Source organism: Cucumis melo, chromosome 6, assembly GCF_025177605.1.
Source record: "Cucumis melo cultivar AY chromosome 6, USDA_Cmelo_AY_1.0, whole genome shotgun sequence".
NCBI classification, from domain to species: domain Eukaryota; kingdom Viridiplantae; phylum Streptophyta; class Magnoliopsida; order Cucurbitales; family Cucurbitaceae; genus Cucumis; species Cucumis melo.
Window position 1 is genome coordinate 34,900,965 of NC_066862.1, and position 72,089 is coordinate 34,973,053.

The window sequence follows — 72,089 nt, forward strand, 5'->3', positions numbered from 1 at the left end:
ATTCAAACTTTAGAGGACATGTTGAGAGCATGTGTCCTACAACTTAAAGGAAGTTGGGATACCCACTTGCCACTTATGGAGTTTGCTTATAATAATAACTATCAGTCTAGTATCGGTATGGCACCATATGAAGCCTTATACGGGAGACCATGCAGAACTCCTGTGTGCTGGAATGAAGTGGGAGAGCGGAAGTTAGTAGGTCCTGAGTTGGTTCAGATTACGATAAACAATATTAAGTTGATCAGAGAAAATCTGAGGAAAGCCCAAGATCGACAGAAAAGTTATGCAGATAAGCGACGAAGAAACCTAGAATTCCAAGTTGAAGATCAAGTTTTCTTGAAATTATCTCCATGGCGAGGTGTTATTCGTTTCGAAAGAAAAGGTAAGTTAAGTCCTAGATATATTGGGTCATATCAGATAACGGAACGAGTGGGACCAGCAGCGTATAGACTTGAGTTGCCAATAGAACTTGCACGAATACATGATGTTTTCCATGTATCCATGTTAAGAAAATATATACCAGATCCATCACATGTGTTGCAAGAGCAACCCGTTGAATTAAAAGAAGATTTGAGTTATGTTGAAGAACCAGTTCAGATTCTCGACAGAAAGGAACAAGTTTTGAGAAACAAAACGATTCCACTCATAAAGGTTTTGTGGAGACATCATGGAGCGGAGGAGGCAACTTGGGAACCAGAATATCAGATGAAGAAGAGATATCCGATACTTTTCAGTTAAGGACATTCTAAATTTCGAGGACGAAATTTTCTAAAGGGAAGGTAAGTTGTAAACTCGATATTTTCTTGGTTTAATTTCTTTAAATGTGGAAAGAAAAAAAAAGAAAAAGAAAATGGAAATTAAGTGTAAATATATATATATATGTATATATATATATATATATATATATATATATTTATATATTAAATAGTTTTATTAAATAAAGTAAAGAAAAGAAAGAAAAGAAAGGATAAAAAGAAGAAAAGGAGAAGAAAATTTCATTTTTTCTTTTCTTCTTCTTCTTCTCTTCCCTTCACCGCCAAGATTTTTGAAGACATCCAACTTCCATTTTTTATTTTCTTTTTCCTTCTTCAATTTTCAGAGAACTTCTAAGAGAGAGTTTTGAAGAAGAAGAGAAATTTTACTAGAATTTTGAGGTTGAAGAAGAGGAGGAGAACTCAAGCAAAGTGTATCCATGGCTGAATTTTAGTTCATTCTGCACATCACTGGTTTTTAATTCGGTTTGAACTCTTCAAAAGGAATTAAGAGGTGAGATTTACATTTACTGAAATTTAACTCATTTTCAAACAAACTTTATGAAGAACATTGGAGCAAATTCGGATATTCATTTGGTGCTTTTTGATGAAGAAAGCAGGGCAGTTGGTTTTCACTCGAAATCAGGAGGTCTCTGGTTTTTCTTATATTTCAGAGTGTATCGGTGGAGTTAGAATCTGTATTTGGTATGGTTGGAAAGCGTATTCAATTTAGTAAAACTTTCATGAAGAAATTGTAAACCAAAAACGACAAAAAATCAGTTAAATTGTAGGGACAAGTTAAAGAGGTCGTGTGCGCACGATTCTGGAAGTGGTTCTGTTTTGAGGGTTATATGTGTTTATGCACGGGGAATCAGATTTATATGTCTTCAGGTAAGTTTTAGAGGATCTCAAAATAAAGATTTGGATATAAAGAACACTCATTTTGGTTAAATATTGAGAAAGTTATAGTCCTTTGAAGTTTATGTTAGAAATCTGGAAATTTTAGAGAAATGTTGAAATAGGATTTTATTTCTTAAGCTTTGTTTTCGTGAGCGTCATCTTTGGTGCGACATGTTATTTAGGAAACCAGAATGTTTAGAGTTTTAATACTGGGTTGGGTTGTTGGCAGGCCGAGAAGAATTAAACCAAGCTTATAGACCAAGGATCTAGCCCAAGGCTGTGAGTGACAAAACCAACTTTGAAATATTTTCCATAATTGTTATTATGATTGAATGCGATAAATGTTTGTTTACGAAGCCATGAAAGGTATTTGAATTTCATGACTATTTTCAAGTATACATTTGGAGACTAGATTTCTTAAAGAAATTTATGCTAGCACGTAGATATTAAATGTTTGGAAAGTATTTAAACGACAATATTTTAAGCAAAGCATGAATTAATATGAAGTTTTGTTTTAAGAACTACAATTTTCCGCGAAAGAGCTGAGTAAAGTTCGAGCTTTGTGTAAAATTTATAAGCAGGCAAGTTTTAATATTTTAAGATGATTTATGAAATTTTCATTAACTACATGACTGAGATCTTGAGCCTGAGGCTAGAGATTACCGTGTGCACACTGGTTAGATTCCGTTGTTGACGTTGAGTGTACTCCATATCAACGAGGCTGTCGTGAGTGCTGGGCAGGCCCCACTACGACAAAGACGATGGGAGTGCTGGGCGGACCCCACTACATCGTAGTGCTTGTAAACGTTGTTGTACTTGGTGTACCCTACACAACGTAGATTCGTCATGTTAGTTAAAATGCTTCGATATACTTGATATGCCTTTCTATATTTCAATGATTAACATGCTGAGTATTTAAGGAAGCTATTCTTACTACTACACATTTACATTTACGACTTGTATAAATAGATTTATATGTGTAAAGTTTTCACGTGCTCTTATCTTTAAATTCATAGTTTTAAACTGAGTCACTCACTGAGCTTCATAGCTCACCCTTTCCAAAATGTTTTACCCATTTTCCAGGTAGAGATCGAGTTTCCGGTGCCTGATAGACTGCCTTAGTCTGCGGAAGCTTCATTATCGATTGCCAGTACGTGTTTTGAGTTGGGCATAGAGTCTGTTGTGTTGTGATGTATATACACCCTTGTATGTTATAGATACTCCACAGTTTGTATATGCTTTAGGAGTTGTAGTTGTGTAAATTTTGTTGGTTATATTTTGATTAAGGTGTCTTTAGGTTTACTCGTGAAATCGGTAAATTTTGAGGTACACTTCATGTATGTGTTTGACTAGCCTAGGATCCACTGTGTCTTGTGGCATGTACAATAGTTTATATACTAGATTGGCAAGTTCATCGCATGAAAGTTTTAAGCAGAGTCGACAGATACAGATACAGAAAAGCGTTGTTCGTCGGCTTCACGCCATCTTTCGGTCTAAGGTAGCAGGTAGTCCGGGAAGGGGTGTGACACCTATCGAATCATCAAACGAATTGGACCTGTTGCTTATAAATTAGAGCTGCCACCCTCTGCCACCATTCATCCTATATTCCATGTACCGCAGCTGAAAAGAGCTTTCGAGGAGCGTAAGAAACGACAAGAATTACCCCTTATATGACTGAGAATCACGAGTGGACAACAGTACGAATGAGGTCTATGGATATCAAAAGAATGATCAAGGAAGCTGGGAAGTCTTGATGTGCTGGAAGAGATTACCAAGAAATGAGGCCACTATGATGATCTTCAGCAATCATTCCTTTGATTTCCACCTTGAGGACAAGGTTAAATTGGAGCAAGAATGCAATGTTAGACCCTCAATTATACATCAGTATCGTAGAAGAGAGAAGAATGTAACTAATTGTGAAAAAACAAATATAACTATAAAGGAAGGGGGAACCACACAGAGAGAGAAAGGTAGTTCGTTTTCATTTTGGTGAAGTTCTATCCTTACGATTTAGAGAGAGTGAGTTGATTCATAGAATTGAAATTTGTGCAATTCGATTTCTTCTATATTGTAAACATTTCCATTGATAATCAATAAAGAAATTCTATTCTCTTCATTGAGAATTTGTGTTGGATTTGAGTTCCAACAAATTGGTCAACTAGTTTTGGTTTGGAAAATTGAAGGCAGGTAGTAATGACCCATTGTGACCCTTATTAGGGATCTCAAGGAGTCGGGTTACTCACCTTTCTTTTTTCTTCTTCTTTTGCATCCATGATTTTCATACTTTTTTGCTGCAATTAGCTGTGCTTTAGCACTTCACCAGTTCTTGTGGTTGTTTTTGCTTTTGGGTGATTGAGTAGTTAGTCTCATTTAAGAATATGTCTCAAATTCATGATTGTTCTTGTAAGTTTTAGTGGAATAATAGTTGAAGCTGCTTTCAAAAGACATGTTGCACAACAAGTCGTTTGTTAAAAAGACGAAGTCTGCGAAGGTGATGAAGGTCAGTAAATTATTAATCTTGGGCCTTATTTTATACATCTCATTAGTTTCCATCCTTTTATTGTTACTTTGTTCTTTTGGGTTTCTGTTCTTCATGACAGAAAGTGAGAGAACACTATCTTCGAGATGATATATACTGTGGGGCTTCGATTTGCAAAAAATGTGATTCTTCAGTTGCTCGCTTGGGTGCTTCTACATCGCCAATTCTAGTTCTTGACACCAATGTTGTTCTTACTCAGGTTATTTTCGTCTTGTTTCTGTTGTCAACATTGAGCTTTCAACTTTTAGTGTTTTATGAAATGATGCGTTTTTACAGATTGATTTTCTTGAGAATCCTGCTATTGATGACGTGGTTATGCTATCAGTTATGCTGGACGAGGTTAAGAACAGAACCTGTCTGTTTACAACAGAGTTAGAGCTCTCTGCAGAAATCCCCTGTGGAGATTCTTTGTTTTCTCTAACGAGCATCACAAGTATGTTTTCCGTTTATGCTTTCATTATTGCTGCCTTTCAAAGTCATCCCTAAATAATATCGTACCATTTAACAACAGGATAAATTTACACTTGGCTTGGAGATTCAAAATCTTTCATCTATTATTTTATTTTTGAACTACATGGGAATTTGGGTTATTGCTATTTCCTTCTAACTCATTTGCTAATACCAACTTCTAATTAGAAACTGTGCCAATCAAGAGTTTATTGGGTACCTTTGGTTTTACTTCTATGTACATCAAGCTTGTGGTTTTATGCATCTAAGGTAAAAACTGAAAGAAAAACTAACTACGAATTATTAGAGCTTTACTAGGGTTTAGCTAGTCATTGTAATCGTTGAAAGAAGTATGATGCCTAGGTTTTTCATGGTAAATGAACTTACAACTCTAATGTGGTATGTTTCCCTATAAATCTTTTTGTAACCTCCCATGGCATAAACTATCGAAATCTCTATGGAAAAACTTGAACTTTCATGGTGGCTAGAATTTTAAGCTTCCTTTAATGATATTATTTTGGCAGGGATACATATGTTAAGGACATGAGTGGAGAAAGTAAAAATGATCGAAATGATAGAGGTATTCTCTTGATATTACATAAGTTAATGCTGTTATGTTGTACTGAAGCTGGACTGCGTATAGTTCTTTCATCCGTCCTCTTTATCCTGTTGAAGAAATTGGAACTCAATGAAGAGACACTCACTTGGAAGAAAGAAAGTTTTATTAAGACAATTTACAAATGGACACCTCTAGAGAGAACACTCACTCACTTTCACTCAAAGTTTCTTACTAACTCTCTTTCTCTCTTCCTCACTTTGCTTACTTGCTTTTATTTTTGCTTGATTCACAAATGAGGATCACACCTCTATTTATAGGCATGAATTCCTTGGAGCCCAAGCCAAAAAGAGGTTTCTAGAGTTCTACTATTCTAGATATTTATTTCTTATCCTTATCTAAAAGAATTCTCTAGAATTCTTTATCCTAAAACATCTAAGATATTTCTAGTTTTCTTTATAGTTTACATAATTCTAGAATTTTAATATACTCTTTTAATATCTCTAAAATATTCTAGTTAGTGTTGCTATGTACTTTAACACTCCCCCTCAACACTAACTATCCTTCATCTTTCAATCATCCCTAGTTGCTGTAGAAACTCCATATGCTTGGTTGCAGGTAAACCTTTCATGAAAATATCCGCAATTTGGTCTTCCGTCTTTATTGGCTTCATTTCAATTTCCTCTTGAAGTACGTTTTCTCTTATAAAGTGATAATGTACCTCCACATGCTTAGTCCTTGCATGGAAGACTGGGTTCTCAGCTAAGCGAACTGCAGATAGGTTGTCATAGTATAAAGTTGTTGCATGATTAATATCTTGGCACAAATCCTTTATTAGTTGCTTTATCCACATATTCTCTTGTGCTGCCATGGCTGCTGCTCTATACTCTGCCTCTGTGGTAGATAAGGCAACTGTTGGTTGTCTCTTGCTACACCAAGAAACTGCTCCACACCAAAGTTTAAACAAGTACCTAGTAGTTGATCGTCGTGTATCATGATCTCATGCATAATCAGCATCACAGAAGCCTTCTAACTTGCAATCCTGCCCTTTCTTATATAAAAGGCCATATTCAGTTGTTCCTCTGAGATATCTTAAAATTCTTCGAACTGCTTCAAGATGAGGCTTCTTCGGTTTCTGCATGTAATGACTTACAACTCCGACAGAGTATGAGATATCAGGTCTTGTTAGGGTAAGGTAGATCAAACTACCTACCAACCGATGGTACATTGTTGGATCTGCAAGATCTTTGCCTTCATGCATGCAGAACCTTTTGTTGACCTTCATTGGTATGGATATTGGCTTGCAGTCACTCACACCATACTTCTGTAGAAGATCCTTCACATATTTTTGTTGCCCAAGAAACAATCCTTTTTCTGAGTACTCCATCTCTAGTCCAAGAAAGTGCTTTAGTTCTCCAAGTTTCTTCATTTCAAAGCGGACTAGTAGGTTCTGCTTTATTTGTTGAACTTCTTCTATATGGTCTCCTGTTATGATTAGGTCATCCACGTAGACTAATATAATTACGACCTTTGAGTCTTGAGCTTTGACAAATAAACTGGAATCTGCTGAAGCTACTGCAAAGCCGCTTTCAACAAGAAATTCTGCAATCTTTCCGTACCAAGCTCTTGGTGCTTGCTTCAAGCCATATAAATCCTTTCTTAGCTTGCAGACATAGTCATGAAGAATTTTATCCTCAAATCCTTTTGGTTGCTCCATATATATGTCTTGATCCAACTCTCCATTTAAAAAGGCATTCTTAACATTCATTTGCCATAGCTTCCAGTCCTTACTAGCAGCCAGTGCCAATAAGACTCGAACAGTGGTGAGCTTTGCTACTGGACTGAGCGTTTCATCATAGTCCAGACCATACTGTTGAGAAAACCCTCGAGCAACCAATCGAGCTTTGTATCTTTCAATTGTTCCATCTGCTCGTGTTTTGACTTTGTAAACCCATTTACATGATATGGGTTTAACATTCTTAGGCTTCGGCACCAAGTCCCACGTATGATTCTTTTTTAATGTGTCAACTTCTTCTTCCATGGCTTTTCTCCATTGGATGCTTTGTGACGCTTCTTCGTATGTTGCTGGCTCTTCAAATGTTGCTAATGCTGCATTTACGTATCTGGAATTTGGTTTTCTTATTCTGGTTGACCTCCGTAATTGTGGTTCTTGATTATATATTCCACTTTGCCAAGGACTTTGTGTTCTTACCTGTTCTTCTTCATCTTCGTCGTTTCCTTCTTCAGCTTCTGTTGGAGCCTGTTGTACCTGACTTATCTCTTCTTTGGATCCTTCTTTGAAAGACTTCTCATTCTTTGTTGACTTTTCTGATTCGGGTATCCACCATGATGATGCTTCATCAAATATAACATTTCTTGATGTGTAGCATCGTCCACTAGTAGGATCAACGCACCTCCACCCTTTTCTTTGGTTGTCATATCCAACAAAGATGCATCTGATTGCTTTCTTGTTAAACTTGCTCCTTAAATGATCTGGTACGAATACATAGCATACACAACCAAAGACTCGGAAGTGTCCAACTGTTGGCTTGATATTCAACAACTTTTCATAAGGTGATTTGAATTCAAGCCTTTGTTGAGGAAGTCTGTTAACCACATGGGCCGTGTTCTCATACGCTCAGCCCAAAATCTTTCTGGAACATTATTTGCATGTAACATGCTACGACATACTTCTGCAAGATGTCTATTTTTTCTTTCTGCCACTCCATTTTGTTGTGGAGTGTTTGGACACGTTAACTGATGATATATTTTATACTTTTGCAAGTATTGAGAGAATTCATTAGAAATATATTCTCCCCCGTTATCTGAACGTAAACATTGAATTCTCTTACCTAACTCATTTTCAACTTGTTCTTTGAATTCTTTAAATTTTGTAATTGTTTCGGAGTTTTCTTTCATAGAACACCCAAACATACCTGAAGAAGTCATCAATAAAGGTCACCATGTACCGCATTCCACTGACTGAAGATTGCTTGACAGGACCAAATACATCTGAATGCACCAACTCCAATGGTTGTTTTGCTCTGAATTTGGAATCCTTGAATGGTAGTTGATGTGCTTTCCCATACTGGCAACCAGCACATACCATGTCTTCTCTAATATCAAGTTGTGGCAACCCCTTCAACATGGACTTGTTTATTATTGTCTTTAATTTGCTGCAGCTAACATGACCAAGTCTTGCATGCCACAAATCTGCTTTGTCATTCTTCCGCGTCTTGTTCACGTAGGCGGTCTCTGCTGACATAACATAGATGGAGTCCATCCTTCGTCCTTCCATCAACGATGTACCACTTACTTTAAGATTATGATACACCTTGACATCGTCAGGTCCAAATACAACAAAGTTGCCTGCTGAAGTCAATTGAGATACTGACACCAAATTCTTCTTCATTCCAGACACATAAAATACACTATCTAATTCCACTTGATTGGAATTAGAACGAGGCACTATCATAGTTTTGCCAACGTGAGCTATTGGCAACTTCGAGTTGTTTGCAGTTACAACAACTCGGCTTCCTTTATACTCTATTGTGTTTTGTAGCTTCCTCTTATCTCCTGTCATATGGTTAGAACATCCCGAATCAACAATCCAATCATTTTCATAATTTACCTCTTCTGCATGGAGAGCTAACACTTCATTTTCCAACACATTGGATGTCGACTGGGGGTTGGGATCTGTGGTTGCACAACATGCTTCTGCATCCCATTCTTCTTCGCTAATGCTCTCGGCCTGGGAGGTGACTACATTGCTTTCTGCTATCTTCTTCTTGCAGCGAAATTCTCTCGCATAGTGGCCTATCTTTCCACAGTTGTAACATTCTCCCTTCTTTCTATGACCGTGTAGACGATCATTTTTACTAGCTCCCCCTACTTGAGAGCCCTTTGGAGTCTCTTCAGCTCCTTTTGACCCTACTTTCTTTTGAAACTTTGAATGACCTCTCCTTTGGCCACTAAAGAGCGCTTCTTCATTATTGCTCTTTATTATGACCTCTGACATTTGCTTAGCCAATGCTTCTTGACTGGAAAGCATACTTTCTAGGTCAATCAAAGAAGGTTGGACCGCCCAACCTTGAATAGCAGTAATAAAACTTCTATATTCTGATTTAAGACCATGAATAATAATTCTTCTCATTCTTGATTCTAAAATGGCTGAAGTAGGATCTAATTCAGAGATTTCACGACAGAGAGATTTTACCTTGGTGAAATATTGGTTGATAGTCACTCCCTTTGAGCAATTGACAGGAGCTCGTTCTCTAAAAACTGCAATCTTGCATCATTCTTCTTTGAGAAGAGTGAGGCGAACGTGTCCCATGCTTTCTTTGGTGTCCACAATACTAATGTGCTCTAACATTTCTTCATCAATTGTAGTTTTAATTGCAAACATGGCCTTACCTGCTTTGATATTCCATTTCTTCAAAGCAGCTGCATCCTCAGGCAGATTAACTTTAGTGCCTCCTACCACATCCCACAAGTCTTGGCCTTAGAGATATGACTTCATGCATGTGGACCATGTTTTGTAATTCTGAGTGTTAAGCTTCTTGATTCCTCCAACAACTTGAAGGTCTCCAATCATCATGTAATGGTGAATGCTCCACGATCAGCTGTGTACCAGACAACAAGCTTCACAGTCCCAGACTGTACTTGCTTTGCAAGAGCTTCAACACCGCAGGCTAAGCTAACTTGGCTCTGATACCACTTGTTGAAGAAATTGACACTCAATGAAGAGACAATCACTTGGAAGAAAGAAAGTTTTATTAACACAATTTACAAATGATGGACACCTTTAGAGAGAACACTCACTCACTTTCACTCAAAGTTTCTTACTAACTCTCTTTCTCTCTTCCTCACTTTGCTTACTTGCTTTTATTTTTGCTCGATTCACAAATGAGGATCACACCTCTATTTATAGGCATGAATTCCTTGGAGCCCAAGCCAAAAAGAGGTTTCTAGAGTTCTACTATTCTAGATATTTATTTCTTATCCTTATCTAAAAGAATTCTCTAGAATTCTTTATCCTAAAAAATCTAAGATATTTCTAGTTTTCTTTTTAGTTTACATAATTCTAGAATTTTAATATACTCTTTTAATATCTCTAGAATATTCTAGTTAGTGTTGCTATGTACTTTAACATATCCCACTTGGACAGTATTTATAGTTGATTCGTATTCATGCTAACATTCTAGTTCATCATTTACAGTAACTGCGAAAGTATTCTGTATGCGTTTGTTTTCATAACCCATCATAAGCTAATGACTGAGATTTAGCATAAATGCTTGCTTAAATTGTGTTGACGATTATCTCTAACATTGTGATTCAGCCATTCCAGTGGCTGCTCAGTGGTATCAGAATCATCTTGGTGGTGCTACTCGTGTTCTACTCATAACCAATGAAAGAGAGAATAGGAGAAAGGCTATTGAAGAGGGAATTTGTGCAGAGACAATTATGTTAGATGTTTATTTATTTTTAGCTTTCCTTAAAGCCTCTTGGTGTCTACCATATGGCGTGCTTATAATGATTATGCTTTCTCTCTTGCTCTCAAGTTTTTTATGTCATATGCTTAGCTAACTTGGTTAATTTGTTTGGTGTTTACAGTTGAATCTTATGTTAGATCATTGGGGCAAACTCATTTACTTGATCTGTTAGTGCAAAGTGCAAATGAAGATGCAAATATGGAGGATGTTGAAGATTTGAGGCCATCGAAGAGAAAGGTTCTTTACTCTGAGGTATTATAAGGAATATGCTAAACTATATTTATTTCGGGAAAAATACTAGTGTCTTATAAGGATTCTGGTTTTCAACATATCCTACTCTTCTTTCTTCAAGCATAAACCCATGTCAGAAATTACTTCGTGGTATATATCATCAAGGCAAGCTCCGTGTTAATCGATACAATCCATTTGAAGCGTATGTTGGAAGTGAGAGTATTGGCGATGAAATTATTATTTATGGGCGTACCAACATGAATCGGGCTTTTGATGGTGATGTTGTGGCAGTTGAACTTTTGTCACGGCATGAAGAGAAATCTCTGATATAGCAGACGAAGGTAATTTTTTTTTTCTCACTAATAATTTATTAGTTGAGAATAGAGAAGGCTAGTGTGAATTCTATAAGGATCTAACATGGAGATGTGTGTGTGTGTGTGGGTGTTCGTGTAGAGTGAAGGGGGATAAGGATTAGGTTGGAGTCATATTTTCACGAATTATGAGAATCCCAATTACATGATAACTTAAATATGAAATATAGAAAGTTTAGCAAATTCCCTTAGTGGAAATGATTAAAGATTTTCCTTTGTGTTTCCAATATAAGTTTCTATTCAGTATGGTTGGTGGCCTGGCCAGTGAGAGGGGGCAAAGGATTAGGTTGGGAGTCCGGTTCTCATGAGTTATTACAATTTCAATTATATGCCAACTCGATGAAGATGGTAAAAACTAAAAAGGTTAACAACGTCCCTATCAGGAAGTTACTAATTATTTTTCTGTATTTCTAATTCAAGCTTAAATTGGGCTTTGAACTTCACTCTTTCTCACACACACGAGGGCAGTTGTGCACACACACATACTCCCATTACGATGCAGACATGATTGTATTATTGTTGAAGATGATGAGGAAGAAGATGTTCATCTTGTTCTTGGTAGCGCTGATGATGCTTCAAGAGCTGCATCTGTACTACAGGGCTCTGATGGAGATTCTTCTTCTAGTTCACCACGCCCAGCTGGACGTGTCATTGGTATCATAAAGCGTAACTGCATTCATAAATTATCATGGCAGTTTGTAAGATTCCTCTGTCCATGGGGTGTCTTTTACTGTACACATTATATGCTTTTTCTTCTACTAATAAATACTTAAATATGTTCTAGATGTATGTGTACCCGAATATATTTTTATGTGTATACAGTCTACAAGATGAAGATGACACTAACATTTTTAGTTAATGTTGAAAATATACTCTGTGATTTTCCACCTAGCTTTATAGTTGTTTTGGGGATTTCATAAATTTTTTTGTCTTCTATATACAGTTTTGTTTCTTTACTTTTTCAAGATGGTTGCACAGATTTTGTATCACGGTGGAGTTGTTTGTCTGAAGTTAAAATTAATGCAGTTATTGTGGTTCTTTGAATCCAATGCCTATTCATGCCGGAAGTGGTGGCATCGCCTATGCTCTATTTGTTTCCAAAGATCGTCGGATTCCTAAAATTAGAATCCAAACTCGTCAGCTTGAGAATCTTTTGGACGAGAGAATTATTGTAGGAGTTCATTCTTGGGACCGTCTTTCTAGATATCCTTCAGGAAATTATGTGCGATCTATAAGAGAAATAGGTGATCGAGACACAGAAAGTGAGGTATGCACAATCGTTATATCAATAAGAAAGCACTTTTTTATTCTCTCTCTTAATATGCTACCAAAACACATGGTTCTTTTGATGATTTTCCATAATATCTATAGGTCTAATAGATCTTGTTGGATTTCTAGAACTTATGGGGGTGGGATTTAAATTTCATATGGTTAAATATATTCCTATACTATTAACATAAAAACATTTTTTAGGGTGATATGGTAAAAATATTATTTTTTTTTGGTTGGGGGACCGATTTTAACATTGAACCTATGAGCTCATATCAATTTTAGCCCTAAACTTTGAATTTCATCAAATTGGATCCTAAAATAAGTGTTACAATCAATTTCTGCTGAGTCCCCCACTAATTTTAACAGATAATAGTGTAAAAATCCTTGAAAGCTCCTTAATTTCAATGAAATAAAGTTTCCTACAAATATAAATTTGATCAATGCACAAATAAACCATGGAATAACTTTGCCAAAATTCATATACTTCAACAAAAAAACTTCAGCACTTTTAGATATTTTTTTCTCTAATTTTCTTTTTGATTTCTTATTGTCCATGCTGCTGAATAAAAATTTTTGGAACCAATTACAAATTGATACGTTATTTACTAAAATAATTGTATTTGGGATTAAATAAAAATTGACATGTGTCCCAAATTTAAATTTAATGACAAATTGGACAATTCTAATGATGTCCGTACGTTTACTTTGACAATTGGATCAAATTAATTATTTTGATTCAATTAAATATTATTTATTTGTGCTAAAATTCAATTGAGCCAAAAAATAAACTTAATTTAACCCAAAATTAAATAGAGATTTTATAATGTATAACATTTTTGGTATAAAATATTAAGTATATGTCAATTTATTAAACAATTTGCAAATATAGCAAATTTTTTATTTTTTTAAAATATATTCCAATATTGCCCTCATTTTAAAAAGGAAATTGGTGCGATTTTATCCTTCTTCTTCTCCATTGTCACCGTCATTCCTTTTCTCCACGATTTTCTCCCTTCTCCAATATATTCTCCGCGATTTTCTCCCTTCTTCATCTTTACCATCGTTTCTGTGATTTTCTCCACGTTAAGAACACCTTCTTCCGTCTCCAACCAGTTTGTCATCTTATTGTCTATGATTTTCTCATACTTTAATTAAATCATCTGGTATGTAATCATATTATTTTTTAAAGATTTTAGATTTGATCTTTCTTTTTAGTTGTTTCCTCTTATTTCAGTTTGAATCTTTGTAATATTTGTTTTTAGTTATTTGCTCTAATTTTAATAATTTTCCAGTTTGAATCTTTGTAGAATATTTTTTTTTTGTCGATTTCATGTTTTTAGGTTAAAAGAATTACATATCTATTAATGATAGTGATAGACTTGTATCCTAGTGTATCACTGATAGAAGTCTATCACTGATACACTATGATACAAGTCTATCACTGAAAGACACTTTGTCTTCTATCAATGCTTCAATGTAATACTAGGCTGATAACTATTTTTTTTTTAAATTTTGCAGTAATTTAGAATTATGATTAAGCTTCCAATAGTAGTGTTTCATAGTGGACAGTGGGATGATACAAATAGTTACTTGAATTACAAGACTACAGGCGTATTGGTTGATGAGATGATGTGTTTGGACAATTTAGTAAGTTTGATATTAAGAGAAGTTCGATTTGATGCATCTCCTTCTTCAATACAATTGTCAATCTTATTGGATTATGGTATCACTGATATTCAAACTGTGGTTCAAATTCACGAAGATAACGATCTTACTTGGTTTCTAAGTTTAGTTAAAGGGTAAATTACAAGACATCCATTAGTTGTAACGCTCCGAAAATTTAAGGTAAAATTTTCTCGTTTTTATGTAAATTATTCGAAATTCTAAAATGTTGGTGTAAGTTGATATAATAATAATATAATATTATTATATTATTATTATTAATAATTATTTTATGTGTTATAATATTAATATTATAATTATTATTATTATTTAATATTATAGTAATATTATTAATTAATAACAATAACATTATTATTACATAATATTAATTTATTATTTATTTAATATTAATATTATTAATATATTATTATTATTACTTTATTTTTATTATTATTATTATTTTTATTATTTTTATTATTTTATTTTTATTTTATTTTATTATTATTATTATTAATTTCTTAATTTAATATATAAATATATATATATATATATATATATATATATATATATATAATTTAAAAAAAAAGGAAAGAAAGAAAACCCTAAGCCGCGCGCGCAAGCCCCCCCCCCCTCCGTTTTCGTTTTCTCTCCCTCGCGCCGCCGCCGCTTCTTCTTCTTCTTCTTCCGTCGTCGCCAGTCCTCTCTTCTCCTTCGTCTTCTTCTCTTCGGCTTCTTCATCCGGCGAACACAGACGTCGCCCGCACGCCTTCGTCGACCGTCCATTTCTGTGTCCGCACATCACCGGCGGGAAGCACCAGCGACGGCCGTCCCCGACCGCCCTTCTTCTCAGTTCCGCGTGCACGGCCAGCCGTCGGCCGTTTCTGCCTCGGTGGTAAAGCGTCAGCCGTCGTATTACCATCGTCGACGAAAGAAACCAGGCAAACCATTTCTGCCATCGCCGCCGCGTGTTCCGCCGCCGGGCGGTGTGAAGATTAAATCGACTCCAAGCCGGCTGTCCAAGCCGAGCCGTGATCCCTGTCCGAGCCGAGCCGCCATCCTTGTCCGAGCCGAGCCGCCATCCTGGTCCAAGTCGAGCCGAGTGAGCCGAGTGAGCTGAGCCGCGAGCCGAGTGAGCCGAGCCGAGAACCAAGCCGAGCTAAGCCAAGCCGAGCCGAGCCGAGCCTAGCCGAGCCGAGAACCAAGCCGAGTTAAGCCGAGCCGAGCCGAGCCGAGTCCAAGCCGAGCCGAGCCGAGCCACCTAAGCCTTCCTTCCTCTACTTCGGTTCACGGTGAGTCTTCGGTAAGGATTGTTTTGATGAATTCCCTAATGTTTCCTCGTCCGATTCGAGTTTGAATGTTGGATTAAGATATGGCCCTACTTTTCTCCCTTGAAGGTAGTACAGAGTTGACGCTTAAGTTCTCGGGTTCCGCGGCAGGCCTGGTTGGAGATAGCTTCCTTTCCTTGGGTAAGTCAACGGATCTCGCTTCCGACCTTTTTAAAACGACTTCTACTAAAGTCATCAACTAAAACCTTCGTGTTTCGTCTAGGTGGATCTGTTGAGCGTGGATTCGATCGAGGGGCATAACCGAGTATCAGGTAAGGGTTTTCCTACTACTGGACCCCGAGTCCCGGGCTGAAACCGTAGTAATCCACAGGGGATTACACGTTAGTGACTGTACTGAATAACTGTATGCGTGTTGACTGATAAGTACTGATATTATATTTTTGTCTGAAGTAATTATACTGTGACTGCTAATTGTGGATTGAGATTTTATGTTAATGGACCTTAAAGTTACGGTTCAGTATGTAGTAAAACACTGGTCTGGATGTGGTTCATGGAGTTTGGACGGGGAAGGACAGTGAGTCCGGTTTTTGGTTGGTTAGTCGATTGGACCTAGGGTTTTCCCTATTGGTGTGCGAATTGGTGATGCGTATAGCAGCTGAGGGTGTAGATGTTTAAACCTATACTATCTGACTGACAAAGCCTATGGCGGAATTGTAATATGAATGCCGTTGGGATGTGATTGATGTAGACAGTTTAGTATGGACTGAGGGGTAACAGTTAGCTTCGTCTATGGGGTAGTGTGCCTTACTGATAGGTGCGTCCTTCGGGAGCACTAGACTGATATGTGCATCCTTCGGGAGCACTAGACTGATATGTGCGTTCTACGGAACCACTAGACTGTTATGTAGGGTACCCCCGAATAGGAAGTTAACTGTTGTCCCCTAACGGGCCCAGTAGTGGGTCCCTTACTGGGTATGTTTATACTCACCCTTTCTCTTCTTTAACTTTTCAGGTAGGGGTACAGCGAGGGGCAGACCGACGAGAGGCAGGAAGGATGCGTGAAGGCCATATGGACGCGTCTGGTTTTCTTATCGCTTCCGCTATGTATTTTGTCTGAATATTTTGACTTGTGATTTTGAACTGATGACTTGATATTTTATTTTGTAACTTTTTGATTTATTTAAAATAGGGCCCGAAACTGTCTTTTGTAAGGTTTCTAATGTTTTAATGAATCGTAACTGGTCCGTTTTAAATTTTATGTTGAATGGTCGAGTTTTGATATTTGGTAGTGACCTCAGCTTAGTCCGGAAAGTTGGGTCGTTACATTAGTTGCTCGTGCTATTGCTCATGTCTGTAATATGGATTTAGAATGGTCTAGTGTTGTTAACAGTGGGATGGATAATTTGTGTTCTTTGTTGCCTTCTTCTTCCATTGATGATGATTTTCAAATTCTTACGAATATTTATGTTAGTAGCTTGTCTTCTGCATTCGATTTGAAAGAAAATGAGCAAGCAAGGAACTACTATCAAAGTCATTTTAGTACATTGCTATAAAGAACAACTTTGAGATCAAGATTGTGAGATCAAATTCTAATTCTATTGAATTTAAGTGCTCCCAAGATAATTGTCCATGGTATGTCCGTGCATCTCGTTACAAGGGTGGGGAATTATTGCGACTAAGGAAGTATATTGCTAATCACAATTGCTCCATAAATGTTTTTCAAACTACTCATAAACAAGCATATTCATCATTGATTAGTGATTGTATTGTAAAAGACTTTAGTTCTTTTGACCGTTTGACTCCAAATGATATTATGATTCACATGCATACTAAACTTGGTGTAAATGTTAGCTACTATAAAGCGTGGAGGGTAAAGGAACTTGTTATGAATTATTTGAATGGTGAAGCAAAAGAATCTTATGCTTTGATTTCAAACTTTTTATGAAACTAAAAAAAATTAGCCCAGGTATGTTTTTATTCTTACAATTTATATATCATCAATCAAGCTTTTAATGATATGGTCTATCACTGATAAGTTCTATCAGTGATAGGCCTTATAGTAAATGAGCATATCATTAGATGACAGATGTTATGGTCGTTTACTATAGGATCTATTAGTGATAGACCGTATCAGTGATAAACTATATCATTGACAGACCTATAGTAAAAGAACATGTTATTTGTCTTTGATGTATATATATATATATAATAATTTTTTTATTTCAAGTTCATTCACTGCTTATGAAATTGATACAGAGGGACATTTTAAGTACTGTTTTATGGCTATTGGAGCATGCATTGAAGGATGGAAATATTGTAGGCCAACATATCAGTTGACGATACATTTTTGAAATCTAAATATGGTGGAACTCTTTTGACAGCCTCAACAATTGATGGTAATAATCAAAATTTCCCATTGGCCTTTAGTATTGTAGATTCTGAAAATGATGCATCCTAGAGATGGTTTTTTGAGAATATAAAGAATAGTTTAGGAGATCGGAAAGATTTAGTTGTAATATCCGATCGATATTTAAGTATTCCAAAAAGTGTTCATAATGTTTTTCCAAATGCAGAATATTGCGTTTGTTTGCAACACCTTCTAAAAACTTTGAAGTTGATATATAAGGACCCTATAATTAATAAGCTTTTTTTTAGATGTAGAAAAGCATATACAGTTGTTGATTTTGAGACTAATATGAGATGGATGGAGTCTATGTGTCCTAATATACGAGACTATCTTAGTAAGGTTGGTTTTGAAAAGTGGGTTCGAGCATACTGTACAAGGAAAAGATATCAAATGACGACTACAAACATTTCAGAAAGCTTAAATGCAGTTCTAAAAGAATCTAGAGATTTGCATGTTGAAGCATTACTCGATTCTATTAGACAAATACTTCAAAATTGGTTTTATGATTGGAGAAAAGTTTCATGTTGTATGAGAACTGTTTTAAGTAGTTGGGCTGAAGGAGAATTACGAATACAACATCAAAATTCAAGAAGCTTCACAGTAAGTTTTTGTGTTTCAATGTTTATTTATTTAATTAGTGGGTAATGTAACAAGACCTATCAATGATAAACTCTATCGCTGATAGATTCTTATTAGTGATTATCTATATCACTAATAGATTCTATCAGTGATAGACCATATATGTTGACTAAGTTTCTTTTTTTTTTTTTTTTTTTTCAGGTTAATGCTATTAATGATGTTGAATTTCAAGTGATTGATGGAAGAAAACAATTTATTGTATAGTTAGATTGCAAATCATGTACCTGTCGCATTTGGAATCTTAATGAAATTCCATACGCCCACGCATTTGCTGTTCTTCGTGGGCGTAATATGTATACTTACTCTTTTCTTTCCAATTATTTTTTGTCAAGTACTTTGATTTCAACTTATACTGGATAACTTCGTCCAGTTGGGAACATGCTAATTGGAAGTCTATTGGAATTGACATGAACAAACTACCTCCAACTTTCAAGCGTCGAGTAGGACGATCGCGAAAACAAAGAATACTATCAATTGGCGAGAAGAAAAGTCACTCAAGATGCAGCCATTGTCATCGTGCTGGTCACAATCGTAGAAATTGCAGATTTTCACCATTTTTACAGTGACGTGATATTATGTTTTTTATAATAATCTTTTAGTTCGAGCATATAGAACATTTATTTTGTATGTGTAGTAAATACTTTCTATTTGTTTGACTCAAACCGTTCAATAATAATCTACCTTTTCCTCAAAACTATAAAAGTAAAAGTGACTTATTGTAAAGTCTATCACAGATAGTTTCTATCAATGATAGATTTTATTGTGTAGCCATCACTAATAGTTTCTATCGGTGATAGAAACCGATATACAATTGAGGGAACTAGAAGATCCAATTGATGAAAGGAATAGTTCAAACCTTTCAATAATAATCTACCTTTTTCTCAAGACTATATTGTAAAGTAGTAATATGAAGTAATCCACTATAAAGTCTACCACATATAGTTTCTATCAATGATAGACTTTATTGTGTAGTCATCACCAACAGTTTCTATCAGTGATAGAAACCAATATACAACTAAAGGAACTAGAAGGGATAATTGATGAAATGAATGATTCAATAAATACTAATCTCAATACAAACAAAGACAAAAAACTTGTAATGTTTCAACTTGTAATCCAATATTTTTCTTCATTAATATGGTAAAATCAACTAACAGCATATGAAGGTGCAATATGACTCTGTCACAAACATCCACAAATCAACTAATGCACTGCAATATCTGTCTACTCAATATTGAGAGATTTGTACATCAAAACAATGTGAACTCTATCACAAATATCAGCAAAACTACTGTACTACAATATCCATCTACTTATAATTGAGAGATTTACAAATCAAAACTAGGTGCAAGATCCTTTATTTTAGGAGAATGCCTTGTTGGTTGTGGAGAAACATTCTTCTTGCCTCTTGCATTCTTTTGCTCTTTCACATTCTCCAACACTTTCTTTGATAGTTTAGGTTGTCTCTTCGGCCTAGCATTTTCAATGTTCTTCGTTATTTCCATAATTTTCACTTTTGTCTTTTCTTGGAAAACCTGAAAAATAATATTGAATTAGGGTTTATACATATACACATTAAGTCTATCATAAAACAACAAAATGTGATTATTATAATACCTTCACTTTGTTTGATGTGTCATGCACCATTTTTTACTTATTTTCACGATGATTATCATTTTCCTCGGTTTCCTCATTATCTTCAATCTTTTATAGATATTAATATTAGTATTGCAATGAAAAGAATTATAGAAACTGTCAATATCCTATCATTGATAAACTTTTGAATCACAATTGAGATCTAAGAATAGTTTATCACTGATAGAATCCTATCAGTAATAGACTTAAATCATAGAAAGAACAGTCTATCATTGATACAATTCTACCATTGATAGACTTTTCACTCACAAACATAATATTCTTGGAAAAAATAAAAGTAAAAAACCTAGAAGCTTTAATAATTTTACCTCTTTCTCTTTATCAACATCATCATCAATCATTTCTAAACTTATTGATGGAGGAGGATTCTTTTCCAAGGGCTCTTGAGATTGTTTTTCACTTTCACATTTGTGCGAAAGTCTTTGATTTACAACTTCTGCCAATGAAAGTAATAAACAAACAATCTCCTCTTGTCCCTTCTTCAAGCAGTCTAAATCTTCTTTGTGCTATTTTTTTAAATCTTCAATATCTTCATGTAAAGAAGATATTACTTCTACCTTATTTTTGTCCTTCATAGCACATGCTTCTTTATCCAATCTATCATTTTCTAATTCCAAAAAATATTTGAAGTACTCAGATTTCATTTCTTCTTCTGATGCAACCACTAGAAGAATTTTGGCCTTTAATGTCACTTGGCAACCGACATCTTTGTGAGCGTTATTAAAGGCCTTTAATGTCGGTTGGGCTTTAATGTCGGTTTAAAAGCGACATTAAAGGCCTCTTTAATGTCGGTTTAAAAACGACATTAAAAGCCTTTAATGTCAGTTTTCAACCGACATCTTTGATGGTGTTATTGAAGCCCTTTAATGTCGGTTGGGCTTTAATGTCGGTTTAAAAACGACATTAAAGCCCTTTTTAATGTCGGTTTGTCAGTTTTCAACCGACACCTTTGATAGTGTTATTGAAGCCCTTTAATGTCGGTTGAACTCTGATATATCGGTTTACAACCGACATTAAAGCCTAGTTTTTTATTCATGTTTACAAATTTATTTTTATTTAATTGTTACATTATTGTCCTATAGACCGACATTTGGTCAATGTAGATAAATATGTTTTTCACACGCCAACAAATCAATGAAATTCATATTATGTTAGAAACTATAACATTTGTCTTTTACATTTGAATACACAAAATAAAATATTAATATTATGTTTATATATACATTCTACAATAGTACATGAAAAAAGATTCTAATACAAGAATTAAATAATTGAAAATCCTAAATGCCTTCTCAGTCTTCAATTTTCAACGGTCGCTTGGCCATTTCTACACAATCGCTTAGCTTTCAACCCAATATCACTTCAATTATCTACAAACAATATCCAAATAAACCATTTATATGAATAACAATGCTGTTTGAAGTATTGAAATTGCAGAGAAGGATGAAAAGTTCTTAAGATTTTATATCCACACCCCAATCCATATATATATTTATATGACACAAGTTTTATATTGATCAGGATTAAGAATGCAAAACCAAAGAAAACAGTAAAATATGATATGACATCTAATGTAAAAAAAATATAGACAACATTCAGAATAACGCTCTGTTCTTGGGTCCAAAAGAGTTTAAAATATTCAGGAAATTAAGACGAGTACACTTCAAATGTACAAACTAGACAAATCAAAGAGGTTAACATCTCTCACTCAGGTTAGCTGGAGACTTCCCAAATAATCTACTGATATACCTAATTCTCTACATTCAAGATCTCCACTTCCGTTGGGTCTATCATAATGCTTGACTAGAAAAATCATTTTAAGTCATTTTCGATGTCCAAGAAATTCCTACTTTATCGATAAACAGATTTCACTTCTAGGAAACAAAACATTACTTCCAATGTTCATACATACAGAACTATATTTATACAATTTATTCTTCAAAATTGTAAGCTTGCAAAGCGTCGATCCAAAATTTGTAGATACAATTCCTAGAATTAACTTTGTGAATCAGCAGGTACATAGAAGATAGAACTTACAGGCAATACTTCATTGGCCATTTCAAGCACTATGGCATTAGCATCGGCAAAAGGCAGCAAACCTGCTAAAGAACCCCTTCCAGCCATGCGAAACCGCCCCGAATTGTACACTACTATCAGATCAACACCACCATCTTCTTCAAACTTGGCAGATATCCCAGTGCCTGCACCAGCCCCTATTATGGGAACTCCTTTATGTATTTGAGCTTTCAAGTTCCCCAATATCGTTTGTGTTCTTTGCAAAGTTTCTGTTTATTACGTAATCAGATTAAGCAGCCCAGAAAAACTAATTACAGAAATTATGTGCCTTCTTATACTAGAAGGTCAAGCAAATGATATTGGTAATAACCTGGTCTTGCCTCTGGGAAGTCACTAAGACTGTATGTAATGTTTCCATAATCCTTTCGAAGGTCTTGACTAGTTTCAGCTAAAACAAGTTTTAGAAATTATGGAGTGCGGTAGATCATATCATCATACATCATCACACAACACAAGCTCACATTCATGCATTTTATGCCATGGAATTACAGCCCCCAAACTTAACTTCTTTTTTTGTCCTCAATTAATATTATAAAGAATTCCCAAACCCCAACATGCATACTAAATTTTATAATTGCAAAAGATGGCCGCTTTTCAGAAGGTGGTCTCCAATCAATTACCAAGCATAATCACAAACTCCCTTGAGGCACGCACAAGAGTTTAACTGTGGCCATCAACTTTGAAAAATTACAAACATACTAGAGGAAGAAATTTGGAACTAAAAAAACTCTAATTACATTAGTTTAAACAATTATGCTTACTTGTTCTAAAACTAAAAACAGAGTTTGCTAAACTTACATTGGTGCGTAGCTCAAAACTCTTACTATCTTTCGATTGAGATCACGAACACTTTATGAACAACGGTAGGAGTCTTTCCAACTATTCACTTTATGAACAACGGTAGGAGTTTTTCCTACTAAATTAACTTCCATACTAAACCCCATCTTCTTCTATTAATCGACCCCTTCACTCTATGCTTCACTTTAGTGTTATTAAAGGTCTTCCCCTTTCCTACCATGCATCATAAGACAGAGTTAATTCAAATTTGACAGAAATAACGCAGAAAGAACAGACAAATCCCTCTTTGCTTTTTGGATGCTTTGAATCAATAATTGTTCAAACCATCCAAGAAAGGTTTAAATCTGAACTTTTGAAGGGACCAATAAAATAAATAGTCATTTGAATTTCTTATAATCTTATTTACAGTAGTATTATAACGTGCATTGCTTACTGAAAATTCAACAATATTAAATTATATAGGACATAATTAATTTTATACCTTATTTGCTAGCTGCATGTTCTCCTTTTGCAATGCCTTTTCCTACAATCATTTTATGAACCAAATTTTACACCATGGAAAATAAAAAATTATAGTCCTATATGCATAATTAATGATGCCAAAACATTAATTACTCTAAAACTAAGTTATTCACCTTTTTGTGCAATATTGAAATAGATTATTGCATTAGTTGGTTCTGCAACAAAGTAACCCCAAAATCATTTGCATTAGTTGGTTCTGCAAATTAGTGAATTGATTAAGGCAGACCTTTCTAGATCTTATCCGCTTGAGTGATGTGTCAAGTTTAAATGGAAATTGTTAAATCTTATTTCTCCACTACTTCAGATCGTACTCAAACATAGACGCCAACTCCATCTGCAGAAGAAGTGAAATTGGCCAAAATGATGCAAAATCTTATAACAAAAGACCTGTCAATCCCTTGCCAATCGGAAATAACAAACCCCTACAGACAACCAACAAAAGAACATTCATTAGGGGCTTGCACGATTGTCTACGATCCATTTGAGTATATGATCATAAGAATCTCACTTGAGTTTATCTAAATTCTTTGAATACCTTGAACTTGAGCTTGTTCTTGAGGAAGCCAGTTACAAGATCACAGTTGGCGTGCATTCTCACTCCATTCCAGCTTGAGTAAGATACCATTACTGTTGCAACACCCTTATATATCGAATTATAATATGCAAGCATGTGAATGTTAAGCAATCCATTATAGTCAATCACAGTGTTATTTTCATCGATATATCCCTGGTTGTGCCACCATCTCCTACAAAGATCTTAGCACAAGCCGCAACTTTTTGTCTGAAGTGAAATAAGTTAAGATAGAAAAGTAGTTAGGTTAATGGAACATATCCAAATATATTCATTTGAATCACTAGATTATGGCTGATTCTAGCATAGACTAGTTGAACCATGAGCTAACATTTGAACTTTTAACTAAAAAAGGTTCTTATAATTTTATTCAGATGTTTATAATTTTTAACCATGAGCTAACACTATATTCAGATGTTTATAATTTTATCTTCCGCTAGATCAACAATTGAACTTTTAACTAAAAAAGGTTCTTATAAGAAAAATCCAAGACATATAATCTCTATCAAGAATTGACACACTTGATATGCATAATAGGCCTTTGCACATACCTAAACAGTACAAATACAAGATGATACTAAATTTTGTATTTTTCCTGACCAAATTGGGAGTATATCAAAGCAATTGGACTAAAGGCCATCAATACACGCAACAAAGCCTACCAACTCTTAAAAGGAAGCCCATGAAATCACTCACAAAAATTAAATGCGTTTACAATCAATAAAGATACATAATCTGGTTTTGGTGGAAGTAAGAAGCCATCTACAAACTAGCACTAAGAATCTTAATAATAGTTGTAAGTCGAATTTTCTCTGGTAAAGTTTCCTTGAAGGAATGAAACAAGACAAAAATATACATATTCAAGATTGAACCCCAAAAAAGTTATGAAACAGGAAATTTATATATTTAACTAGTTTGCACAAAGAAAACAAATAATCAGAGATCTGAAGAAACAAATTATACCCTAGCCCATAGGCATCTATAGATTCTTCAACATTGAAGAGGACTCCTCGACAGTTTACTATTTCGTTTGTCCATTGTATTAATATCCGCATATTTCTTACAGCCAATAAAACTATAATCGACATTTTTCTTTTCTTTTTCGCTTTGTTCATCTGCATCTTCCTAAACAATTTTTCTTCTATTTTATTTATTGATTCGGATAAGAACGATAAATTATATTTTCTTTTGTTCCTTTTACTTCATGAACCTGTTTTTCGTAATTTGTGATGATAAAAATGTTCTTGATTTTTATGTTGGAAGGTAAAGAGGATAAAAAAAACCTTATAGATCTGAAAGATGAGTAGCGGCAGTGAGATCTACAAACCTAATCGTTGGCAATGATCTCAACTCGATCCTACTGCCACACACCGACGCAAGAGTACGTGGTTCCAAATCGATTCCGATCGCTAGACCTTCTCTTTTACTGGCCATAGTAAATCTTCAAATCGTCGATGGAAAAAAGAATCTACAAGAAAATTTGATTGGTGGCTGTAGAATTTAGGGTTAGAAGATTCCAAAGTTATAAGGAGGAAGAAGAGAGGAGAAGAATTTATATATAAACTTTTAAGGAAAAAGAAAAGGTAAAGTAAGAGAGAGAAAACTTGATTTTTTACCAAATTAAAAAATAAAAAAAATTACAAAGGGGCTTTAATGTCGGTTTTAAACCGACATTAAAGAGATCTTTAATGTCGGTTTAAAACCGACATTAAACGTCCGCATTTTGAAAACCGACATTAAAGCCTATTTTTCATTTTTTTTCACTCGACATTAAAGGCCAGATTTCTTGTAGTGAACAATGCGGTCCACAGATAGCTCAAAAACAAAATATTTAATCAGTATTAAACAAAAAAGAAACTATCACTTATATGGATCTATCACTGATAAGGATCTATCACTGATAAGTATCTATCACTGATAAGTATCTATCACTGATAAGTATCTATCACTGATATGGATCTATCACTGATATCGATCTATCACTTAGTAACAACAAATTTAGAAAATACTAAAAAAGAAAACAAATGAAACTTACATTTTTTCTAGAAAGATGTTATCCTCAAGATTTTGCCAATCGAGTTGTTCACTGGATTCTCAATTTAATATTCTTGGACACCCTTTCCCTATTCTTGTCACATACCCACTAGCAAGTTGAGGAAGTATTTCATATGTCTAGTAAGCTAGAACCATAGGGAAGCCTTGTAGAAAGGCACATACTTTAAATTCTGTTTCTGAGTTCTTAGACTTTCTTTTGGATTTCACCGCATTTTGAATGAATTGCTTTGTAAGACTAAAGCACAACCTTCCCCAAGGATAATTCCTAATCTTCTCTTTATCATCCAACATTTTTACATGTTTCAAATCCAACATATTGTGATTTTGCCTAGGAATTAAAATATTGTACAAGAAGTAAATGTTGGCTAATTTTACTAGTTCTTCTTCATCGATGCAGGATTTACAGTGATAGTTAAAAGCAGTTTTCAATTCTTATATACTAATGAAAGTGTTCTTTCTAAAAAACAATTGTTTAACGATAGACTCATTTTCTTCTGTTGCATCTAAAACATCTACTATAGGATATTCACCACAATTTAACCCTATAATCAAACAAAAATCTCACAGTCCAAACTCCACAATGTTATACCTTCGATGTTGAAAAGAAGAATATTGTTGTCTGTCGAGACACATTGTCTTCTAATCAAGTGTGCTAATAGCTGTAAAGGTATTTTTGTCATTTTTAAATTTAACAAGTGTCCAAATGGTCATTCTTTAAACAAGTCTAGACAACTAGGTGATAAACTTTCAATAATATGATCAGAAGTTTGTTGATTACAGTACACAGTGATTGTCAAGGTTGACTTCCACATTTCTTTGGGAATAATTAATTGTTTTCCCTGTTTAGAGTAAAATAATTGTTACAAATATGCAACATACTAACTTAGAAACAAAAAATATATATACATATAATGGAATACCTTCTCTTTTTTAATATTCTTTTTACTTGATGAAGCTTCATGTGTTGAGGCTCGTTTTGCACATTTTTCATTTCGTTCGCTTTCCATAATATCTTTTTTCTTATCCATCTATTAAAATTACAAAAAACACATCAACCCAATGAACAAAACATCCCCCAAATCTATTAGTGATACAAACATATCAGTGATACAAACATATAATAACAATCCAACACAAACAAAGCAAAACATCCTTTAAGCTTATAGAAACATATCACTGATAGAATATAAAAAACATCACACAAAAATATACATTAAACTTAATTATCTACTAACATCGCAATGCAAATAAACTAAACATCCCTCAAGACTATTGGTGATACAAATATATCACTGATATGATGGAAAAACAAAAACCAAGCAGAGACATGCAGCAGCGGAAGATAAAGATCATGCTTTACTCTATATGCATCTAAACGATTTAGAAGCTAACATGCACATGCTATACGATGGACCTAAACGAAGACAGAGGAAGGTAAACGATGTTCTTACCTTTGTAGTTCAAGACCTCTTCTTTAATCCAACACTTCTCCTCTACCTGAAAAACACGAGCTAAGACAACCACCAAGTTGACCTACTATGCTCAGGGCCAAAAATGGAGTCGTGGGACTCGGCTATGTGAAGAGAATATTGAGAGAGATGGGAGTCAATCACTTTGGTGTTACAAGAGCAAAAACTCATACTTTTCTCATTCGGTAATGAGAAATTTTATATGAAATCTACATGCAAATTACATGCAATATTATTTCATATAAGTTCAACACCTCATTAATCATCAATGGGATTATTAGCTTCAAATTCACAATTAATTGCCACATTTCCCATTAACCATTAATTAATAAAATAATTAACCAAAGTAGCATTTTGGTCATTTGACCAACTTTAGTCAAAGTCAAACTTTGACTTTTCTTAGTCAAGAGTCAACTTTTTGACTTTTTACTAAGTTTTCCGTCTTGACTAATTCTAACCTCCCGAGTATGAATCTATATTCATTTCTCTAAAATTTAAATCATATTTGAAAATAAAGCCGGTCAAAGTTCAAAATCAACATTTTGACTTTTTGACCATTTACTAAACTTTTTAAGCTTTTAATATGAATCTATACTCATATTTGTTTAAATCATATTTAAACACAAAACTTTAAAGTTTATTTTTACTGACTTATATCTTATACATTTGTCGGTTTCTTTCTCTTTATCTTTATTCGAACAATTTGAGTTACTTCAACATACTTGTTCTTAGTTGAATCCATATGAGCTAGTAGGGGAACCTAATGGACCTATAGATCATGGGCTCCAACAATTCGAGATTAACTAGCTAAACTCTTTTAGACCAAAGTTAATTAACATTCGTTAACTAAAAAGTCATTCTACTAAAGACTCTTAGTTGCACTACCTCACTACAGATATATTTCTGACAACCTGATATCACCATAATGGGTAAGTCGATCCTTCACAGGTTGTTCGTAATCTTGGCTGAGTCAAAATACCATTTTTACTCCCGAGATTACATCTTGCTCCTTAAGTCCCACTGATCCACTATTGAACAATTGGTTTAAGGTCCAACCTATAAACCAGAATCCTTCTCTGTGCAATGAGAAGGTGGGGCCCCTTGTTCAAGACTTGGATTCAGTCCTTAAGGGAACAACCTATCTACTATCCCAGAAGTGGGTAGGAGTGAATTCCATCTTGCACCCTATGTCCTTAGCTATCCACTTGGTCTTACCCCTGAAATAGGAGGCTTATTGGGTCAGCGATGTTGAGCTGCCCTCACCTATGCAGATCTAAGGATACTACCGAATGAACAGAAGTTCATAGTTAGCTCAGGATTAAGATCAAGTTACCTAGGTCATCATAAATGAAAATAGCCAGTTTATAGTTTACGAGGTTATAACTAAAAGTGACTACTTCGTGGTTCCAGTGTTATGCAAACCATTTACATAGGATGCCTCCACTCCCATGTCTCTACATGAATGATTCACGATTACATCGTTTGTACTAACTACGGAGCGGGCCGCATCCATAATGTTTATGCAGAATAAGGCGCCCAACCTTATTTATACACTATAGATCATTTGGGCTATTAACTTAAACTTAATCCATGTTTATGTCTTTACATAAAGCTCAAGTATATATGACAAACTAGTAAATAGCCTCGGGACCTTTAAGTTTATTGGTTTTAAGATTATAGCATTTAATAATAAAATTTATTGAATGAAATAACAAAATATGAGTTTTAGGACATAAATTCGCACATGATAGACCCTAACCCTATACACTAACACACAAACCTAAAACAGATCAGCATGTTAAATATTTCAACATAAACCAGTTAAACATTCTCCAAATTCATCAATCAGTGATAGAAAGATATCACTGATAGACCTTAAGCAACATAACACAAAATCTAAATTAAACTAGAGCTTCTACTAACTTCCCAAATCAAATAGGCTAAACATCTTCCAAGACTATCAGGAATTGAAACATATCAACAATAGACCCTAGGCAACAACATATAAGAAGTGCACATTAAACTAAAATATCTAATAATAATCCAACAGAAATAAGTAAAACATCCTTCAAGTTGATAGAAACATATTACTGATACAACATAAACAACATTACATAAAAATATACATTAAACTAAATTATCTACTAACATCCCAATGCAAACAAACTAAACATCCCTTAAGACTATCAGTGATACAAATATATCATCGATAGACCCTAACCCTATACACTAACACACAAACCTAAAACAGATCAGCATGTTAAACATTTCAACATAAACAAGTTAAACATCCTCTAAATCTGTCAATCAGTGATAGAAACACATCACTGATAGAAACACAAACTGAAAAACAGAGTACAAACAAACAGAAAATGAAGGAATCAATTTCAAAGAAATAGAAAAAGAAAAAAATCTTCTTCAAACAGGTTACGACCAAACGAAAACAAAGATACCTTACGAAAGTAACTTACTATTTCAAACAAAAAGTAAATAACTTACGATTGTAAGGTGGAGTGAAGAACTTAGCGAAATGGAGAGTGTAGCGAAGTGAATAACGCAAAACAAAGAAGTCTGTAAGATGAAGTGGAGAACGTAGCGCAACGGGAGGAAAATAAAATAACGCAAACCAGTATCGACACCGGAAAACCAAATCGGAGTACGAAGAAAGTAGAAGGAAGTAGAAGAAAGTAGAAAGAAGTAGAAGAAAATAGAAAATAGGAGGAAATTGTGAAGAAGTTTGCTTGAAATCGTATTTCAGAAGCTTAATGTGTATTAGGGGCAATTTCGTCTTTGTTGTTAAAAATTGCCATGTTTGCAAACTTTTTTATCTTTTGCTATATCCTTAATTAATTTAAGGCCCAATGCTATATCCCCACTCAACCCAATTAATATGAGTCAAATCAATGTGATTGAGTTCATGGACCAGACCAGACCCAAGTTCATAAAAACTCACCAGGAACTCTATAAATAGAGGTGTTCCCTTCATTTGTGAGGATGGAAATTTTCTGAATAAGGTCTAAATAGAATTCTCCTAGAAGATACAAGACTCCTTAACAAGCGTTCGCTTCGTCAAATCAAGTGTAAGCATTCAGCCGAGAGAGAATCAGAGGATTAAATTCTAGAGATCGAACCACATCGCATCAAATCAACATAAATACAACATCAACAAAAGTTCAACTCCACGAATCAAATTTCTTCAAAAATCTCGTGTGAACACATGCGTTTAAAAATTCATGAATGCACGAGAAAATTTCTTATGATGATATAAAGGAGACGAGCAATTTTAGAGGGTTAAAATTGCAAAAAAAAAAAAAAATCTCTTTTAAAATGTTTATTTTATAATTTTAAGTTTAAGGTTAAGATTTCACTACTTATCTAAGTTTGATGTGCAATTAATACAACTTGACAAAGTCTAGTGTCAAAATTGATTTTTTCCCTAAAACTTTGATTCACAATATGTTTAAATCTTTTAGTGATGAGATGATAAATATGATTGCATGTTATCTCGGTACAATACTGATGTCTAGCAATACATAAGCAATTGAGAATTAAATGAGTAGTACACAATTTTAGGTACTAGTTAGTCTGAAATACGTTGGAGGGGGGGTGAGGAGGTGGAAAATATTTCAGTGCCTTTTCTCATTCAGTAAAATATTTGGACCCTTTTGAATACTTCAGGTGGTCTTAATTGAAAATGATATAAACTCCAAGCCATTTTCTTCACAAGTTATGGCTTGCTTGCCTCTGTTACCATGGTCAGTGTCTCCTGTTGATATTGCAAACCTCATTCGATAGGATTTGCAGCATTTAAATGTTTTTAGTGTGGACCCTCCATATTGAAGACTGATTCAAATTACGTGATTATTTAAATTAATGTTTTTTAATTTATTTTCTGTTAATAGGTTAAGTTAGTAAGTGTTAGTTTATGGTTTTGTTTGTAAGCCTTTAATAAGGTATTTTAATTGATTGTCCATATATGAAAAAAAAAAAAGGAAAGTAGTTTTTTCTGACCTGACCTGCTGAATTTTTGTTTCAGTATCCATAAGGTGTCTAAAATTTCTCCAACAATTTTGGTATCAGAGCTAAGTTCGAGAGAGTGAGTTGAGTGTAAAACACAGTGAGAAAAGATGGGAAACAATGGCAACAACAACACAACCACTCATTCCAATCTTCAAAGGAGAAGGCTACGAGTTTTGAAGTATTTGTATGAAGACTCTTCTCAAATCTAAAGACTTATGGGACTTAGTAGAACAAGGCTATGCGGGTCCTGACGACGAAGGCAAGTTGGGGAGAATAGGAAGACAGACTCGAAGGCGTTGGTGATTATTCAACAAGAAGTCCATGAAAGTGTTTTTTTTGCAGATTGCTGCAGCAACAACGTCCAAACAAGCGTGACTGATTTTGCAAAAGGCATTTCAAGGAGATTCAAGAGTACTTGTGGTTAAATTGCAATAACTTAGACGAGACTTTGAGACCTTGATGATGAAAAATGGAGAATCGATTGCTGATTTTTTGTCACGGACAACAACAATTATTAGTCAGATGCAAACATAGGGCGAAACAATTATGGATCAGACTATAGGGGAGAAAGTACTGAGAAGTTTGACTCCAAAGTTTGATCATGTTATGGCTGCAATAGAAGAATCAAAGGATCTGTCCACTTTCACATTTATTGAATTAATGAGATCTCTTCAAGCACATGAGTCGAGAATCAATAGATCGATGGAAAGAAACGAAGAAAAAGCGTTTCTTTGCAGCAGAGAATATCGTGGTTGAGGTTGTGGTATCGAAAAAGGATGTAACCGAAATGAAGAACAAAGACAGTTCAGAGTGCAATCAAGCAACAAAGCTAATATTCAATGCTACCATTGCAAGAAGTTTGGTCATGTAAAGGCAGACTGTTGGTACAAAAATCAGAGAGCCAATTTTGCAGCAGAGAATGAAGCATCGGAGAATAATGGAAAGGGTGAAAATAAGCTTTTTATGACAAACATACCTAATGATCAAAAGACAGCGGAGGTGTGGTTCATTGATAGCGGTTGTTCGAATCAAATGACAGGTTTGAAGCATGTATTCAAAGAGCCTAACGAAGGAGAAAAGTTGAAGGTGGAGCTCGGAAATGACAAGGAGCTACAAGTAGAAGGCAAAGGAACGATGGGAATTGAAACTCACCATGAAAATAGGATTCTCACAAATGTTCAGTATGTGCTCGAGATTGGATATAATTTGCTGAGTGTTGGACAACTAATGGACAATGGGCATTCTATCTGGTTTGATGATGGTGCATGCTTGATAAAAAATAAGCAAACAGGACGAGTTTTGGCAAAAGTAAAGATGACCCAAAGCAAAATGTTTTCGCTGGAAGTTTCAAATGTGGAAAATTTTTCTCTTACTGCTACTAGCAACTAATACAACAAAGAACAACTCGAAGTTATGACATTTAAGGTATGAACATCTTAATATTAAAGGGCTTTCTTTGCTAAATCAAAGAGATATGGTTATTGGGTTACCAAAAATCAGTGCTATTAATATCTGTGAAGGATGTGTGTATGGAAAACAAACTCGAAAATCTTTTTCTATTGGGAAAGCTTAGAGAGCCTCAAAGTGTCTCGAGCTAATTCATGTTGATCTGTGCGAGCAAATGCAGACAAAGTCTCTTGGTGGGAGCTTTTATTTCTTGATTTTTATAGATGATTATAGCCGTATGAGTTGGATATATTTTCTAGAAAGAAAATCAGTAACATTTAAGAAGTTCAAGCATTTCGAGGCAAAGGTACAAAAGCAAAGTGGCATGTTCATCAAATCTCTTCGCAGTGATAGAGGTGGAGAATTTTTGTCCAATAACTTCAACCATTTTTACAAGGAACATGGCATCCATAGGGAGTTGACAACACCTTATACTCCGGAGCAAAATGGGGTAGCCGAGAGGAAAAATCAAACTGTGGTGGAGATGGCAAGAAACATGTTGCAAATGAAAGGCCTTTCGAATGATTTTTAGGCTGAAGCAGTCTCAACTTCCATTTACCTACTGAACATCTCACCAACAAAAACTGTCATGAATAAAACTCCATTTGAAGCTTGGTATGACAAAAAACCCAATGTAAGTCATTTAAGAGTTTTTTGTTGTATTTCCTATGCTTTGTTATCTTCTCAAGTTCGTCAAAAACTTGATAAAAAATCAAAAAAATGCATTTTTGTTGGTTATTGTACTCAATTCAAAGCATATAGATTGTATAGCCCTCTTAATGACAAAATTCTCACAAAAAGAGATGTAGTGTTTGATGAGAGTGCTAGTTGGGATTGGCAAAATAATGAAGAATATGTTTCTCTAGTGCATGGTGAATTGACAAATGATGGAGAACAAACTGTGGTTGAATCCTCAATGGAAACACCTACTTCAACACCTTCGTCGAGTGCTCCATCAACATCACAAAGTTACCACTGTCTATCAAGTAATGATGAAACATCAGATGAACTGCCATCTCAGAGGTTTCGGTCCATGGAAGATATCTATAATTCTTCTCAATTTGCTCTTATGGTTTCTGACCCAGTGTGTTATGATGAGGCAGCAGGCAAAGAAGAATGACAGCTATTGAGAAGAATGGAACATGGAAAATGGTAGACTTACCGGAAGGAAAAGATGCAATTGGCTTGAAGTGGGTATATAAGATGAAATTTGTTGCAGATGGGAGTTTAGAGAAGCACAAAGCTCGTCTTGTGGCAAATGGATATGCATATCGACATGGTATTGATTTCGAGGAAATTTTCTCTCCTGTAGCTCGTTTCGAAACCGTGAGTATTGTTCTAGCATTGGCAGCACGACAACAATGGTTGGTCTATCAATTTGATGTCAAGTCGGTCATTCTTAATGGAGAACTGCAAGAAGAAGTCTACGTTGAACAACCGGAAGGTTTTGTTAAAAAGGACAACGAAGAAAAGGTGTATAAGTTAACAAAGGCGTTATATGGGTTGAAACAAGCTCCTCGGACATGGTATAGCAAAATCGACACATTTTTTCAGCAAAATGGATTCAAAAGGAGTGCAAATAAGCCTACCTTGTATGTGAAAAAGGGAGGTAAAAATGATTTCATCATTGTTTGTCTTTATGTTGATGATATCATTTATACCTAGTTCATCTAATTCTTTTGTTGCTGAGTTCAAATCAAAAATGAAGAATAAATTTGAGACGACAGATTTAGGTTTGCTACATTTCTTTCTTGGTTTAGAAGTTTGTCAAACTGATGGTGGGATATTTATCTCATAAAAGAAGTATGCCAAGGATCTTCTAAAAAAATTTGGTATGATCAATTGCAACCCAGCAACTACACCAATGAATGTGAATGAGAAGCTGTAACAAAATGATGGTGCAGAGATGGCCGATGCGCAGCGGCTTAGAAGCCTTGTTGGAGGCTTGATTTATTTAACCCATACCCGTCCCGATATTTCGTATTCTATTGGTGTGATTTCCAGGTTTATGCAATGTCCTTCAAGGGATCATTTAGGAGCAGCAAAGCGAGTTATGCGATACATTACTAGAACTATAGAATATGACATTTGGTACTCTAAAGTTTCTGATTTCAAATTATGCGGGTTTTCTGAAGTTTCTGATTTCAAATTATGCGGGTTCACAGATAGTGATTGGGCGAGCTCCTTAGATGATAGCGAAGTGTTTCAGCGAATATTTTCACTTTAGGGTCAAGAGTTATTACTTTGAAGAAACAAACAACTGTAGCTTTATCATCTTCGAAAGCAGAATATGCTACAGCAACGTCAGCAACATGTCAGGCAATTTGGTTGCCAAGAATGCTAACAGAACTCCAACATGAGCAAGAGCGAGCAATTGTGATATTTTGTGATAACAAAGCAACGATATCAATGACGAAAAATCTGACATTTCATAGCCGGACAAAGCACATTGATATTCGCTTTCATTTTATTCGTGATTTGGTTGCAAAAAAAGAAGTTTCTCTGTCATATTGCAGAAGTTCTGTTACCTTAGAGCTATGATGAGTATTAGCAAATTTGAATCAAGGAGTATTGAAGATTGATTCAAATTACGTGATTATTTAAATTAATGTTTTTTAATTTATTTTCTGTTAACAGGTTAAGTTAGTGGGTAAGTGGTGTAACAATGTGTTTTTTATTTTTAGTAAGTGTCAGTTTTTTGTAAGTCTTTAATAAGACATTTTAATTGATTATTCATATATAAAAAAAGAAGTAGTTTTTTTGTGGCCCGTTGAATTTTTGTTTCAGTATGCATGTCTAAAATTTATCCACACCCCAATGTAGTTGAGTGTTTCTTTAACTCTATTGCTCCTTTTTTTACCTGTTATTATTCCTTAGTGGTGTTGTCAGTTAGTTCTGTCAAACATTAATGGGAGTTCATGGGCTTTTTATCTGTCCAGGTTGCAAAAATATTGATGATGCACTTTGCTCTTCCAAATGGAAATTCTGAAGTTGGAGTTCGTATCCTCAGTTTTTTAACTTTCTATATGTCGAAGAGGTTTTTGCTACTGAAGGGTCTTAACGATGGGTTTCTAAAACACTTTTATGGTTCTAAAAGATTTTAAATGATTAACTTAATCTTTTTGATCTTGTCATTTATTCATCCTTTTATAGAGAAATTAAATATTTTTATTGGAATTCTTTAAAATAGAATATTCTCAGTAGTCTACCAGATTGGGATCTCATTTTAAAAAATTCATAATCGGGATTACTGTTCAAATAATTTGGTGAGTCATTCTAAATAAGTTTGAAAATAGTAGATTCATTTTTCCTAGGGTGGATTGAGTTGGATTCCTTTTGAGGGACTAGAATTTTTTGTTCACTCTTGTATATTCATTCATTTTGTGTAATGAAAGCTCGGTTGGTATTTGCATTTTCAACAACATTCAGTTAGATATTGCTGATGTAACAAATTTTGTTCATCCGGACACTGCATTGGATGACGAGGCTGCACAAAGGGGCACATCAGTCTACCTTGTTCAGCGGAGGATAGATATGCTTCCGAAACCATTAACAGAAGGTCAGCATTTACTATTATGTTGCATTTTTGCAAGAGGCAATGTTTGACAGGTTTTATTCTTATCCACTTTAGCTCAATGTGATGAAAAATCTTAATCTGCAGGATAGATGTTCTCTTTGAGCTGATGTGGAAAGACTGGCATTTTCAGTGATTTGGGTATGTAGTTTATCGGTTCTTTTTTTGGAAATATGGATAAAAGTTTTATTCTGCAGTAACATCTTTAAGTTTCTACCCAACATTAGGCCTTTATCGTATTGTACAACTATTTTATATGATATAATTGACTTTTGTCATCTTTTACTTTGATTATTTGTTTGAGTTATTTGTTTTAATAATCAGTTAGTGAACATGTTTAGACTTCAGTATGCCCCCCTTCCCCCCAGTTGGTGAATTTTAGTTTCAATCACTTGCCCCCAGTGTTTATAGGAAATGACACCTGGAGGCGATATTGTTTCTACTCGATACACCAAAAGCATCATTAAGTCGAGTGCTGCGTTATCTTACGTTGAAGCTCAGGCTAGGATGGATGACAGGTAATTTCATGTCGGTTATAACTATCTGAAGTTTTTTTTGGAGTTTATAATAATTTCTTCTTTAACATTTACGATAATTGCCACCATTTTCACACGGTGTAGTGTATCGTGGAACCACTCATTTTTATTTTTTTATTCTTTAAAAAATAATAATACTGGTTAGGGGTCTTTTCAAAGATATAAAAAAGCGGCAAAGTGTTTACATTGTATAGAACAATTTCAAAAATAAAAAAAACTTAGAGACCTACCGTGTAAAATACCAAAAATGTGCGGTCAACAATGCGCGTAATATATTTGATAAGACGATTTGGTACACGATCGTTTAGATTTGTCTACACGATCTTTTAAATTTGGCTATCCCAAATCTAAACAATTTTTTTTTTTCAAATTCGTTTAGATTTAAGGTTTCAAATTTAAAAGAAAATTTTAAAATTTGGTATATGATCCTTTATATTTGTCTACACGATCCTTTTAAATTTGGCTATCCCAAATCTAAACAATTTTTTTTTCAAATTCTTTTAGATTTAAGGTTCCAAATTTAAAAGAAAATTTTAAAATTTGGTATATGATCATTTATATTTGGCTACACGATCGTTTAGATTTGCCTACACGATCGTCTACCCCAAATCTAAACGATTTTTTTTCTTCAAAATTTGGTATAAACGATTTTTTCCAATATTCTTTATACACGATCTTTTAATTTTGGTTACTCTAATTTAAATTCCTAACCAAAATTTTCAAGATTCTCTATACACCATCTGCGTAAAAAAGAAAAGAAGAAAGACGATTTGTTTCAATATTCTTTATACACAATTATTCTAATTTAAATGTCTAACTAATTTTTTCAAGATTCTTTTATACACGATACAATGAAAAAAAAAAAGAAAAAGAAGAAGCAGGAATAAAAAGAAATAGATTTGGTTACCCAAATCTAAAGAAAAGAAAGATGGAAGAAATCGCATGAGTACAAACGAACAAGACGATAAATAATTGCAAAGAAGAGAAAATGATGGAAGGAAACATCTGAAATATTTAAAAAATGGCTAAATTGACGAGCTTTGTTACACGACCATAAATATTTCAGTAGTTTGTTATATTTAGGAAAGTTTCCCTAATGGTTAAGATTTTAATGTTTTTTAAAAGTTAAAAGATTTATAATAATATAAAATCTTATAATAATTAGTTTTTAAAAGAAATATTTTATAAAAAGGAAAAATAAAACCTTAACGAACATATAAATTAATTTCAAAAAAAAAAGAAATTTAATTTATTTTATACAAAACCACATAATATCTCATTTGATTTTATTTCAATTGAATTTTTCTAATTTATGGTGTCCCTTTAATCTATAAATAGTGAACTTTGTTTATTCAAAAAGAGAGAAAAATTCTTTAGACAGAAAAATTCTTTGGAGAGAATGAGTGATTTCTTTGCAAAAAGGGGGTTTTTCATTTATTAGTTTCATTACTTTCTTTTTTCTTGGATGTTGCATTTATTACGGATTTAGATTTATTTTGGGATCTCAATCCTTATTTTTGTAAAATAAAAAAAGTATAAGGAAGCTCTTATTATTTTCTTACTACTTGATTTTTACCAATTTTTATTTTTAAAAAAACTTTAGCATTTTTCTTAAGAGGCATAAGTAAATGGATTGTATGTTATTATTATCTTTTTAATCTTAACCATTGACCTCTATTTTCTCTTCTCTAAAATATTGAGAGAAAGAATGAAGGATGGAGAAAATTTTATTACTGTTGCGTTAATATCATCATTATTGTTATTATCATTATTAATATTAAAATTAATGTTACTGTTTTTCTTTTTTAACTTATTATTATTATTAATAGAGAAACTTACATAAATGTAACAAAACTGTAAACTATTTACGACCCGTATAACAAGTCCATTAAGGTAATTTTTCTTTCAGAATTCCTTATTTGCTCTTAGTCTTTTCTAATGATATTTCAAATCTGATGTTCTTCTTCTTTCCGATTTTTTCACGATCGTCATTTCCGAGTTATTCATCTCGTCTTTTATATATCTTTCATCTTGATCATTCTTTCTCTTTTTCGTGATAATTCGACAACATTCAATCTCATATCCATCATCTTCGATAACAACGTTTCTCTTCTTGTCATCTTAGATAATCAAGATTGTGTATATTGCTATGTTAATATCGTTCAATGATTTTGGTTTCAGTGAGTATTCTAAATATTGTTTTTTCTTTGAACTATTTAGTTGATTATAAAATTTACTTTAGAATTATATATTTCGACGTGAAGGTAAAATGTTTAGAATATGTAGGTATTACTGTAAGACATCTTGTATTTGGTTATGAAGATCGTTGAAGATTTTGATTACTGTTTACGTCAATTTAAGAATTTATATTTGAGTACGAATGTCGATTTTGTTTTTTTGTTTTGATCTTTTAAGAATCACGGTAAGAATTAAGTATTTCATTATGAAGATCGATAGTTTGAAGTTTGTTCATCTTTATGAACACGAAAATTTTTAATATTTTGTATGATCAACGTCTTTAAACGATCATATATCAAAATCAATACTATGGTTTAAACGATCAACGTTTTTAAACGATTGTGTATCAAATTCAATACGATGGTTTAAACGATCAGTGTCTTTAAACGATCATTTAGTATTTATTAACTTTTTTGCATGATATGATGATTTAATTTATTATATACAATCGTCTATTGGTGTTAAACGATCGTTTAATATTTATTAACTTTTTTGCATGATCGTTTAGTATTCTCTTATTACATCTAAATACTTAATTATATTTTATTTTTTTACAGATTAGAATGTCTATTCCTATCGTTATTTTTTATGGAGGTCAATGGAATGGCTGCAATGTTTATGAGAATTACTCAGTGTCTGAAATTTTTGTAGATATGCGAGTCAACTTTAATTCTTTGGTTGCTTTGACATGTGAACAACTTGAATTGGATGAATCAGTAGAACTATCTGTTTTACTTGATTTTGGTAAAAGTAATGTTCAAACTGTTGTGTCAATAAAGAAGGACAATGATGTTGCTTGGCATTTAGCTTTTGCTAAAGATGCAACTAGTAGACATCCATTAGTTACCCATGTAAGTGTTAATTGTTTGAGAATGTCTTCTTCTTCTAGTAGTATACATGAGAATGTTGATATGTCAATGAATATAGGTTTTTCTTCTTTTGTTTCAAATTATGAAGTTATAAGAGACATCTCTTATTATTCTGATTTGAAAAAAAAAAAGTTTATTTGAAAGTAAAGAAGTGCTTTTAAAGTGTTTTTGCATAATAGCAGTGAAAAACAACTTTCAATTTAGGACTACAGTATCAAAATTGAGGTCTCTTGAATTTAGATGTCTGTAAGAAGGTTGCAAATGGTATGTTTGGGCATCTCATTTTAAGAATGATTTGTGGATGCTATGAAAATACACTTCTTACCATGATTGTTCATTGAGTACTATCGAAAGTTCTCGTATACAAGCTTCCCATAGACAATTGTTTGATAGATGATTTTAGATATATGTCTACTGATCGTTCTATTTCTAAAGAGATTGTGCATAAGGCTCGTACAAATCTTGAAGTTACTATAAGTTACTAAAAAGTTTGAAGGGTGAAAGAACATATGATAAAGATATTACATGGTGACACAGTTGAATCGTATGTATTGATTCCAAGATTCTTTGATAAATTAGTTGAATCTAACCCATGTATGATCAGTTTTGTGTATCAAATTTAAATTCATTTGCAGATCAGATAGACTAATATCACAGTCTACATAGATAGACCAATATTAGCTATAATGACCCAACTTTTCGGACTAAGCTGAGGTCACTACTCAGTACTAAGACTCGACCACAAAGCACAAAAACTCATAAAGGACCGGTTACGATTCATTAAAAACGTTAGAAATATTACAAAAGCAGTTTCGGGCCCTATTTTAAATCACAGTCACGAGAGTTTCAAATACAATACTCAAGTCATCAAACTCAAAATCACAAAACCAAATATTCTAACAAAAATACATCATGGGAAGCATAAAGAAAACCATACGCGTCCATATGGCCTTCACACATCCTTCCTGCCTCTCGTCCGTCTGCCCCTCGCTGTACCCTTACCTGAAAAGTTAAAGAAGAGAAAGGGTGAGTATAAAATATACCCAGTAAGGGACCCATTACTAGGCCCGTTAGGGAACAACAGTTAACTTCCTATTCAGGGGTACCCTACGTAAACAGTCTAGTGGTTCCGTAGAACGCACACATCAATCTCGTGATCCCGAAGGATGCACGTATCAGTCTAGTGATCCCGAAGGATACACCTATCAGTTTAGTGATCCCGAGGGATGCACATATCAGTCTAGTGATCCCGAAGGATGCACATATCAGTCTAGTGATCCCGAAGGATGCACGTATCAGTCTAGTGATCTCGAAGGACACACCTATCCGTAAGGTACACTAACCCATAGATGAAGCTAACCATTACCCCTCAGTCCATACTAGACTGTCTACAACAGTCATACTCCGACAACAGTCATATTACAAATTTGCCATAGGCTTCTCCAGTCAGATGGTATAGATCTAAACAACTACATCCTCAGTTGCTATAAGCGTTTCTAATTCACACACCATTGTGATATTCCTTAGATCCAGTCAACTAGTCAAATCAGAACCGGACTCACAATCCTTCCACGACAAAACTCCATGATCAATATCCAGACAATAGACTACCACATACCTAACCTTAAGACTTTAAAGTCCATCGACATAGAAATTCAGTCCACAACGTAGCCCATTAACATAACTACAATATACAGAACATCCGGGCATCAGTGTTTATCCGTAAACAACTCCTTACACCCGATGGCACACAAGCTACAACTAGCGGTCACGTTACCTTTACATCAGACAAGAGCATAACAGCGATACTTAAAAGTCAAACATACATCCATTTATTCAGTACAGTTACTAACGTGTAATCCCCTGTGGATTACTACGTTTCCAGCCTCGATTCGAGGTCCAGTAGTAGGAAAATCCTTACATGATACTTGGTTATGCCCCTCGATCAAATCCACGCTCAACAGATCCACTTAAACGAAATCACAAGGGTTTAAACGATGACACTAGTAAAAGTCACCTTTTTAAATCATTCGAAACAAAAAACGTCGGCTTACTCGAGTAAAGGGAGCTATTCCCAAATGAACTTGCCGTGGGACCTAAGAACTTGAGCGTCAAATCCCTACTACCTTCAAGGAACGAAAGATAGGACCCAGTCTTACTCTAATATTCAAACTCGAAACGGTTATAGCAACATTGGGTAAATTACAAAAATGATCCTTACCGAAGACTCACCGTGACCCGAAGTGGAGGGTGAAAAAATATGGCTTAGGTGGCTCGGCTCGGCTTGGCTCACCCTCGGCTCGGCTCGGCTCACCCTCGGCTCGGCTCGTCCTACCCTCGGCTTGCGGCTTGCGGCTCACGACTCAACTCTGCTTAACTCGGCTCGTGGTTCAGCTCGCGGCTCGGCTCGATCTTCGGCTCACGGCTCGGCTAAATCTTCGGCTTGACTCAGCTTGCGGCTCGGCTCGCGGCTCGGCTCAGTCATCGGCTCAACTCGAATTTGTGACTTGAATCGCGGGTCGGACTGGAAGCGAGTCTCGAGTCGGGTCAGCTTGAAACCGGGGCAACCACGAGCGACGGTCTTCGGCGTTCGACGACGGGGATGCTTCGCGGCTTGAAGGAGTCCGGCGACCGGCTCCGCTTCAACGCGGTGGAGAGCGACTGGGCATCGGCGGACACGGTTGGACGAAGGACGCACGGCGACGTCCGGGTGCGTGAGACCAAGAGGGAGTTCGGAAATGGATAGGCCGCGGCGGACGAAAGCTGGAGTGGTAAGATTGCCGACGACGGAGACGGAAACGGTACCACCACAGAGAGAGGGAGACGGAGAGAAGGGATGGCAACCGGCGGGTGCGGAAGAGAGAAGGCTGGGGGACGGCGGCGGCAGCCTCGCGTGTGGAAGACGTTGAAGAAGAAGAAATGGATTGTGGGGGCGCGCTTTAGGGTTATTTTAAAAAAAATATTATTATTATTATATATATATATATATATTAAATAATAATGTTATTAAATTATAATACTAATAATAATAATATGATATAATAATAATATTAAATAATAATAATCATATTAATATTAAATAATAAAAATATTAATATTAAATAATAATAATAATACTATTAAATAACAATAATAATAATATAATTAATATTATATTATTATTATATCAATTTACAAAATATTAATTTAAAGAAATTCATATCCCTAAATTTCTTTTTCTTCCCTCTTCGAAGGCAACCGAGAATTTACACCAAAATTTTTAAATTTTCGTAAATTCACACAAAATGATAAAAATTACCTCGAAAAAATTCGGGGCGTTACCTTAGCATATTTCATATTCTTTCTTTTCTTTTTTTTTTTTTTTTGTGTTGATAGAAATGTGTTTTTAATTATTATAGGTACATGCACTGCTTTAGAAATGGATGATAGTGGTCATTTCAAGTTTTTCTTTATAACTTTTGGTGCATTAATTGAGGGGTGAAAATATTATAGACTTATTATTTGTGTTGATGAGACATTTTTAAAGTGTAAGTTTGGTGACATCCTATTAACAGCTTCATCACAAGATGGTAACAATCAAATCTTTCGTCTTGTTTTTGCAATTGTAGATTCTGAAAATAATGTATCATGGACATGATTTTTTGAGAAGATACGAGGTAGTTTTTCAGAGTGGGCTAATTTAGTCATTGTTTCTGATAGGCATCTTAGCATCCCGAAAGGAGTTTTAAGAGTGTTTCCTGATGATGAGTATTGTATGTGCATAAAACATCTTTTAAGTAACTTGAAACTCCATTTTAAGGATCCACTACCTGATAAGTATTTCTTTAGTTGTGTGTATGCCTACAGTGTTGAAGAATTTTAGTACCACATGAGATGCATGTAGTCTGCCGAAATATCAAAGATTATCTTAGTAGTGTTGGTTTTGAGAAGTGGTCTTGGGCGTATTCACGTAGACGAAGCTATAGAATGATGACATAAAATTGTGCAGAAAATGTAAATTTAGTGTTTAAAGATCTTAGAGAACTACCTGTGGCTATGATGCTTTGTTCAATTAGGGATGTATTGCAAAAGTGGTTTTATGAACAAAGTAAAGCTGCTTCTACAATGAAGAATCATTTGACTTCTTGGACTAAGAACGTTCTGCGTTTAGAACATGAAAAGTCGAGAAGATTATTGATAATATTTTTTTTTATCTCGGATAGTTAGAGATAGATTGCTATCTTTATCTATCTGATAGATAAAGATAGTAATTTATCTGTTCCTGTCTCAGATAGGCATTGATAGATTGATATCTATATATATCTGATGTGTACAGATATTGAAATCTATTTTTTATTATTTTATTAATTGTTCTTATTTGTGTTATGTATTAGGTTGATCCAATAAGTACGATTGAATACAAAGTAACAAATGGAAATCAACAGTTTATTGTAAAGTTAAACGTGGGATGTTGTAGTTGCTGAGTATGGGATGTTTAAGAAATTCCTTATGCACATGCTCTTGTTGTTCTACGAATGCTTAATTTAGATACCTATTCTTACGTATCCGAGTTTTATTATAGAGAAACATTATTAGCAACATACAATGGTTGTATTCAACCTGTTAGATCTCATTTTTATTAGAGAGTTGTAGATTCTGTCATGAAAATATTACCTCCAGTCTTTAAACGGCAGGCTGGAAGACCAAGAAAACAAAGAATGATGGAAAAACAAATCACTAGAGACATGCAGCAGCAGAATTTAAAGGTTCATGCTATACTGTATATGCATCTAAACGATTAAGAAGTTAACATGCATCTACTAAGCGATGGACTTAAATGAAAAACCAAAAGGTAAACGATGCTCTTACCTTTGTAGTTCTGAACTTCTTCTTTAATCCAACGCTTCTTTGCTTGAATATCACGAACAAGGACAACCACCAAGCTGACTTACTATTCTCAAGACCAAGAACGAAGTTGTGAAACTCGATTTTGTGAAGTGAGAGATGGGGAGTGTATCGTTTAGGTGTTGTTATCTAGAGAAAACTTCATCCTTTTCTCATTCGGTAATGAGAAGTTGTATATGAAATATACATGAAATTTGCATGTAAATTATTTCATATATAATCAACACCTAATCAAATCATTAACTCTTTAATGAAATTAGTGGCTTCAAATTCATAATAATTTGTCACATTTTCCATTAACCGTTAATTAATAAAGTAATTAGTCAAATGGGCATTTTGGTCATTTGACCAATTTAAGTCAAAGTTAAACTTTGACTTTTCTTAGTTAAAAGTCAACTTTTTGACTTTTTACTAATTTTCCCGTCTTGACTAATTCTAACCTCCCGAGTATGGATCCGTATTATTTCTCTAAAATTCAAATCATATTTGAATATAAATCCGATCAAAGTTCAACATCAACATGTTGACTTTTGACCGTTTTCTAAACTTTTTAAGCTTTTAAATATGAATCTATATTCATATTTATTTAAATCATATTTAAACACAAAACTTAAAGTTTATTTCTAAAGACTTATATCTTATATATTTGTCGGTTTCTCTCTCTTATCTTTATTCGAACAATTCGAATTACTTCAACATACTTGTTCTTAGTTGAATCCATATGAGCTAGTAGGGGAACCTAATGGACTTATAGATCATAGACTCCAACGATTCAAGATTAACTGGCTAAGCTCTTTTAGACCAAAGTTAATCAACATTCATTAACTAAAGAGTCATTCCACTAAAGACTCTTAGCTGCACTCCCCTCACTATAGATATATTTCTGTCCACCTGATATAACCCTGATGAGTAAGTTGATCATTCACAGGTTGTTCGTAATCTTGGCTGGGTCAAAATACCATTTTACCCCCGAGATTACATCTTGCTCCCTAAGACCCACTGATCCACTATTGAACAATTGGTTTAAGGTTCAACCTATAAACCAGAATCCTTCTCAGGCCAATGAGAAGGTGGGGACCCTTATTCAATACTTGGATTCAGTCCTTAAGAGAATGACCTATCTACTATCCCAGAAGTGGGTAGGAGCAAATTCCATCTTGCACCCTATGTCCCTAGCTATCCACTCGGTCTTACCCCTAAAATGGGAGGCTTATTGGGCCAGTGATGTTGAGCTGCCCTCAATTATGCAGATCTAAGGATACTACCGAATGAACAGAAGTTCATAGTTAGCTTAGGATTAAGATCAAGTTACCTAGGTCATCATAATTGAAATAGTCAGTTTATAGTTTATGGTGTTATAACCAAAAGTGACTACTACGTGGTTCCTGTCTTATGAAAACCATTTACATAGGACGCCCCCACTCCTATGTCTCTACATGAACGATTCAGGATTACATCGTTTGTACTAACTACGGAGCGGGCCGCATCCATAGTGTTTATCCAGAATAAGGCGCCCAATCTTATTCATACACTATAGACTATTTGGGCTATTAACTTGAACTTAATCCATGTTTGTGTCTATACATAAAGTTCAAGTGTTTTTGAAAAACTCATTAAAATAGCATCGGGACTTTAATTTATTGGTTTTAAGATTATAGCATTCAATAATAAATTATATTGAATCAAATAACAACGTACAAGTTTTAGGACACAAATTCCAAGAAACTCCCACTTGGTGTAAAACTCCAAGTAAGTTAGAATCTTATAATGACATAATATATATGAGTACAATAAACATATATAAACTAGGGCACAATCCTAATAAGTCTCCCACTTGTCCTAGTTTACAAACCGCGTAGACCTAAACCATGTAGGTGGCTCTCAAACACTTTAGTCGTGAGAGCTTTTGTAAATGGATCAACCATGTTTTGCTCGGATGAGATTTTGGTTACTGTAACGTCTCCTCGATTTACGATTTCCCTGATAAGATGGTACTTTCGTTCAATGTGCTTTCCACGTTTATGACTTCTAAGTTCTTATGAATTGGCAACTGCACCACTATTGTCACAGTATAAGGTGATTGACAGATGCATATTTGGAACAATTTCCAAAATCTATTAAGAACCTTTTAAATCATACTACTTCTTTCGCTGCTTCACAGGCAGCTACATTTTCAGCTTCCATAGTGGAGTCGGCAATACAAGATTGTTTTATGCTTCTCCATACTACTGCTCCTCCATTTAAAGTAAAAACTGATCCAAATGTAGACTTTTTAGCATCTTTATCAGTTTGAAAATCGTAGTCAGTGTATCCAGTAAGGATCATATCATTAGAACCATACACAAGCATGTAGTCTTTTGTTCTTCTAAGATATTTTAGAATATTCAATGGTTGTCCAATGATCAAGTCTAGGATTGGACTGATCTCTACTAACTATCCCTATTGAATAGCAAATGTCAGGTCTAGTACACAACATTGCATACATCACGCTCCCAAAAGCAGAAGCATAGGGAATGTTATTCATATCCTCAACTTCTTGAGGTGTCTTTGGACATTGTTCTTTTGATAAATGAATTCCAGATCTGTACGACAGCAGATCCTTTTTAGAATTCTGCATCTTATATCTTGACAACATTTTGTGTATATAAGATGTTTGAGACATGGCTAGTGTCTTGTTCTTTCGGTTCTGAACTATTTAGATACCAAGAACATATTGTACATTTCCCAAATCTTTCATTTGGAATTGCGTAGCTAGCCATTCCTTAATATCAGTTACATGACCTATATCATTCCCAATGAGTAGAATGTAATCTACATATAGAACTAAGAATACTACAGTACAATTGATGATCCTTTTGTAAACAAAAGGTTCATCAACATTCTGTTCAAAACCATAAGATTTGATCGCAGTATAAAACCTTATATTTCAGGATCTAGAAGCTTGTTTTAATCCATATATGGATTTTTGAAGCTTACAAACTTTTTGTTCTTGATCCTTTTAAATATACCTCTCTGGTTGGACCATATAAATACTCTCTTCAAGATTACCGTTCAAAAAGACTGTTTTGACATCCATCTGTCAAATTTCATAATCATAAAAAGTGGCGATGGACAAGAGTATTCTTATCGACTTTATCATGGCAACAGGAGAGAAAGTTTCTTCATAATATATTCCCTCCTTTTGTGTATAACCTTTTGCCACAAGTCGAGCTTTAAAAGTCTATCTTTACCAGCTTGATCTCGTTTTCTCTTGTAGATCCATTTACAACCAATAGGTCTTACATCATTTGGTTGATCTACTAGAGTCCAGACAGAATTGGAATACATAGATTCCATTTCGAGGTCCATGGCTTTGATCCATTGGTCAGAGTATACATCATTCATTGCCTGTTTAAAGGTCAATGGATCCTCTATCCCATCATCAGGTATGATGATTTGAGCTTCACTTAAACTCAAATAGCGATCAGGCTATTGCACAACTCTCCCACTACGACGAGGCTCTCCCAACTATTGAGAAGGATGTGATTGACCAATATTCCTAGTTTTATCTACTACTTTAGTACATGAACTAGGTTTATCTGTAGAATTCTTGGAAACTTCTTGTAATACTAGTTTACTGCGAGTCTGATGATTTCTTATGTGGTCTTCCTCTAAGAACGTATCATTTGTCGATACATTTATTTTCTTGAGGGTCATAAAATAAACCACCTCTTGATTCTTTTGAATAACCTATAAATAGGCATAATTTTGAACGATGTTTTAACTTTTTAGGATTTTGTACCGACGCGTGTGCTGGATATCCCTAAATCCTAAAGTGACGTTAACTTCCTTTACGCCCTTTCCATAGCTCATAAGGTGTTTCAGAAACACTTTTAGAGGGAACATTGTTCAAAATATAGATAGTTGTTTCTAAAGCATATCCCCAAAAAGAATCTGGTAACTGAGCAAAACTCATTATAGAGCGAACCATGTCTAACAAAGTTCGGTTTCTTCTTTCTGATACACCGTTCTGCTGAGACGTATTAGGTGCAGAGAGTTATGATTGGATTTCATGTTCTATCAAATAGTCTTGGAATCGCAAATCCATATACTCTCCACCTCGATCTGATCGATGTGTCTTTATTGTTTTACCTGATTCATTTTCAACTTCAGCCTTATATTCTTTGAACTTTTCAAAAGAATCAGACTTGTTCTGAATTAGGTAAACATGACCATACCTAGAATAATCATCAATAAAGTTGATGAAATATTCGTATCCTCCTCGAGCTTTGACATTCATTGGTCCACAAAGGTCCGAATGTATGAGCTCCAAAGGTGTTTTGGCTCTAAGACCTTTTCCAGTAAAATATCTTTTGGTCATTTTTCCTTCAAGACAGGAATCACAAGGAGGTAAAGAGTTATCTTCTAACTAATTTAGAAGTCCACTCTTAACCAATCTCCCATCCTATTGAGATTTATGTGACCAAGTCTTAAGTGCCATAAGAAGACATTAGAAGAAACTTTTTGTCTTTTATTCTGAGTTTCAGTTGTTCTAAACATCTCAGTATTTAAGACAAAATTTTCTCGTGTTGGTCTTAACTTATATAAGTTGTTTTCAAGTATAGCAGAACAAATGTGAATACCTTTTCTTAAAATGAATGCTTCATTAATTTCAAAAAATATTTTATACATATGTTCGAACAAACAAGAGATAGATATCAAATTCCTCTTCATTTGAGGTGCATACAAGACATTCTTGAGTATAATATATCTATCACTAAAAAACAACTTTAAATCTCCCACTGCTTTAGTCGAGACCATTTCTCCAGTTCCAACCTTGAGAATGATCTCGCCCTTAGAAAGCCTTTTCCAAGAACTAATTTCCTGAAATGAGAAACAAATATGATTAGTGGCTCCCGAATCTAATATGTAGGTGGAATTTTCATTTTCTAGTAAACATGTTTCAAGGACAAGTAAATCATATTTACCTTGTGCTTCTTTCTCTACTTTTTTCTGAGCAAGGTATTTTGGGCAGTTTCTCAGCTAGTGCTCATTTTCACCACAGTGGTAACATTTACCTTTTTCTTTAGTCTTCTTTACCTTATTTTGCTTAGTAGTCTTCCCCTTTCCCTTCTTTTCAATCTTTTGATTGGGTTTTGATGGTCCAGATTTAGATCTAAAGGACAATCCTCTTTTGAATTTTCCTTTTGTAGTAGCAACATTTGCTTCTACTTCCTTCCCTTACTCTTGGTAAGATTCTGGAATCGCTGGAGCTCACTCAGAAGGGTTGTCAGGTTAAACTCTATCTTATTCAGGGACGCATTCATTTGGAATGGTATGAAGCTCTTTGGAAGAGACTCTAAAATAAAGCTAACTTGATTAGCCTCATCGATGGCACAACCATTTACCTCAGCTATATTGACGTGCATCATCATGTCCAGGATATGTTCTCTAACAGAGGTCCCTTCCTTCATACGCTTAGTGTAAAGGTATTCGATTGCCTCATGTCTTAGGGACCACTCTGGTTGCCCAAACATTCCTTTTAAAGAATCCATAATCTCTTTAGTCGTTGCTAAGGATTCATGTTTCTTTGCTGAAACATCTAACATGCTAGCAGGGATATAGACACGGGCTTTCTCATTTGTTTTTATCCATCGATCATATGCTTCTCGATTAGCTCGGTTCGCATTTGAGGTAGGGGTTTGAGGACATTCCTTAGTTAAGACAAATCTTAAATCATCAATAAATAGTATTGTGTTAAGATTATATTTCCATGCCGCATAGTTATCGCCATTAAGTTTTTCAGAAGCTAACAATTGAACTATCGAGCTATTCATGCTGAAAAACAAACATACTTTGTTTAGAAACTATAATCTAAAACAACCAATCATTTTAGCAAAACTTTAAATAATATACCCTTTTATATTGAACTCTGAAGGGAACGTCGCTCCAGGGCAGACAAGCAGGCGCATTATAGGAATCTCACAGTGCGACCCAATGGAAGAGATCGTGGGATATATTGTCATAAATCCCTCACCCACTTACTATGAACTACTTCCCCCATTCACCTTGTTCATAGCTCATGCAAACACTCTCCGAAGGGAGTTCGCTTCTATTCACGGCCTAAAGCCATGCATGAACCTCATGATGTGAACTCTTAGGGACGCTAGAGCTAAAAGTACGATACTTTTCTCCAGCTGAAGTGTTCTAAAATGATTTTGGGTAAAATATTTAGGATTTAATTTAGGCTAACTTAAACAAATCCTAAATCTAGGTAAACCATCCAAATATAACATTTATACTGGATTTTAATCTACGATGGCTAGGTGATAAACCAATTTTATGACCTTACATCTCTCACGCATGCTCATGAAACTAGGTTAACTAGGTTCAAGAACCGATTACGATCTCCAGGTAGGAGGTGTTCCGTAAATCGTTAACTTAAAAACCTCCAATCCTTAGTCATCTTATCTGACTTTTTGACAAGATCGAATCAGGTGAGTTTCTTGTAACTTAGTTTTACAAGATATCGACCTAAATATAATTTTGGAAGATAAGACATTTAACCTAGGTGAGCATGCATCTTATCCTTATTATAGATTTTAATGTCTAATTTCATTTTATAACAATTATAAAACTCTTAGACTAACCTATAACCATTCATCTAGAAAAACAACAAATTAATATTACTTTGCAATAATTGAATAATTTTATTAAATCATATTTAATAAAATTAATTTAATTATCTTTTAAATTAATCAAATTAATTTAACCATTATTTAATCATATTAATTAATTTCCATATTAATTTTCTCAACATGCATGAACATGTTAACCTATGGTGGGATTTTAAAACTATATGTCATACAATATGCATATATAATTTTAGTAATAATTAAATCATACATCACATGCAAGATTAAAACACCCTAAAATAGATTGATTTTGGCTCTCTAAATAAAGTTAAAACTAAATTATTACAATAATAATTTGATGGAGTACAATAATCGCATAATAACCTTTGCACGATCGTTGAGCAGGCAGAGACATTCACGGGCATAGGCGATTCGCATACCATTACGATCGCTGAGCAAATCATACATGATCGCTGAGCAAATCATACACGATCGTTTGTAGATGCCAGCGACAAGCGTACCATACGCAATCACTTAGCTTGTAAACGATCGTTTAAGCGCTTAGCGTTACGCGTACCTTACGCGATCGCTTAGCGGATATACGATCACTTCAGAGATAAACGATTGTTTAGCGCTAGCATAACACGTACTTTACGCGATCGCTTAGCGGATATACGATCGTTTCTTACGCCAACGATATGTGTACCTTACGCGATCGTTTATCATATAAACGATATAGTCTTCTCAAAACGATATGCGTACCATACGCGATCATTTAACTGGAAAGTGATGAAGTTTTCTTCAAACGATACGTATACTATACGCGATCGTTTAGCTGGTAAGCTTGATGTTCACTGGTCCAAGCGATATGCATACCATATGCGATCGTTGAGAGAGTGAAGCTAAGGATGCTCTGATACCACATGATGGAAAAACAAAACACTACATGCAGCAGCGGAATTTAAAGGATCATGTTTTACTCTATATGCATCTAAACGATTTAGAAGTTAACATGCATCTACTAAGCGATGGACTTAAACGAAAAACCAAAAGGTAAACAATGTTCTTACCTTTGTAGTTCTGAACTTCTTCTTTAATCAAACGCTTCTTTGCCTAAATATCAAGAACAAGGACAACCACCAAGCTGACCTACTATTCTCAGGACCAAGAACGGAGTTGTGGGACTCGGTTTTGTGAAGTGATAGATGGGGAGTGTATCGTTTAGGTGTTGTTATTTAGAGAAAGCCTTATCCTTTTTTCATTCGGTAATGAGAAGTTTTATATAAAATATACATGCAATTTGCATGTAAATTATTTCATATATAATCAACACCTAATCAAATCATTAACTCTTTAATGAAATTAGTGGCTTCAAATTCATAATAATTTGCCACATTTCCCATTAACCGTTAATTAATAAAGTAATTAGTTAAAGAAGCATCTTGGCCATTTTACCGTTTTAAGTCAAAGTTAAACTTTGACTTTTCTTAGTCAAAAGTCAACTTTTTGACTTTTTACTAATTTTTCCGTCTTGACTAATTCTAATCTCCCGAGTATGAATCCACATTCATTTCTCTAAAATTAAAATCATATTTGAATATAAATCCGGTCAAAGTTCAAAATCAACATGTTGACTTTTGACCGTTTTCTAAACTTTTCAAGCTTTTAAATATGAATCTATATTCATATTTATTTAAATCATATTTAAACACAAAACTTAAAGTTTATTTCTATCGACTTATATCTTATATATTTGTTGGTTTCTCTCTCCTATCTTTATTCGAACAATTCGAATTACTTCAACATACTTGTTCTTAGTTGAATCCATATGAACTAGTAGGGGAACCTAATGGACCTATAGATCATGGGCTCCAACGATTCAAGATTAACTGGCTGAACTCTTTTAGACCAAAGTTAATCAACATTCGTTAACTAAAGAGTCATTCCACTAAAGACTCTTAGTTGCACTCCCCTCACTATAGATATATTTCTGTCCACCTGATATAACCATGATGAGTAAGCTGATCATTCACAGGTTGTTCGTAATCTTGGTTGGATCAAAATACCGTTTTATCCCCAAGATTACATCTTGCTCCTTAAGACCCACTGATCCACTATTGAACAATTGGTTTAAGGTCCAACCTAAAAATCAAAATCCTTGTTGGGCCAATGAGAAGGTGGGGCCCCTTGTTCAAGACTTGGATTCAGTTCTTAAGAGAATAACCTATCTACTATCTCAGAAGTAGGTAGGAGTGAGTTCTATCTTGCACCCTATGTCCCTAGCTATCCAGTCGGTCTTACCCCTAAAATGGGAGGCTTATTAGGCCAGCGATGTTGAGCTCCTTACCTATGCAGATCTAAGGATACTACCGAATGAACAGAAGTTCATAGTTAGCTCAAGATTAAGATCAAGTTACCTAGGTCATCATAATTGAAATAGTCAGTTTATAGTTTACAGTGTTATAACTAAAAGTGACTACTTCGTGGTTCCAGTCCTATGTAAACCATTTACATAAGACACCTCCACTCTCATGTCTCTACATGAACGATTCAAGATTACATCGTTTGTACTAACTACGGAGGAGGTCGCATCCATAGTGTTTATCTAGAATAAGGCACCCAACCTTATTCATACACTATAGACTATTTAGGCTATTAACATGAACTTAATCCATGTTTATGTCTATACATAAAGTTCAAGTATTTTTTATAAACTCATTAAAATAGCCTCGGGATTTTAATTTATTGGTTTTAAGATTATAGCATTCAATAATAAATTATATTGAATCAAATAACAAAGTACAAGTTTTAGGACACAAATTGCAATTGTGAGTGAGGGGATGCATCTGCAGGCATTTTAAGATCTGCATCAACAAGTTTTTTTAATATATTTTGCCATTGAGTCGAACACGTAGATCTTGCATTTTCTTATATCAGCTGCAATAGCCAACCAGTGTTCTTTTATGTTGAAGCCAATCACGTAGTTGACATCTCCCCACCCTTCTTTATCTTCGAAATCACCAAGAGTTGAATTAAAATAGTAATCCAAATTTTGTTCTGTCCATAGTTCTAAGTATACTGTTGTGTCTGTCCATTCAACTTCCTTATTGTCTGTTGTCAGCACATGATTATCAAAAAGTTGTTGCCAAGCTATGCAGTGTTGTTTATTGATTCTAGTCTTGAAGAACAAGTAAAAAAATTTAGTCAAAATATAATTATGCAGTTTAACTTCTATAGAAAAAAATTTAAAGAATAAAAACTTACTATAAATGTCAAATCTAGTACTCTAAAAGTATAGCTGCAAAGTTGCTTGATATGCAACATTTTTTTCTCCAAGTGGTACAATAGCAAATCCATAGTCTACAAAAAAAAAAATTAAACGATCGTTTAGTGAATAGAAGCAATAGTTTAATCCATCGTTTAGCAAATACAAGTAATTGTTTACAACATTCTTTTCCTTACTAAGCGATCGTGTATTATATATATAAATGATTGTTTGGTTAGATAAATATTGTACTTGAGCGTGTAGTTTTATATATAAAATGAAATTTGGAAAGAGTAAATCCATGGTCTACAAAAAAAATTAAATAATCGTTTAGTGAATAGAAGTGATAGTTTAAGCGATCGTTTAGCAAATACAATTAATCGTTTACAACATTCTTTTCCTTACTAAACGATCGTGTACTATATATAAACGACCATTTGGTTAGATAAAGTATATTGTACTTGATCGTGTAGTTTTATATATAAAATGAAATTTGGAAAGAGTACTTACGTCTCCTAGTATCTATGTGTTTTCTTCGAGCTTTTTGAAAAATTCTTTTTTTCTGATTGTGGACACTACTGTCCTTTCTTATTGAGTAGTTTTTTTTGCTCTTCCAAGATAAGTATGCCTTCCATAATTTTGGATCCACTTGACATATGGGACAGGTATTGTAGGTTGTAATATAACCTCAGTAGATGTTGTGGTTGGATTAACTTGTTGATCTTGATCAGACACCTTTTTATCTGTTATCTTACATAGTTTCCTTCTTTTCATTGGTTTTTGTTGTTCATTTATTTACTATAATGCATAATGTTGTTAACTAAGAAAAAAAATAAAAAACAATAATAATTGATGCAAAGTACTTGAGATTTCTTTTATATACATACCAATATAGATTCTAAATCAATTGTAGAACTTCCTTTCTCCATTACTGGTTCATTTTCAACCGAAGTAACTCCTTCATCATTTTTTAAAATCTCAACCTGTTGTTTTGGTCTTTCCTGTAATGTATGATATTAGACAAGTAACAAACTCTTAATTTAAAGGACTAAACATTTGTTGTGTATACATACCAATTGAGATTCTATTTTTTCAGTTGAAGTAGATTTCTGCACATTTCCAATTGTTTGATTCTAAGTTACTTGTTCATTTTCTTTTTCTATCTCAACCAAAGTAACTGCTTAATCATTTTTTTTGTATTTCCTACAATGCATAATATTAGATAAGAAACAAACTCTTAATTCAAAAGATTACACAGTTGTTGTCTATACATACCAGTTAACATTCTTCATTTACAATTGAAATTGATGGTGGCACTTTATGAATTTGTACAATTTGATCCAATGGAGCCATTGCAAGTTGTTTGAGAGTACTACTTGATGATGGTAATATCTCACAAAGTGGAAAAGGTTGGCTCATAAACGGAAAGGTAGTAATCATTTCTGGCAGGTCTTTTTCTGTCTGATTTTGAACATTTATATTGTCCGATAAATCTCTTATAGTCAATAGCAAGTTTGCATCCTTGACGTCTATGCTAATATCACTACCTGATTCCTCTTGATGTTTAAGTGAAGTTTTTTGTTCTCTAAATGAGAATAAGAAAAAATATAATTTTTATTTAGAATGTAAGCAATTTTGAACAATATAAAGTAGTAAACAATAAGTGAAATGTTAACCTTTGGGTTTCTACGTTAAGTTCTTCAATATGTTGTTCTTCAATATATGGTTGTTCATTGCTGATCATATCTTCTCTATTTTGATGATCATCATTGTCATTCTGATGAGTATCATCATTCCCTTGATTTTGATTTGATTCTAATCAATAAATAAAAATGAAAATAAAATAGAAAAACGATTGCTAAACGATCGTGTATATAAAAGTAAACGATGATATATCCTATCTAAACGATCGTGTAATTGTGACAAACGATCGTTGAAATTTGATAGGCGATCAGATATTTTAGTTAAACGATCGTTTATTTAAATAACTGATAAACGAAATACTTTCTGAAAATTAAAATCAAATAAAAATGAAAATTAAATTAAACGATCGTGTACATAAAAGTAAATGATGATGTATCCTATCTAAACGATCGTGTAATTGTGATAAACAATCGTTGAAATTTGATAAGTGATCAGATATTTAGTTAAATGATCATTTATTTAAACAACTGATAAACGAAATAGTTTCTGAAAAAAAAGTTTACTTGGACCAATCTCTCTAGCATCTGCTTCATTTCAGATAGCTCCAATGAATGCTTTCTAATTGTGTCATCCATCCTAGAAACTATAGAAGTCAGTGTGGACAAATCCTTACGAACTTCTTTTACATCCTTTTTCATTTTTTTGTAGGATTGCGAATGACTTTGTTGTTCTTTTTTATTGGACTTCTTTGATCTACAACGTTTCTTGTTGGTTATTGGATGCATTTCAAACTGGTCAGCCACTTTTTGTCTTTGTTTCCTTCGTGGTGATAGTTGTGGAGATGAGTCTGATTGCTCAAATGATTGATTGTTCATTGCATCACCAAGAGTATTAGTATCATTGTTGTTAATATTCTGCATGGATTCATCATCCTTCATTTCCATGCTATCATCCCCTCGAATTCGACTCTCCATGAAAGCTTTCTCTTGGGTTGATAGCTTCAGTTTAGGTTTAACAACAGTCTGCAATGTTACAATCAAAGAATTGTTAATACGTTCAATATCAAACTAAGCTACTAATATGATACTACATATGGTATTCAATATAAATGATATTACATTAAGCTAAATGATCATATATGTTAAAATGTAAACGATCGTGAAATCGTTTTAAACGATCGTGTAATTGTTTTAAACGATCAGTGACAAGTTTTACTTACATTTTTGTTATCGAATATGTTCTTCTGCAACATTTTGTAAGATGGAGCTTGTGTACAATTTCATCTTAATATTTTAGAGATTGATCCCTTATTGTTTTTTGTGGTCAGGTGCTCACTTGCAGTTGAGAGTATTTCATAATCCCACACCTAAAACATTTAAATAAATATGTTAAACTTTGATGTTTAGTTTGTATTTAATTAAAGTGCATAAACAAATAAAAATTACCTGAAAAGCAAATACGTAGCCTTTGATGTTGTAGTATGCCACTACTTTGGAAATATGATAGGCGCTTATTATCATAATCTTTCTCCAATGTTACATTGGTTGACCACAATCCGGTTATGATGTTGAATTCATTTTGGGTGAAACGGACATTCTTCCCCAAAACAGAAAAATAGATTCCATTTACGTTGGCTTCTTCAGGTATCTGCCTCAACAAGAAATGATGGATCAACTGGCCATTGAAGACCATGTTGACATTCAGTAATGGACCAAAAATTGTTTTGTCAAACATCCAGCTGTTCTTTGGTATGTTTATCCTTAATAAGACTGCCAATCTTGTGCACTTGGCATGAGACAGTGGCAGGAAAGTACTTGTCGCTAGGTACAACCATCCTGAAAATAATGATCATAATATATTTTCGTTATGTACACGATCGTTTATAAAACACTAAACCATAAACCCTAAAATTAAATTATCGTTTACTTGATGTAACAGATCGTTTAATCTAAACAGAAAGACATTCGTATTAGAATCAATCGGCAAGTAATGATAAATTGAAACATTTAACAATCTCTAGAATAAAAGTTTAAACGAATCCGAAACTCTTGAGACTAAGAATTTAACAATAGAACGATAGTTTTCAAGACAAAAGTCAAAATGTTTGAAATATAAAGAATACGAAACGTAACATTATAGTATGAAAAGTTCAACAACATACCTTTTGACGTTTAAGAGAAAAATGGACTAAGAGAAAAATGGAATAGGAAAATTTTGAGACAAAAAGCTAAGTGATCAATGTGTTTGTGATTTGCAAAGTGACGGAAAACGAAAAAGGCAGTACGTATATTGTTGGTTTTTACCAAAGGGGCAATATTGTAAATTCGCGTGCCTTTTTTAAAATGTGGAATCGCATTCCTTACTGTTTAATATATATATAAACGATCGTGTAATTAAGCCAAAATGATCTTTTAAAAGATGTAATTGATCGCATTGTTTAACGATGGCAAAAACATGTAATGTTAAACGATGATGTTGTACAATTAGACGATCGTGTAGAATATCATTTATAAGATGTTGTTAAATGATGATGTCGTACAATGTAAAGACCCAACTTTCCGGACTAAGCTGAGGTCACTACTCAGTACAATATCGTACAATATCACAAAGGTAAATATTCTAACAAAATACATCAGCGGAAGCAATAAGAAAATCAGACGCGTCCATATGGCCTTCACGCATCCTTCCTGCCCCTCGTCGGTCTGCCCCTCGCTGTGCCCTTACCTGAAAAGTTTAAGAAGAGAAAAGGGTGAGTATAAACATACCCAGTAAGGGACCCACTACTGGGCCCGTTAGGGAACAACAGTTAACTTCCTATTCAGGGGTACCCTACATAACAGTCTAGTGGTTCCGTAGAACGCACATATCAGTCTCGTGATCCGAAGGATACACCTATCAGTCTCGTGCTCCCGAAGGATGCACATATCAGTCTAGTGCATCTCGAAGGATACACATATCAGTCTAGTGCTCCCGAAGGATGCACATATCAGTCTAGTGCTCCCGAAGGATGCACATATCAGTCTAGTGCTCCCGAAGGATGCACATATCAGTAAGACACACTACCCCATAGATGAAGCTAACCGTTACACCTCAGTCCATACTAAACCGTCTACAACAGTAATACACCATCAACACTCATATTACAATTTCGCCATAGGCTTTGCCAGTCAGATAGTATAGGTTTAAACAACTACACCCTCAGTTGCCATACGCGTTTCCAATTCGCACACCATTATGGTAACCCCTAGACCCAATCAACTAATCAATCAAAATCGGATTCACTGTCCTTCTCCGTCCAAACTCCATGATCAATGTCCAGACCAATGACTACCACGTACCTAACCGTAACTTCAAGGTCCATCGACATACAATTCGAATCTACCACGTAGCCCATTAACATAACCACACTATACCGAGCATCCAGCATCGGGGTCTACTAGCAAGTAACTCCTTATACCCGATAGCGCACAAGTTACAACTAGCGGTCGCGTTACTCTTACATCAGACAAGAATATAATAACAATGCTTAAAAGTCAAACACACATATATTTATTCGGTACAGTTACTAACGTGTAATCCCCTGTAGACTGCTACGTTTCCAGCCTCGCTCCGAGGTCCAGTAGTAGGAAAAACCCTTACCTGAAACTTGGTTATGCCCCTCGATCGAGTCCACGCTCAACGGATCCACCTGAACGAAAACACAAGGGTTTTTAAACTATGATACTAGTAGAAGTCATTTTACTTGGCCCTAAGCAACAACCGTTGACTTACCCAAGGAAAAGAAAGCTATCTCCAACCAAGCCTGCCGCGGAAATCCGAGAACTTAAACGTCAACTCCTTAATACCTTCAAGGGATGGAAGATAGGACCAAAGCTTATTCCAATATTCAACTCGGATCGGATATAGAAACATTATGGAAAATCATCAAAACAATCCTTACCGAAAACTCACCGTGACCCGGAGTGGAGGAAGGAAGGCTTAGGTGGCTCGGTGAACAGGGAGCTCGGCTTGGCTTGGAGGTGTCCAGCTCGGCTCGGCTCGGCTCGTGGCTTGGGTTGGCCAGCTCGCGGCTCGGCTCGGCTTGGATCAATTTACGGCTCGGCTCGGCTCGACTCGGTCCTCAGCTCGGCTCGGCTCGGCTCGGCTCGGCTCGGCTCGGCTCGGTCCTCGGCTCAGCTTGGCTCAACTCGGCTTGCGGTTCGGCTCGCGGTTCGGCTCGCAGCTCGGCTCAAGTCAGCTTACGGCTCGGCTCGACTTGTGGCTTGCGGCTCGGCTCGGGTGTGGGTGGTGGCTCGGTTAGCTCGGGTCGGGTCGGGTTTGCAGCGTGAAACGGGGCAACCACGAGCGACGGATCTCCGACGTTCGACGACCGTGAAGAATCACAGCTTGGAGGTGTTCGACGGCCGGCCTTGCTCCAATGCGGCGGACGACCGAAGGAGGGGCGCACGCCGGTGGCTGGCGTCGTGAGCCCGAGAGGAGATCAGAAACGGACGGGGCCGCGACGGTCGGACATTGAAGCTTGAGAGTTCGACGATGTAGACGGAGACGGACGACCACCACAGAGACGGAGATGGAGATGTGCGCAAACGGAAGGAAAAAGAAAAGAAACGCGGGCGGCGGCGAACGATGTAGGAAGAAGAAGAAGGAGGAGGAGGCCGTCGGGGAAAAGAAAAAGAAAAACTAGGGGGGGCGGCGCGCGCGTCTAGGGTTTTTTTTAAAAAAATTTATAAAATTTTATATATATATATATATATATATGTATATTTTAAATAATAATAATAATAATTAATAAAATATTATTATATATATATATATTAACTTTTAATAATTATAATTAATAATAATAATATATAAAATATTATTATATATATATATATATATATATATATATTAACTTTTAATAATTAATTAATAATAATAATAATAATACTAATAATAATAATAGTAATAAAAGATAATATTAATATTAAATTATATATAAAGATTATAATAAATAATAATAATAATATAATTACTATTATATTATTATTATATAAATTTACAAATATTAATTTCAGAATTTCAGAAATTAATCCAAAATTTAAAATTCCCGAAAAATTATATAAAACGATAAAAGTTTACCTCAAAAATTTGGGGCGTTACATACAATTTACGCGATCGTGAAGTATATTATTTAAGCGACTATGTATTTATACGATTAAAGCATAGTATTGTTGAATATAAACGATGGTGGTAATAAATGTAATTGATCCCTTTATACGTTTTATAAGTTAGTGTAGAATATACAGAGTGAAATGAGATACTGATTTCTTGTGTATAAAATAAATAAATTTTCAAAAGTTAAATTTAAAGATTTGAAGCTTTACGAACACTATTAATCGTCTCTAAAATATTGAGAAATTTGTAGGTCGAAGGATGAAGTAGTATCAATGTATTCTTGAGTTGACATTCTTCAGTTGACATTCTTCTTTCATTTTTCTTGTTGTTTTCTTCTTGTGTTGAGATTGGTTGTCTCTATATCAATTTTGAAACTTTTGCCTTTTTTTGCTGACAATCATTATTTTCCTTTTGCTCTTCTTTAATTTCTCTTTGGTTTTCTTTTGTTTCCACTTTTTGTGGTGCATGCTCTTGACTGCTATCAATGTCAATTTCTTCTTCAGTTTCGTTATTATCAACCTCATCCTCTTCAATCAACTTTTGTTTTCCTTTTGTTGTATCTTTTGTATTTTCTTCCCCTTGTTTTTCTATTTTTTTTTCTTCAACGATTATAATATTTTCCAATTGAATCTGGCTTTATTTTGTTTTGTCTTCCTGGCTCCTATTTTCAACTTCTTCTTCTTTTTCTCCTTCTTCAAGTTCAATTATCTGAATGTAAAAAGAGAATATGCTATCAAAATGATTGTGCAAGAAAATGTAGATAGCCGTGAAATATAAAAATCATTGAAAATATGTATATACGATTGTGTAAAATACATAAACGATAGTATAACATCCATACACGATCGTGAAACCAGTTGAGTAGCAAATAATTAAAATGTGTGTAAACTAAAAAAACAGTCATGTGAAGTATAAATGATTGTCAAAATGATCGTGTAAAGTTGTAATTCGGAATTGGCTAGCAAAGAGAGTAACCAATCCAAAGGATCATTATTAATAGAGGTGAAGCCACTAAGAGAAGTGCTTTTATTTGGAAGTTTTGTTAAGAGAATGGAAGGAATTGAGTTGCCATTGAGAGAGTTCTAAGCGAAGAAAGATCCTGGGGAAGAAGGAAATAAGGCATTTTCGTGAGTGACTTTCTTCAACTAAACGCTCATGCGAGGGTGATTTGTAAACTCAATGATTTGAAATGATTTCTTAATATAGATTCTTTTCGAGTCTGAATTATTCATAACACGTTCTGAGTCTTTCTTTGTTATTATTATTGTTGTTGTTGTTTGAAAAGAGAAAAACTACTACTTTCTATGTGTTGATTGTGATGAATGTGTGCAAACCATTAGCCTTATTCCTATCATGTGAGCAATGATTATGTGGTGTGCACATAATATGAACTACGTCGCATGGGAGACCGATGCAACAAGAAAGGAATGAAACAGTAAACTTTCCAGTTGTTGTGAATGGACTAAACATCATAGTTGTCATGCCCTATCTCAAATGCCTCCTCTTACGACCAAATAGGGACATGCCGCTTAGACACCCATCGCGCACCTCGCCGCGAGATGATGTGCTAAACACCTAGTAAGAGGAATAACTCACTTAAACTTGTCTCATCGCAAAACCTTTACTTTGGCTTTAGAAACTTTCACAGCTCATTACAGCAGAAAAACATAACCTTTAAATTGTATTCCATCGCCTAGGTTTCAGTACTTAACTCGAATTCAACTACTAGGCGATAAGTACAAATAATGATGCAACAGAAGAAACATAGCTTCTCTTTGTTAACTTAACACTTTGCAGGGAGTTCACACTAAACAATTACATTCCTTTCTTACATGGTACAAAAGTAAATCCTGAATTCTAATCCTCCCGCCTTTCTTCAACCACTAGGGTGCTACTCTTCACATCAAGGTCTTTAGGAGTATAAGAACCCCTTTCTTATCCTTCTCATTGATCGCCCAACAACCCAACTATAGGAAAATCTTTAGGCTCCTCACCCTTTGCTCAACTCTTTCACTCATCGTCTTGGACCATACAAAAGACACGGCTTGCTCGCCGCACAAATTTACATAACAACCCACCTTTCCCTCATTTACTTGGCTTCTATACCTTAAAACCATTTTTTTTTCTTAGCTTCCACACTTGACAACCTGGGGAGGAAAAACTTAATATGTAATTCAAAGACTTAGTGAGTAATGAGTTTAGGAAATACCTTTTACAGGGGGAAATACAACAATTTCAAAATAACATCAATCTCAATCACATGAGTATACAAGCATTCATCGCATAAGCACAAATTCTCCTTACATCGATTTACATCCACAACAACCATAAACAATCCCACACATTTTAATTCATCAAACATTCACCATTCAAACATCGGGTTCTGGGATTCTCTCATCCACATGTCATCGCTTAGACCTGAGATCACTTCACCAGTTTCTCGTGATAGACTTATGATTTTTATGATAGTCGTCTCATAGCATTCCTTCTCATTTCAAACCTTGTGATTCTTTTTCACTAGCATCTTATCATCTAGACCTATAACTCACTTCACCAGCATTTACCTGCCTAGACTTGAGATTAACTTCTATCAGCGTCTGACATTAAACTCGGGATTTCCACAATGTTTTGCGATAGATCAACAGTACCACACATCACACAATCATCATAATCAACAAATGAGAAACATTAGCTCAACAACTTACTTTCAACACATAATTTCACAATAATAACAATATCATACAATAATCAACAACATAAAGGTTACGAAAGAATGCTTTTCATACAATCGTTTGTAAAACACTTTTTTCATTTATGAGAGTCAGAGAGCAAATGTTTCTGTTAAAACAATTATCCATTCATATAGAATCACTTGTTTTACTTATGAAATCACTTACAAACATTTACTTATTTATAAAAATCACTCACCAAAATACTTAGACTAAACTCTTTGTCCCTTTTGCTTACGACTTTCTCTTCTTGCCTAGTGGTTCCTTCAACCGATCTCTTCAACTCTTAAAATTTTCTATTAACAATTTACCAAAGTGTCTAACGTCTCATGCCCTTTTCTTCTAGTTTTTGGTCCTATCTATAGTGACCTTTCATATCCATGAGTTATTTCCACGCTTCACGCGTGTCACTTTACCACTTTGTCGTACTATGCAACCGACCCCAACTCAAAATGTAAGCCAACTATTACTTCACGATTAGACATTTTTCTTGAGACGCCAACCTTATCTTCTTGGAATACCCCATCTGTCTAACTCTCTTCTTGGAAAATAACAGACATTTAGTTTTCCTCAAAGGGTTGTTTAGTCTTTTCAATAGGACACCTACTTCATCGTGTCATACTTAGGCATTGGTACTTCTCCTCACGTTACCATTCCAACACCTAGTTGTTAGCATTAAATGCTTACTTTTTCTTTGCCAGTTATTATCATCACGTCGCTTACTTCAACACGTAGTACTTAGGCTCAAATATTTATCATCCAATGAGGATCCTTTTTAATAAGACTCCCTTTTCAAATCAAGGTCTCACAACTATTCTCTCATTTTTGGAATTTCTTTCTTGAAATTCTACTCCATCTCTTTCTTTCCTTTGTCCAATGTAGGACCTTCTCATGAAACTTGGTGAAGAAAATGAGAAGCCGCTCTTACTCGCATTGGTTTCTAGGCAACCTTGGCTCTTTTTCGACAATCCTTTTGAATATGTCTAACTCGTCCACACAATTAAAACAAACTTTGCGATATCAAAAAACTCTAGAGTGTCGGTTACCATACTCGAAGCTCGAAGTACTTGGGATGTCGATCGCCATCCCAATGCGATCTTTGACTAAAGCCATATTTAGCTTGCTTACTAAATCCTACATCACTTCCTTTTCCTTCATTCAGATCCGCACTTGACCTCTTTCCTATTGAACTCCTTCCCTCTTCCGCCAATGTATTCTCAACGCGGATAGCAGCCTCTACCAACTGAGAGAAGTCTGACAAATTCGCACATGTAGTTACTGAAACTCGAATTACTTTCCTCAAAACACTTACACTTATTGTCTTCATCCATTATAAAGGGCATTGTGTACTTCGCGAGCTCAATGAACTTCTTCTCATATTCCGCGATAGTCATATCGCCTTGTACTAAGTTTAAAAATTCCTTCCTCTTCGCATCTACAAATAAACAAGGGTGAAACTTTTCCTGGAATCCTTTCCGAAATCCTTCCCAAGTAACGAATTATACTCCTTTTGCTCTTGTCGTATACAAGATCCACTAGTCCTCGACACTTCCTCGCAAGAAGAATGTTGCTAACTTTACTTTTCTTACTTCGAAACACTTCATTACTCCAAAGCATTTTTAACCAAACTCAACCACCTCTATGTGTCTGCTGGATTTGTGGTTCATCCGAATGTCGTAGCTCCTAATGTCTTTAGTCTTTCAAAACTAAACTGCTTTCGAATCTACTTTAACGTCTGCACAATTTCTCAAGCAATGCCTCTTCCCTTTCTAGCACCTTGATTGATCGAGTGAGCTTCTGTATCCATAGTAAGCTCAGTAATAGTCTGTGACCTAGTCTGTTCACTTTCTATCCTCGACATAGTGTATCCTTCTTCTTATAAGATAACTTCAATGTTTAACTCAACTTTTCACCAACGCTTATAAGTCCATAATTTTGCAAAACAAACCACAACTAACAAGAACTTTATTCCAAGAGATTCATATTGCATAATACAAAGTTCACCATAACAAAAGCATCCAAACATACGATTAAAAATAGCTCTCCCATGATCAAAAAAATCATGTTGCCGAGGTTTGCTCTCGCATGTCAGAATCATGCGGCTAAAGATGCTCCCACATGATAATTTATGCAGCCAAAATCAGCCTTCACACAATTAAGGAGTCATGTGACCAGATTAAGCTCTTGCATATTAGCACTATGTCAACCTTTATGCAATCAATAACTTCGTAGAATAGCTCGCACGTGAAATCACACAGTCAAACTAGAATCAAACTGCCAAGAGCTTCTCTCTCGCGAACCAATTAAGCTCGCCCAAGTCAAACTTTCTCTTTTCTTCCTCAAGAGAAATCATGTCCTAAAGTTAGCTTCTCCTCTTCTCCATGAAACTTATGCTCTAAACTTCCCAGGTTTTCCAAAATCATGCTCTGATGCCACCTGGTATCAAACTACTTAACCTTATCTTAGACTTCTATTCCTCTTTTTCCAAGAAATTTATCCTTTGATACCACCCGTCACGCTCGTTCCCAATGCCACCTCCTACAATAAAATGGAGGCATGCCACCTAGACACCCATCACATACCTCGTCGCGAGATGACGTACTGAACGCCTAGTAAGTGAAACAACTCACTTAAATTTGTCCCATTCGCAAAACCTTTACTTTCGCTTTAAGGACTTTCATAACTCATTGGAGTGAAAATACTTAACCTTTAGATTGTACTTCATCGCTTAGGTTTCAATACTTAACTTAAATTAACCTACTAAGCGATAAGTACAAATAATAATGCAGCGGAATCAAAGACTTAGTGAGTGATGAGTTTAGGAAATACCTTTGAGGGAATACAACACTTTCAAAATAATATCAATCTCAATCATATGAGTACAAGCATTCATCGAATCGCCACAAATTCTCATTACATTGATTTATAACCACTACAACCATAATCATCCCATGTGTTTTAATTCATCAAACATTCACCATTCAATCACTCACCATTCAATCACTGGGATCTGAGACTCTTCCATCCACATCTCTATAATGCCCCAAATTAAGGTAATTTATTCTTAATTATCTTAAGTTTAATTTTGACAATTGTTGAAATTATTTTGGGTGTCATTTGATTTAGTTGTTGGAAATCTTTGATTTGTAGAAATTAGAATTAATTAGATAACTTAGAAAAATATCTAATTAATTGAATTTGGATTAATAATTGGAATTGATTGTGTAAGTAAAAGGGTGGTTGGTGGAATTGTATGTAAAGGAATTTTGATTAATTATAGTTATAGTTATGTAATTAATTGAAATTGAAGTTAAAATGAATATATTGTTTTCGAAAGATAAAAAGAAAGTTTTATTATCATTTAAGTAGTAATGACCTCAACTTAATATAAAGAGTTGGGTCGTTACAATCTCATTGCCTAGACTCGGAATTCACTTCATTAGCTAGCATGTCACGATAGACTTGGGATTTTTACCAGGTCCCGTAGCATTCATTCTCATTTCAGACCTGAGATTTGCTTTCACCAGCATCTCATTGTCTAGACCTGAGATTTGCTTTCACCAGCATCTCATTGTCTAGACCTGAGATTCACTTTCACTAGTGTCTCACAACTCATTCTCGCTCAGACTTAGGATTCACCTCACCAACATCTAGCTTTCAAGTACACAACTTATTCTTGCTTAAACCTAAGATTCACTTCACCAGCATTTACACGCCTAGACTTAGGATTCACTTCCACCAACGTCTTGCGTTAAACTTGGGATTTTCACAAACATCTTGCGATAGATCAACAGTACCATACATCCCCACAATCATCACAATCAACAAAGGAGAAACATTAGCTCAATAGCTTACTTTCAACGAATAATTTCACAGTAATAACAATTTCATACAATAGTAAAAAATATAAAGGTTACGAAAGAATGTTTTTCATACAATCGTTTGTAAAACGCTTCTTTCGTTTACAAGAGTCATAGATGCAAGCGTTTTTGTTAAAACAATCATCCATTCATACAGAATCACTTGTTTTACTTAAATCACTTAAAACATTAATTTAATAAAAATTACACACCGAAATACTTAGTCTAAACTCTTTGTCCCTTTTGCTTACGACTTTCTCTTCTTGCCTAGTGGTTCCTTCAACCGGCCTTTTCAACTCTTAAAACCTTCACTTAACAATTTACCAGAGTGTCTAATGTCTCATGACCTTTTCTTCCAGCCTTTGGTCTTCTCTATAGTGACCTTTTGCATCCATGGGCTCTTTTTACGCTTTACAAGTGTCACTTTATCGCTTTGTCGCATATTCATCGAACCCTAACTCGACACGTAAGTCAACTATTCCTTCGCGATAGACCTTTTCCTTGAGACATCAACCTTATCTTCTTGGGATGTCGAGTTCGCCTAGTGTTGAGAAATAATCTCCTGCTCGGACTCATGGTTGTTTATATAAGTAATTAATTCTTTGTGATAAGTCATCGACCATGATCATTGTATGCTAAGTACTCACTATATATCTCTTTATCGCATGAGAGCTAAGTCCTTATTGAGTACAAGTTTTCCTATTGCTTGCCCAAGTACAAGTGAAATAATAGGTTTATCTAGGTGATCCAAAGTCGAACATATGGAATTGATATCAAAGGTTAGTTCTAGAATTCACTCATCATTGAAGCAATATATAAGAATTATCTATACAGTATGATAAAGTGTATGTTTAGCTATATCTACGTATCTACACTAGAGGATCTATAAAAGGTGATAAATGTGGAGGTGAGATGGAATTGCGAACTAACTTGTATAATAGAAAGTGGAGGAATTTTTCATGTCACTAGGTGTTTAAACCATGCGAGAGCCTTGATGCGATATATTTCAAATAACTAGTTTATGATTAAGGTGAACATCTCTCAGTGTCTTAAACACCACAGTTGCTCGCCTCTCTGGATGCAAATGACTAAACTTAGTTAAGCAAGATAAATCTAGAAGGTTTCAGTTATAAAGCTTATATCACTTCTCTTTTAAGGGTGACATCCTCTCGACCCCTATATCCATACTTGTTCTCCTTTCGAAACACAAATGATGGAAGTTATCTCGCCAAGGTGGAGTTTGTCCAAACTTCTCCTTACGTGCGTTAGCCATATCCTTACTACTTATCCTCTTGGGTAGTTGGCAATAAGCACTGGCTAAGTGATGACTATAGCTCAACTAATGCGATAAGAATTATAAGCTGAGTTTCTTATCAAGAACTTATCACAAGACCAAACTATAAATAACACATTGAGAGATGAATAGTAAAGAATTGACATATTAGGAAGATATAAACATGCAATATGTTAAAGAATGTAGGCCTTAGGCCACTATACAATATGAACAAATACATTGCAAAGAAATATAAAAATTTGTGAGTGTCGAAATAGCATTACAAGTTAGGGGGATGGAAAAATGGCATCTTCTCTACTCATACTATAAGCTCTCACTTACAGATTGATCAAAGAAGAAGAACAATACTTTTACAGACAGTGAAAAGGCTACTCTTTTTCATCCTTCTCTAGGATTTGGCCGGACACAAACATTTGGCTCTTCATACATTCAACACCTTTTGGTTCATTCAAACCTCCCTTTCTTGAGGTAGAAAAAGACTTTATATAGGCAACTTTTGACGGAAAACTTCTATTCTTCTGATCATGTCAGCACTGCTTGCAACCTTGGTCAAGTCACATCATCTCCAACTACCATTTTTATATTCTAGTAAATCGTTCTTGCGTGATGATGTAGATCCTCGCCTAGCATTTGTCCTTGCCAGAAGAGCTCTTCTTGCATAGCTCTTACGCGAGATCCTTTATGATTCACTAGTCTCTTGTTTTGTTTCTATTCCTGCGTTAAGACATTAAAAACGTGGTAAAACAGGTATGGATACTTATGTAAAGTGTATTTCTAAATACTTATGCTTTTTCAACATAATCAAGACGTTTTTATACACTTCTTCTACATTTTGGCTTCATTATTCTATAAAAAAGGTTACAATAACTTGTATTTCTACAAGTTATCACCTAACTCTCTTCTCGAAAAACAACAGACATTTATTTTCCTCAGAGGGTCGTCTAGTCTTTTCTACAGAACATCTACTTCATCGCGTCATACTTAGGCGTAAGTACTTCTCCCCGCCTTACCATTCCAATGCCTAACTCTTAACATTAAAAGCTTACTTCTTCTTCGCCGGTTATTCTCATTGCGTCGGTTACTCCAATGCGATAGCACTTAGGCCTAAATATTTCCATCCAATGAGGCTTCTTTGAATCAGGGTCTCACAACAATTGCTCAATCGCAAGATACTGGTGAGAAAAGAATCGCAGTAGGAGACAAGGGGAGTGATTCATTTTTTTTATGGAAAGGAATAAGAGAAGCTAATGTGAGGCTTTTGTGATTTATGAAACGAGGCGTTGGAGGATGCATTTGAGAAATGAAATGAATTTGTGCTTGACTTGTATTCTCAAAAAAGTTTTTTAAAATCTTCACTCACTAAGTATTTGACTTACGCATTAAGTTTTTCTTCTCTAAGTAATCAAATGTTGAGGTCAAGTAAAGAAAGGTAAGATGGGTTTTGACGCAGAAAAGCTGATCAAGTTATCTGTCTTGAATGGTTTAAAGTTATTACATTTAGAGAGGGTAATATCTCGTTTCTGCGTGTGGGATAAATCATGTCTTTGGGATGGGTTGCTAGGTGATTAAGGATAAGGATAAAAAAGGGATTCTTATACTCCTAAACACCTTGATGGGAAGAGTAGCATCTCGGTGGATGAAAGAAGAAATGTAGCTTAGAGTTTAGGTTTTATTTTTGTACTTGCGAGGAATAAAAAAAGAATTGTAATTGTAAAGTATGGGATCAATTAATAAAAGCAGAGTTGTGTTTCCTATTTTTCCCCTTTGTTTACGCTTATTGCTTAGTGGCTAGTGAGTTAACTGTTTTCAACTAGTCATCTCTAAGAGACGTACGTGTTGAGTGTTTAGATGGCACACCTTATTATGGTCGCATGAAGTGGCTAGAGGGCCGGCAGGCCATGAAACATGTTAGTGTTCATGATATATTTAAACAAAGTAATAAAACAGGTCTCGATGATGCTAAAAAAGAGGTCGCTCATTATCTACACGAGGCTCATAGGGATATAAGAATAATTTGAATTATTCAAAAACCCGGACTACCCAACCCATAGTTTAAAATGTGGGTTAGGTTGGGTTAAAAATTTTAGTTTTTTTCAAGTTGGCTTGGGTCTTGGGTTGGGAGTTAAAATATTCGATTCAACCCAACCCAGCCCGTACTACTATTACTAATAATAATAATATATTGGAAAAATTTTCATAAATATAACAAACTAACAAAATATTTACGATCCGTGTAACAAAATGAAAAAACCCACGAA

General features: G+C 34.7%; 2 long non-coding RNA genes and 1 pseudogene across 4 annotated transcripts; 2 read left to right on the forward strand and 1 right to left on the reverse strand.

Annotated features, from left to right (window-relative positions):
- The first annotated feature begins 968 nt into the window (after positions 1–968).
- LOC127149683 (uncharacterized) lies at positions 969–2,992 on the forward strand. 2 transcript variants are annotated; one of them, XR_007821421.1, is made up of 5 exons: positions 970–1,266; positions 1,373–1,457; positions 1,544–1,643; positions 1,882–1,931; positions 2,736–2,992. It is a non-coding gene; the product is annotated as an uncharacterized LOC127149683 (long non-coding RNA). The 2 variants fall into 2 exon arrangements; XR_007821422.1 differs by having other exon boundaries at positions 969–1,266; positions 1,373–1,643; positions 1,882–2,992.
- A 1,061-nt stretch (positions 2,993–4,053) lies between these two features.
- Positions 4,054–37,263, forward strand: LOC127149754 (exosome complex exonuclease RRP44 homolog A-like; annotated as a pseudogene).
- Positions 23,918–25,703, reverse strand: LOC127149682 (uncharacterized). Of its 2 annotated transcripts, none has more exons than XR_007821420.1 (3): positions 25,505–25,703; positions 24,142–24,387; positions 23,918–24,028 (listed from the first exon to the last, which is right to left on the reverse strand). It is a non-coding gene; the product is annotated as an uncharacterized LOC127149682 (long non-coding RNA). The 2 variants fall into 2 exon arrangements; XR_007821419.1 differs by having other exon boundaries at positions 25,461–25,683.
- Positions 37,264–72,089: the final 34,826 nt, after the last annotated feature.